Here is a 72089-nt window from a genome sequence, read left to right on the forward strand (position 1 = left end):
TCTTGATCCTAAATCCAAGTAGCATCACATAAGTAGTAGATAAGAAAGCTTGAATCAAACAGCACCTGAGACAAAACATGCTAAAGTGTCAACCAAAAAGGTTGAGTGAAGTTCATAGGTTTAACAAAAGTAGTTATCGTTGTTTTTAGACCACAAGATTTAGTTGTAAAGTTGATCTCCCGCAGGATCAAAAAGTAGATCTCGCAGATCCAAAAGTTATGCCAGTGCGTGATATTTAGACTAAACGTTCAAGTTTGCCCCATGACAAGTTGTGTCTGTCCTTGTCGGTTTAAATTTCATTATCAAGTAATACAAAGACTGAGTCAAATGTATCGGGGACGTTACTCCCGATAGGCCTACCCCCAATAAATAAGCATGCCGCAGCACTTAAAAATATCACTGTAGGGACTTAGTCGGACGTAGCCGGGTATAGCATAGTTTTAGCAGTTGGTACTTGTGTCTAAATTGTAAATAGTAAAAGCAGCATGTGTCTCACCCCAAATAAGTTAAATAAGTTTGCTAGCAATAAAGAGTGGGGCTATGAATTCACCTTAGTAAGTAGAGAGAGTTATTCCTCAGAATAGAGAGTTGAACGAGTGAGCAGGAAAGTCAACCTATTGACATTTAAGAGTAGTTAAGTGTTTTGCCCATGTTTAAGTTTAAGTATGTGTTTAAGTATAGTTTGTTTTACTAAGTTTCTATTCCTAGTAAGTTACTATTTTTATAAAGTTTCTATTTTTAGAAAGTTTCTTATTTTACTAAGTTTCTATGACTAGAGAGTTTCTACTTTTATGATTGTTTCCATTTTAGGATACTTGTCGTATTAGATAAGCTTCCAATCACCCCTTTCCCTTCGAATGGCTAATTTAGATCTAGGGGCTTGAGCCATAGGACCCTTTAAATCGGAAATCCAAACCCTCTGCCTAGAATCTCGTAGAAACCATTCGTCAAGAAAGTTCGAAGATCTATACATCTCTAATACATATCCCAAAATGTTTTTGTGCTACAATATAATTAGTAGGTTATAGGTGCTAGTAATAGTAATAGTGTATACATGTTAAGTACTAGTATAAGTAGTATTAGGGTTTCATTAATTAGGGTTAGTTAATTAAAGTAGTAATTAATAACTAGGGTTTAGTAATTAATGTCCTAGGGTTTCATAAATGTTTAGAGTTTAATTAATTAGGGTTTAAGAATTATAGTTTAGGTGTAATTAGGGTTTAAGGTTTTAATATGTATATGTATATATAATTCATATATATATATATATATAAATATTTTTTTTACATGTATATATGTATATATAAATCTAGGTGTGTTTATGTATATACTTATGAATAACAAGTTTATAATATGAATATGAATTATCAAAGATCAAAGTTTATGTAAATAGTTTAGGGTTTATGTTATACCTTTGAAGATTCAAGATAATTAACAAAGAAAAGATGAACACGATGAAGATGGAAGATCAAAGCCTTGAAAATCTTGAAGAACTCCTTGAAGATTCTTGAAGAACACGAAGAACAAGCTTGAAGATCCGAATACCACAAGAGAGGGAGAGGGAGAGATTGTTTTTGAGAGAGGATTTTGGTGTGATTTGTGAATGAGAAACTAGGTGTTTATATAGTGCAAGTATTAGAGTGTTAGTCAACATAAGGATGTTCTAATTAATGATTTTATTTTGTTTTATAATTTTTAGTCAACAATAGGTGGTACTAGTTTATAATTAGTCAACATAAGGATGTACTAGTTTACACTTTATTTTTAGTCAACATAAGGATGTAAGATTTTTTTTTAGTCTCATTATTATTACTATTATTATTATTATTATTTTTACATTTACTACATGATAAGTATTATTTTCTTTTTACTAATTCATGACTTGTATATATTTAGTTCCCAATTGTTTTATTATTTATATAAATATCACTTTTTATTTATTACTTATAGGTTATTAGTTATAATATTACATAAATGCATAAATTTTAATTAGCAGTGAGTGTCGACTAACAGTTTATTATTTTCATCTTTTATTAACTTGTCAATTTTTGTACAAAGTTAATTAATATGTTTTCTAACTCTTAACACTTAACAATTGTTGATTAAAGTTTAATCATTAAGTTTTAATTATATTGTTTGGGCTTTTAATATTGGAAAAATATAGAATGGAAAAAAATGAGGGTCGTTATAGTACCTCCCCGTTATTGAAAACTTCGTCCCGAAGTTTTTAGGTAGTTTCCTCGTTTGCATCAGCAGTTGAGAAGAGATGGGGATATTTCCGTTTCATATGGTCTTTGCGTTCCCAGGTATATTCGGGGCCTCTACGCGAATTCCAACGGACTTTAACGATAGGTATATTGCTTTTACGCGTTTGTTTGACCTCTCCTTCCATGATTTCTATAGGTTATTCAACGAAGTGCATTTTATCATTAATGCGAATATCATTCAAAATGATGATGTTATACAAGTCATTTCAGTAAATTGGATACATGAAATGTGTTATGAATAGTACTGAGCTCATTTAAAACCTTGAGCATTTTATGCCACAATATTAGGGTAGACAAACAAAGAGGAGTTCGTGAAAATCACAGTCATGAAATTTGATAGAGATCTTCATTGTTTACAACAAGAATATTTTAATGATGAATATAAGTTGAAAAATAAAGTTTTATCACTATTGAATAATATGGATAAAACGATTCGTTTATAGGAAGAGTATAAATGAAGCTATCATAAAAGAGTGAAATGAGAAAATTAAATGTTCGCCTTAACTTTTGACGTAGTCACGATTGATTTTCGGAATTCAAGGAATTAAAGGAAATCTTCGTAATCTATAAGATTTGATTCTCCGGTATTTACGAAATTTTGAGATTTGTTTGATTAAATGCGGTGATTTGCCTCGATTGATGTGTTTGGAATTTTGCTATAAATTAGCTTCTTTCGTTTCATTATCTTCACCACTTCTATACTTTCTTTCTCAATTCAAACTTCCAAAAGATTAAGAAAATGCTTAATCCAGTTCTGATCCTGGTTATTATATTGACCATCTATGCAGTCATTCTTCTTTTTCTTTTACCGCCAGAGGAATCTGTTTACTTCTACTATGCTCTTGGGGTTATAGTGTTTTTAATTATCCCGTGTCTTTATATTGCTATACGCATTGATATACACGGTTTGTAATTTCGGAGTCGTTATCGGGCTTTATATTTTCCCTTATATGTCGGAGCTTTATGCTTTTGTTTCTTCTTCCCGACTTCAAGTCAAGCGAGTAATGGTCCAGAATTCATAGGTATGAAGTTTCGAATGATCATAATATATAAAGTAGAAAGGAAATGTAATAGCACGATTTGATTTGTCATATTACCAGAATATCCGGAAAAGACCGAATCATCAAGAAAAATATGTTCTTGATATATTTAGAGGTTAAATAGAATGTAAGAGTCGTGTAACATGGAAAATGATGATTATAAAATCTATGAATCATCATCTTTCATTAAAAACTTAGCATGACTTACTGTAATATAATCACGTTGGCCTGACGTCTTTATATTATACTAACTCATGCTTCAATTGCCAACACTTCTTCAAAGCATTTATAATTTAAACTCGAATTTTACAGAATATAGAAACTAAAACAGTTTCCTTTATAAAGATATCGCAAAGAGATACTTAATTGCGGACATGAATCGTTATGAAGATATCTTCTGAAATATAGAGGATATTTATGATGATATTTTGGAATTTCTAAGTTCGAAAGTTGATGAAGAAAAATTTTCCGCAAGCTTTTAACATGACTTCGGAGCAAGATATTCTCTAAAGATTTCACCGGATCCAGAATTACCTGGATTCTTTGAATATAGGGTTTGGCCCTTGTGTTTGTCTTTGGTTTCCTCCATGGTTAGCTCAATCCGTTTTTCAGTTCCAAATTTTCTTTTGAGCTTTTCCAACGTACCATTCTTTATTATCAAACTGTTGGCCCTTAAGACCATCTACAATTTTTCTGTTTCCTCTGCATTTAATGCATCCATATTTGAATCATCGGTTATCAATCCGAGATGGTTTCAAGAAATTTCGTTTTTAGATGATTAAACGCTAATTATGATCGTCAAGATTCAAAGGATGTTTTTAAGAATTTTGAATTTGAAGTGTTTAAGTGTAAGATGCATCCATCAATGGATCTAACGGTTGACGAAGATATGTTGTGATTTTCAAAAGTAAGGAATGGTAAGTTCGGTGGTTTGATGTGATAATTCATCATAGAATACGAATGAATATAATCCATGAATGTAGTGATCTTTAGGAAGATAACACTTGCTAAAGCTTTACTTAAGTTTCGATATGTCAAAATCAGAATATGTAACTGAATTTGTATGAAAATGGTTGTTCTTTGGTGAACATATACATATATCATGTGAATGTAAGTAGTATAGTTAACAACTGCTGAATCAGAATGGAAGAATGTACAATGTAACATATTTATATGAGATATGAATATCTCTCGGGTTTTACCTACCCGTTAAAATATTTTTCACAATTAACAGTTTGTACAAAAGAGAAGATATACGTTCATATATGTATTCTTCAGATGTAATCATGGTTTTAATGAGTTAATATAATATTAAACTCATTTGATTTGCTGTTGAAACGAGAATAAATAATCTCCAAAACCTTTAGAGATTTCATAATTGTCGTAAAATATTTCGCTAATGAAGTTATGAATCAATACTTCATCATTCATTGTTATTGATATACTTCGGTATATGATGTTGGTGCTCGTGGAATTCTTGTGAAATTCATAAGGCACTAATGATGTTTTCTAGAAAGTTTCGAGTACATCGAAAATTAAAGTATACAATCAATCACGTATTTGAGTAATACACTTGGTTTATTACGAAATGAAGTTTATTGTGTTGAAGCAATGATTAACGATTGTTAAGTTATTAACAAAAGATGTACATCATAGCATATTGTGATATGAATTAACCATGTAGTACATACTAGTTAAGATTCACACGTAATAGCTTAGCACGAAAAGATTTTTTTATTGTTCCAACCCATATATATAAAGTATGCATATGTAATTCTTCAGGAAGAATGAGTCAATACATCTTAACTCATTATTACTAATATTCCTTGGTATCTATGGGGCGTATGATGTTGATGTTTGAGGTACTGAGTGTGATGTTGAGGCGTGGAATGCAGATGTTGTCGTTGTTGAAGCTGGTGATGTTGGTGGTGATGTTGGTGGTGATGCCGATGGTATTGGTGGTACTGGTTATGCTGCTGGTGCTGCTGCTGGTGTTCGTAGGTTTCGCACCATATTCTCCAGAGCCACTACTCGAGCGCGAAGCTCGTTGACTTCTTCTATTATTCCGGGATGATTGGCGGTTCGGACAAGTGGATGAATAAGATCTAAAATTTTAGATATTATATATTCGTGACTGGATATCCTGGAAATGAGGGTGAAAATAGTGTTCCGAACGGGTTCGCCAGTAAGTGCTTCAGGTTCTTCACCAAGAGGTGAATTCGGTTGGTGGAAGGGATCACCTTCTTCTTGTCTCCATTGATTAAGTTTACTACGAACCCATCCCCAATTCATCCAAAATAGATGATGGCTGATTGGTTGGTTCATTCCGGTTACGCTGCCATTGGAGCTCGAAGAGTTCGAGGAATCCATATTATGTGTTTGGAATTAGGGTTTTTGATATGAGATTAGTGTTGAATACTGGATGATATATTCGTCTCCTTGAATACGTGTATATAGCAAAAAGATTTCCGTAATTTACGGAGGGAATTTAGGAAAAGTGTTAGACAAAATCTATTGGGATAGATACGATAAGATATAATAAGATATGATGTGTCTATACTTTAATAATGGCAGTATGACGTGTCGAGATCATAAAGTGATAAGTATGTAATCTAATAATCTTTTGATTAAAGACTTTCAATTCGTATACTGTGATAACCCAATGACATTTTTCGATTCATAAACCGATGCATAAAGGCATAAGGCATATAGGTACGTGATATAACAGGGAGTTATATACGTTTGTGTGTGAGTAGTAACAATTATAAGAGTTTCAAAATCATGGATAATATTTCATGTAATACATATGTAATACACATAACCATGATAGATGACTTATGAATGTCAAGAATTTCTGAAATCATTGTGTCGCATTTAGATGCGGTGGTGTAATTGGATAGTACTCAGGAAAGTGAGCAGAGTTCTTAGATTAGCTCGTCATTCTAAGATAAGTAAAGTTTATAAAGTATAGTGTAGCATTTAACAGTTAAAGGCAACAATTAAAGGCACTATGGTCAAGAAAAGTTGTAGTCCTACATTAGGAAAGAGACTTTGATTAGAATCTTTAAGTCAAGTTTGGTAAAGCATGATTGTTAAGATTATAAGGCAATCCTAAGTGCTTTAAGTGTAAGGCAGGAAAGGTTATAGTTTCCTAGATTGCTAAGGCACCCTAGATAGCAAGTAAGGCACACATAAAATTGCAATCCTGGTTCTCTATAACAGCCTGGTTATGCTCTGATACCAATCTGTAACGTCCTCCCAATAGGGTCTGGAAGAAACGTTACTAATATCAAATAAACCAACATATTATAATACGAGAACAATACTAAATGAGAAAATTTAACTTTATTGAGTACGCAGCGGAAAATGAAATGTCGTTACAATAATGGAAATAACGATAAAGTAATTGTTCATATGCAGAAGTAATAAATGCGATATCTCTTGATCCTAAATCCAAGTAGCATCACATAAGTAGTAGATAAGAAAGCTTGAATCAAACAGCACCTGAGACAAAACATGCTAAAGTGTCAACCAAAAAGGTTGAGTGAAGTTCATAGGTTTAACAAAAGTAGTTATCGTTGTTTTTAGACCACAAGATTTAGTTGTAAAGTTGATCTCCCGCAGGATCAAAAAGTAGATCTCGCAGATCCAAAAGTTATGCCAGTGCGTGATATTTAGACTAAACGTTCAAGTTTGCCCCATGACAAGTTGTGTCTGTCCTTGTCGGTTTAAATTTCATTATCAAGTAATACAAAGACTGAGTCAAATGTATCGGGGACGTTACTCCCGATAGGCCTACCCCCAATAAATAAGCATGCCGCAGCACTTAAAAATATCACTGTAGGGACTTAGTCGGACGTAGCCGGGTATAGCATAGTTTTAGCAGTTGGTACTTGTGTCTAAATTGTAAATAGTAAAAGCAGCATGTGTCTCACCCCAAATAAGTTAAATAAGTTTGCTAGCAATAAAGAGTGGGGCTATGAATTCACCTTAGTAAGTAGAGAGAGTTATTCCTCAGAATAGAGAGTTGAACGAGTGAGCAGGAAAGTCAACCTATTGACATTTAAGAGTAGTTAAGTGTTTTGCCCATGTTTAAGTTTAAGTATGTGTTTAAGTATAGTTTGTTTTACTAAGTTTCTATTCCTAGTAAGTTACTATTTTTATAAAGTTTCTATTTTTAGAAAGTTTCTTATTTTACTAAGTTTCTATGACTAGAGAGTTTCTACTTTTATGATTGTTTCCATTTTAGGATACTTGTCGTATTAGATAAGCTTCCAATCACCCCTTTCCCTTCGAATGGCTAATTTAGATCTAGGGGCTTGAGCCATAGGACCCTTTAAATCGGAAATCCAAACCCTCTGCCTAGAATCTCGTAGAAACCATTCGTCAAGAAAGTTCGAAGATCTATACATCTCTAATACATATCCCAAAATGTTTTTGTGCTACAATATAATTAGTAGGTTATAGGTGCTAGTAATAGTAATAGTGTATACATGTTAAGTACTAGTATAAGTAGTATTAGGGTTTCATTAATTAGGGTTAGTTAATTAAAGTAGTAATTAATAACTAGGGTTTAGTAATTAATGTCCTAGGGTTTCATAAATGTTTAGAGTTTAATTAATTAGGGTTTAAGAATTATAGTTTAGGTGTAATTAGGGTTTAAGGTTTTAATATGTATATGTATATATAATTCATATATATATATATATATATATAAATATTTTTTTTACATGTATATATGTATATATAAATCTAGGTGTGTTTATGTATATACTTATGAATAACAAGTTTATAATATGAATATGAATTATCAAAGATCAAAGTTTATGTAAATAGTTTAGGGTTTATGTTATACCTTTGAAGATTCAAGATAATTAACAAAGAAAAGATGAACACGATGAAGATGGAAGATCAAAGCCTTGAAAATCTTGAAGAACTCCTTGAAGATTCTTGAAGAACACGAAGAACAAGCTTGAAGATCCGAATACCACAAGAGAGGGAGAGGGAGAGATTGTTTTTGAGAGAGGATTTTGGTGTGATTTGTGAATGAGAAACTAGGTGTTTATATAGTGCAAGTATTAGAGTGTTAGTCAACATAAGGATGTTCTAATTAATGATTTTATTTTGTTTTATAATTTTTAGTCAACAATAGGTGGTACTAGTTTATAATTAGTCAACATAAGGATGTACTAGTTTACACTTTATTTTTAGTCAACATAAGGATGTAAGATTTTTTTTTAGTCTCATTATTATTACTATTATTATTATTATTATTTTTACATTTACTACATGATAAGTATTATTTTCTTTTTACTAATTCATGACTTGTATATATTTAGTTCCCAATTGTTTTATTATTTATATAAATGTCACTTTTTATTTATTACTTATAGGTTATTAGTTATAATATTACATAAATGCATAAATTTTAATTAGCAGTGAGTGTCGACTAACAGTTTATTATTTTCATCTTTTATTAACTTGTCAATTTTTGTACAAAGTTAATTAATATGTTTTCTAACTCTTAACACTTAACAATTGTTGATTAAAGTTTAATCATTAAGTTTTAATTATATTGTTTGGGCTTTTAATATTGGAAAAATATATAATGGAAAAAAATGAGGGTCGTTATAACGAACCTATATTAATTATATATATTTATGTATTTGTCAATATTTGTCTAATAAACTAGGCCAAGTCATAGTGTACCACAATCCCAATGCTCGAGACTAATGTGCAAAAGTCAAAGGTTAAAGTAAAAACGAGGTCGCATGCAAAAATACAATAACTTGTACAACAAAATGATTTTTCGGTCAAACATGACTAAACGACCCCTTCAACGATTTTTAGAAAAATTATCGGAACTCCGATTGATAAACGGCCAAAGATAAAAGTTATACATTACCAAAAAGATTAAGTATACATTTTACAGAAGTAAACTAAACCTAGACAACTCGTAGTTGCCAACGCGGTTTCGGCGTTTCAAAGTTAATTTTTCATCTTTAATAAATTTACAAAAGTGACCGAGTAGCCTACTTTGGAGATTTTTAGAAAATTCCTCGAAACTCGGATTGACAAACGGTCAAAGCCTGCAAATTCTAGTTACCACAAAGATATAACATGATTTTTGGCAAAAGTAAACACACATCAGGCCGACCCTGACAACTGATACAAAACTGACATTTTTAATAAAAAGTTTCAGCTCTTTTCAGAATTTTAAAATGTGACCAAACTGTCAACTTTGACGATTTTTAGAAAAATCGTCGAGACTCAAATTGACAAATGGCCCGAGTCGTTTGCTAGACCTTACAGCAAAGAATTCAGTGGTATTTTTTCTTAAATCTGAAACAACGCAGATCAGCGAGAATTTCAGTTCTCTTTTCGACATTTTTTCAAAATTTGCAAAACTTCTTTTGTCCATAACTTGACAACCGTTCAACGAAACGAGACGTGCTTTATATGAAAATTCATCTACTCGACGAGTAGAATCCAAATAACCACTTTTTATTACCCATAAAATCAGTTCACTAATTATTATCAGCAATTTTAATTACGAAATTAATTATACAATTCATAACTTTCTATCCGTTCATCGAATTCATTCGATATCTAAATGAAAAGTTCTTAATTTTTCGCTAGCTTTCCAATGACATGCATATCTTATACCTTATTTCATCCCTAGTATAACAACCTTTAAGATTCAACATAACCTATCTAAGGGCAATATCAAATATACAAGCATGCATAATCCTATATTCTCGAGCACTAGTCAGGGATACACTATTAGTAAATAAAAGTTAAGTTATGAGTGCTCACGTATCAATATTGAGATTCAATACTGTAGGAAAGGTACGTAGACGCGACGGAGACGATAACTACCAATTTGACCTCAAGGGCATACCCATGAACCATACCCATCACCTCCATAGCCATAACCCATAATTTCCTTAGCCCTATCCTACTCATAAAACTTGTCTTGAAATGACCCGCTCATGACCTCGTCGTAATATTTTATGTATAATAATACTAATAATAATACTACTAAATAATACTAATAATAATAATAAAATTAATATTAATAATCTTAATATTAATAATTTATCTATATGTATATTTATGCGAGTACTGAAATGAAAGTGAATCAATTGAACCAAAGTTCGTCCAATTTATAAGATGTAAACTCTACCTACCCCACATGCAATTTACAGCTCACAATATGATCAAAGTTCCACCGACACTAATATGATACATAAGTTTAAATATTATTTAATATATAATATATTTAATCTTTAGAATTAATTAAATATTATATTATATTTACGTGCGTAGTAAAAATGTAATTTTTACAAAAACGACACGGTCGCGGTCTCACGACTCATGTACCACTTTCCGTTTTTCGGGCGCACTTTCGTACCTTTTACAAAAATTAGACTTACATAACAATAAATTACCTTTATAAAAATATAACTTATAAAGTTGAGCGTTGTGGTCATTTCCTTCTATAAATCCAAGTCTCGTTGTTTGTCAAAATATTTTATTTTAAATTAAACGTTTTGTGACATGCACCTTTATTAATAACTACACTTAAATTAATTAAAAACTAACCCACTCAGAGTGTAACTTAATCTTTTGAGTGTTTTGGTCATTTACTTTTATAATTCATACCCTCGTTAGTTATCGAAGTATATTTAATAACATTAACTTAAACCAAAACGTCTTTGGACTAAATTAAAATATATTTATAATATATAGGTTTGAAATACTTTAATAAAATATTTAGATTTTAATTATATTTCAAAGTATATTTGAAGATCGTTTATAATATTATCTCCTATAACGTTTATACTTTAAAAAAAATATAATTTCCTTATGCGTCAACGTTTAGTTTGTTTTCCTTAAACTTTCTAAATAATATAACTATATACCCAAAGTTTCACTTTCACTCTAAATAATAGGAAGGTTAACTAGTTAACGTTTTTATAGAAAGTCGAACAGAAAACTCCACTAACATTTGGCTAGTTCCCGTTAATTGACACATTTGTCTTTACTTATAACTCACTTTACCATTTTCCGAATACGGTTAATAATAAGGGTTACCTAATTCAAAGTGGACCTCCCAACAGATACTCTTAATCATAATTCAATGTATCCGATAATTCAATCATTTGATATTATCTTTTAATCTCGTCGATAAACTTACACCGAACAAATATGTTTATGTAACATATTATTCATTCAAAACCTTGATAGCATTTCCAAGTTCAAAAAAAAAAAAAAAAATAGATCTCATAGCTTATATTCATATTAACTAATCCGTTCAATGTTTTATTAATATATCTCAATTTAATAAGCTCACATGTATATGCATATATATTTATTTACACATAATTGTTCGTGAATCGTTAGGCATGGTCAAAGGGTATTTGATTAAATGAATATAGTTTCAAAACTTTTGGGACTCAACATTACAGATTTTGCTTATCGTGTCGGATATGTATAAAGATTAAAGTTTAAATTTGTTCGGAAATTTCCGGGTCATCACAATTATCCCCCAAGAAAGACAAGATTTTAGTTGCAATTGTTCCATATTCAAGTAATATTCGTTTATATTAAATAAGTGCGAAGACAAAAGGCGAAAATGAAGATTTGAAGACGGAAAGGTCCAAAAAGCTCAAATATACAAGATACAAATAAAAAGGTTCAAATTATTGATGAAGAACGTCTAAAAATGACAAGAGTACAAGTTGCGGAACGCAAAGTACACGATATAAAATAGTACAAAAGGACGTCCGAAAATCCGGAACCGGGACCCGAGCCAAGAAGAAACGCCCGACGCAATGGACCAAAAATGTCTAGTCTACTATGCACATAAATATAATATAATATATAAATAATTATTAAAATTATTTATATTTTATATATATTTAATAAATATGTCGACGAATAAGAAGACAAAAGATATGTGAGCTGTCCAGCGTGGCCATGCGAGTCGCATGGCAAATAGGCATAAACCCATGCGAGTCGCATGGCAGTAAAAATCTGGCCAAATGCCTATAAAAAGGCAGTTTATGCACGAACTCAAACACATCTTTTTCTTTTCCTTCTCTGTAAACATATAACATAAATAAATAATTATAATTATAATTTTAATAATTATGATTTAGTTTAGTATTGTAACAAATGATTTACGGGTTTTAAGTCAAGACTCTGCCCGTGTAATACTACGATATTAATACCCACTGTAAGTTATGTCTTTCCTTTTTAATTTAATGTCTAGTAGCTAAATCGTTATTATGCTTATTTAAAGCCGAAGTAATCGTGATGTTTGACTAAATATTAAGACGGGGTTATTGGATTTTGTACCATAATTAAGGTTTGGGCAAAAGACCGACACTTGTGGAAATTGGACTATTGACTATTAATAGATGGGGGGTATTGTCTAATTGAGTGACAACTCATTGGAGTCTGTCGAACCTATCTTCAAATTAATTATCCTAATAATTTATAATGATTATGGTTGTCCTATTTAGTGACGTTCATATGGAATCTATTATAATCATTTAATTAATTATTCGGGTTGGGTAATTGATTATTCAAACTGATCAAGTGGGTAAATTAATATTCATATCTAATCAAAACAGGGGTAGATTACATACAGTGATAACTGGTGTAATTGTTGACAGAAGTGATAACTGCGTCACAGTTTAAATCCTTAATTAGTTGGAATATTTGACTTCGGGTATAAGGGTAATTTGACGAGGACACTCGCACTTTATATTTATGACCGATGGACTATTATGGATAAAAACCAGATAGGTATCAAATAAACCATGACAAAGGACAATTAACCCGAGTAACAATTAATTAAAATCAAAACGTTAAACATCTTGATTACGGAAGTTTAAATAAGCATAATTGTTTTATTGTATTTTTCATCGCACTTTTATTTTCTATCATTTTATTTTCTGTCATTTTATTTATCGCAATTTATTTTACGCACTTTAATTTTTGTCATTTATTTTTACGCTTAAAATCGACAAACCGGTCATTAAACGGTAAAACCCCCATTTTATAATAATACTACTACTTATTTATATATATATTTTTACAAATAAACTTAATAATATAGCGTTAACTTCACCAGCTCCCTGTGGAACGAACCGGACTTACTAAAAACTACACTACTCTACGATTAGGTACACTGCCTATAAGTGTTGTAGCAAGGTTTAGGTATATCCCATCCGTAAATTAATAAAACTTGTGTCATATTTTGTAGTATTTCCTAGTAAAAATAATACTATTTCGTACCCTCACGCTACAACATCAAGTTTTTGGCGCCGCTGCCGGGGATCACCGAAGCAAAACGTCAATATAAAAAAAAATATTTTTAAGTTTTAATTAGTTTTTGTTATATATATATTTTTGTTTAAAAATTATAAAAATTTAAAAAGATATAAAAAATTAAAAATCTATTAAAACCGAAAAAAAAAATTATATTAAAATCTATTTTTAAGTTTTTTTTTTATATAGTTATAAAATTATAAAGTGTTTTTATTTTATTTTAGTTTTTTTTTAAATTAAGTTTTTATTTAAATTATATATTTATAAATATCTTATTTATAGAAAACAGAAAATAAAAAAATAAATAATTAAATTATTACGTGAACCTGTCAATTTGACCTGTCATCTGAACTGAACCAGCAGGTCATGCGACTCGCATGACCTTTTCGCTTGACCCCATGCGACTCGCATGAGTGTCACAGACAGGCCACATAATTGACCTAAATTTGCATTAATTACGGAATATATATATTATTATTAATCTAAACCCTAGTTTATTATTAATTATTATATTTAGTTTTTAATTTAATTAGTTATATTTACTTATTATTAGTTTTAAATTAATACTTTTATTATATAAAATATAAAAATAATATTTTTATAAAAACTAATAATTTTTTTTTTACTTTTTATTTATTTTATATTTTGTATCTTTTAGTCATTTTAAGCGTAATTTTTGTATTTTTATCATTCGTGCTTAGTTTTAAGTCTAGTTTTTTGCCGTAATTTTATTTTTATTTCTAGAATTTTTAGGATTGCCGTAAAATCCCTTAAGTGCTTATTCCTTAGACTAAGATTTAGGTGCTTTAGAATTTTGCGACGCCATTTTTCGTGCTACTTTCTTATTTTTGTTTTTCGACGCCTATTTTTCTACCCTTTTTATTTTTCAACATTTTTCGACGCGCAATCTATTTCTTTCTTATTTCTCGCCATTCTAGTTTTTAGGACTTAGAATTTTTTCTACTTCTTCTCTAAATTTCTTAAAATTACGAAAATTTATTTTAAGTGGTTAAATTGATAGACATCAAAATATTCTGGTTCGTAGTAATAGTTGGATTTGTACGTGGACCGGGTTATTGGAGCCAAACAGTACTCAATTATATTGAGACCAAACGAATCCTGCCCCTCTGCTGCATCTTTTGGCTATTCGAAACGTGGGCAAAATCAGAAAAGTCTATTAATTGGATAACTTATTATAATTTTTCTTTCCTTTTTAAAAACTAATAGGATATTCAGTGAATGCACCGAGCAAGACGTTCGCCGCCGGTCATACGTTCACCACCTGTAACTCGATCAAGACATCTAGCAAATATTGTCGCCGTTGATTTTTCTTTAGAATCGTCATCTAGTCGAACAAGAACTCCAACTCAAATTTCCGATAATCCATCTTTTGAACCCGACTTCACAATTAAGAACCCGGAGCATATTCAAGGACAATTCCAAGATCTTGAACCACTAATTATTCCTCCTGAGCCACAAACCATTAAATCAGAATCCTCTAGTGATTCGTATTCAACAAATTCAATTATGGAAGTAACGGAACCTCTAAGTATGGAAGATCGAATGAGAGCCACACGCACGGGCCAAGGTCACGCCATTATTAAGCCAGAAGTTAATGCGTCAGATTATGAAATCAAAGGACAAATCCTACATATGGTAACTAACCAATGCCAATTCAGTGGTGCACCGAATGAAGATCCTAACGAACACCTTCGTACGTTTAATAGAATTTGTACACTATTTAAAATCCGAGAAGTGGAAGATGAGCAGATCTATCTCATGTTGTTTCCCTGGACTTTAAAGGGAGAAGCCAAAGATTGGTTAGAATCGTTACCTGAAGGGGCGATTGACACATGGGATGTTTTAGTTGAAAAATTTCTTAAACGATTCTTTCCGGCATCCAAAGCCGTGAGACTTCAAGGAGAAATTGTTACGTTCGCGCAAAAGCCAAATGAAACATTATATGAGGCGTGGACAAGATTCGAAAGGATGTTGAGAGGATGTCCTCAACACGGTCTAGATACTTTTCAAATAGTGCAAATCTTCTATAAAGGTGTCAACGTTGCTACAAGAAAAGACATCGACATAACAGCTGGTGGTTCCATTATGAAGAAAACCGCAACTAAAGCTTACAAAATTATTGATAACACTGCTTCCCACTCACATGAGTGGCACCAAGAAAAAGATATTTTTCGTTCATCTAAAGTGGCTAGAGCCGATTCTAGCCATGTCTTTGATTCCGTTTCCGCAAAAATAGATGCTTTCGAAAGACGAATGGAAAAGATGAATAAAGATATTCACGCAATACGAATCAGTTGTGAGCAATGCGGTGGACCACACTTATTGAAAGATTGTCACATTGAACCAACGATGGAACAACGAGAGAATATTTCTTATATGAACCAAAGGCCTGGAAATAATTATAAACCGCCAAGGCCAAACTTCAATCGAAATCAAAACATTCTTTACAATCCAAATGGACCCAACAACAACTCGTACAACCAACAAGGTCCGAATAACCAACCGACTCAAAACAACACTTTCAATCAACAAAGACCTGGCTTGTATAAACCACCACAACAAACCGACGAGAAGAAGTCAAATCTGGAAGAAGTGGTATTTAAGCTAGTTGAATCTCAAACACAATTTATTGAAACTCAAACCCAAACGAATGAGAGGTTTGATCAGTCATTAAGAACTCAACAAGCTTCCATTTTGAATCTAGAAAAACACGTAGGTACTCTTGCTAGCATGATGAGTGAGAGGGAACAAGGAAAGCTACCGAGTAATCCTGAAGTAAATCCTCGGAATGAAAATGTTAATATGGTTTCAACAAATTCTGAAAAATCAGCATCAGAAGATGGGAAGGTTTTAGATGTAAGTAACAATGAAGAAGTTACACCACCACCACCACCCGAGTATGTAAAGCCAGTGGTGGCACCATACAGACCACCCATCCCGTTTCCAAGAAAAGGAGTTGAGTATGAGCAAGTAATAGGTAATAAAGTTTGTGATACCTCTGGAAAGAAGAAGAAAAAGAATAAGAAAGTACAAGAAACAAAAACCGTAGAAGTAAACCCGGTGAATACATTTCCACCAAAACCTCCACCTAGGGTAGGTGATCCGGGTGAATTTATTGTTCCTTGTCTACTTAGTGATTGTGTCATGTATGATGCACTAGCAGATTTAGGTGCAAGTGTGAGTGTTATGCCTCTGTCCTTATATAAAAGATTAGGTGTAGGTAAGTTAAGTCCAACGGATATGAGTGTTCGACTCTTTGATCAAACCATTAAGCACCCAGTTGGAATTGCTGACAACCTACCCATTCAAGTAGGTAATTTAACCTTTCTAGTCGAATTCATTGTCATTGACATAGAAGAGGACCCAAACATTCCTCTAATTTTAGGTCGACCATTCTTTGCGTCCACCGGGGCGTTATTTGATGTAGGAAATGGAAGAATGACACTTAGTAGTGGTAACAAATCGATCACCTTTATGATTCGAAAGTCTAAATCTCCACCAACCAAAACCATTGAACCAACAAAAATGATTGGTAACAACCATGTTGTTTTACCAACTCCAACGGTAGTGCTTAATAATAATGAAACGCCTAAGTGTGGGGAAAATGAAGTAACACCTAATGATGACATGATAACAAAGAACCCCGTTGTTGATACGAAATTAAATGATCTCGTTATTAATAGTTCAATGAAGAAACTTATTAAACGGATTCGCGATGCTAGAACCAAGGGGAACTTTAAGTTATGTAACCGGTTAGTATCCAATCTATCACCTAAAGAAAAGGAGAAACTAGTTGAAATTGTGGATATTACACAGGAATCCGACCAATGGCTTAAAGAAAAAGTCACGGATATGCAAGTTGATTATGGACCAAGAGAAATTAACGATGAAGTTAATCACAATTTTGACACCACGGCTACCTAAGTGTGGGGAGATTCAAATGTTCTAAAAAGAAAATGCTATCTAGAGTTAGTTGTTCTGTTCTCGTGTAGTTCCGAGAATGGAACCCGATTGGTCTTTTCCGCTAGCAGACACTAAAGAACTAGTTTTCTCCCTCCATTCTGAATTTTTGTTTTGTAGGTTTTTTTTTATGAAATTAATATGCATTTTAATTTAAGTTTTTAAAAACAAAATTTACTTTAATTCATTAAGTTGAAAAAATGATTTCTAAAATTCGTCGTGAGTTGAAGACTAGGTCATTAAGCCGAAATTACTTTACCCGAGGTCGGGGCGACAAATTTTGTTATCATTATTTTTAATTTTATTGATTTAAAGTATGCCAAAAATATTATACTTTATAAATTTTTGAAAAGTGGGGTTATAAACCAAACTTCAAAAAAAAAAAAAAAAATATATATATATATATATATATATATATATATATATATATATATATATATATATATATATATATATATATATATATATATATATATATATGTTTGTATTTTATCTTATGTACAAAACAGGGTAAAACAATGCACTTTCAAAGACTGTCATTAAAGTTCAGCAAAAGGTACTAATTTTGACGACAAGAAGCAAAATATCAAATGTGAGATAACAACAAGATGTTTAACAAGATGTTTAACAAGATGTTTGCAAACTGGGTATTTTTAATCATTTCTCTACGCTAATCACCCTCATGAATTTATAATTATAGTCTGATTTCATGCAAATGAGGGCATTGCATGATCTTAAGTGTGGGGAAGGGTTATAAATTCTCTCAGGTTTATACTTGGTACATTTGCCAAATTTTGTGAAAATTTGAAAAATTTTCAATTAAATGAAGTCAAAATTATGTTTATACATATTTATGAACGGTGAAAACTAGGTGTTAATACCGAAATTATCGTTACCTCGGAAAGGGCATAAATTGAGAAACAACCTAAAACGCTTGAATTCATTTAAAATGGAATAAAGGAGAATAAAAAGGCAAAGAAAGAAACTAAGTGTGGGGAGAATGTACCAATTTATTCAATTAAAAACTATCTATCACATGTTTCTGTAAAGTTATTGCAGGTGTTTTTGTTTTGGACTAAATTAACTGTTTTACCCGATTTATTAAAGAAAGATGGATCTACACGATGAATCAATTCCATTATTAAAAGGAAGTAAAGTCTTCCGAAAAAGACACGCGCTTCTTGATTTAGGTCATGAAGTTGTCGTCCAGACCAGCTGTAGGTTGACGAAAAATCTAGAAAAGTCATCTCTAAAATCAGCAGGAAATCCACGGACCTCAGCATCAAACAGGGTCGCCATGTGGTCAGATTTATCCTAACCATGAGAAGGATTTATCTCGTACAATGGGGAGGCACCGTGCAAATTAGCTTGATAAGACTAATGAATCAGATCCCCAGAAAGGATAATCTCCTTAAAGATTAAAAATCAGCTTTTAAGCCTGATATTACTCAATCCTTGAGATTGACCTTAAAGATTGAGAATTACAAACTCATGGAATTCAATGATATCTAAACTCGAGCTTGAACGAGAAAATATTTTGATCAAAAATACAAACCGATTTGTTTTCTGAAAACCCATTTTCAATGCGTTCATTACCATTGAACGTAAAATCCTAGGAATTCACCTGGAATTCATTAGGTCACCTGAACCAAATCGGGTGTCAACCGTAAGAACGGTGGTTGCATAGCATGGTCGAAGACAGGACCTTGTGCCAGACCGAAAAATCAAAGGATGATCTTTACTATTGCTCCTACCAAGGATAGTTCTAGCATCCGACACGTTAATTAGACCATGAACAAATGCATGTCATTAGACATTGCCTTAACAGTTTCTTGTTCATCACTTTTCTTTACAACCGGACGGTAGTTTACCGAAAGGTAATATACGGAACAAGTAAACTGGATGTGTGCTTCCGATACCGGGATAGCAGTGGATTACACGAACCTAAAAGTTTTAAGCCAAAATATTGATCCACAAATATATTTTGCAACATCGAATGGTGGGTCAAATCAGAAAACTTGTCTAGGGTAAAATCTAGCTTGAATTTTCAAAAAGATCAAATGTTTTCATAAAGATCCAATTTCCTTAAGGATCTAAATTTTTATAGTCATGTGGGACTGTAAACCACCTTTCAAATGTGCACTTTGCTTTGGAAACCGAAAGTAAATCGGCTATTTGATTGCAAGTGTCGTTGACCTAAACCCGAGGCAACTGTGGATGACACACCCACCTTTAAACCACATCGTTACTATCATTGTTTATACCGCCATATCAAAATCACTAATGTATAAAGTGTGAAGAATAAAGAAGTGATTTGTGTGATGTATTATATTATTTCAAGACTGTATTGCTTGAGGACAAGCAACGCTCAAGTGTGGGGATATTGATAAGGCTAAAAAGGAACATATATTTCATAACATTATCCCCCAAGAAAGACAAGATTTTAGTTGCAATTGTTCCATATTCAAGTAATATTCGTTTATATTAAATAAGTGCGAAGACAAAAGGCGAAAATGAAGATTTGAAGACGGAAAGGTCCAAAAAGCTCAAATATACAAGATACAAATAAAAAGGTTCAAATTATTGATGAAGAACGTCTAAAAATGACAACAGTACAAGTTGCGAAACGCAAAGTACACGATATAAAATAGTACGAAAGGACATCCGAAAATCCGGAACCGGGACCCGAGCCAAGAAGAAACGCCCGACGCAATGGACCAAAAATATCTAGTCTACTATGCACATAAATATAATATAATATATAAATAATTATTAAAATTATTTATATTTTATATATATTTAATAAATATGTCGACGAACAAGAAGACAAAAGATATGTGAGCTGTCCAGCGTGGCCATGCGAGTCGCATGGAAAATAGGCATAAACCCATGCGAGTCGCATGGCAGTAAAAATCTGGCCAAATGCCTATAAAAAGGCAGTTTATGCACGAACTCAAACACATCTTTTTCTTTTCCTTCTCTGTAAACATATAACATAAATAAATAATTATAATTATAATTTTAATAATTATGATTTAGTTTAGTATTGTAACAAATGATTTACGGGTTTTAAGTCAAGACTCTGCCCGTGTAATACTACGATATTAATACCCACTGTAAGTTATGTCTTTCCTTTTTAATTTAATGTCTAGTAGCTAAATCGTTATTATGCTTATTTAAAGCCGAAGTAATCGTGATGTTTGACTAAATATTAAGACGGGGTTATTGGATTTTGTACCATAATTAAGGTTTGGGCAAAAGACCGACACTTGTGGAAATTGGACTATTGACTATTAATAGATGGGGGGTATTGTCTAATTGAGTGACAACTCATTGGAGTCTGTCGAACCTATCTTCAAATTAATTATCCTAATAATTAATAATGATTATGGTTGTCCTATTTAGTGACGTTCATATGGAATCTATTATAATCATTTAATTAATTATTCGGGTTGGGTAATTGATTATTCAAACTGATCAAGTGGGTAAATTAATATTCATATCTAATCAAAACAGGGGTAGATTACATACAGTGATAACTGGTGTAATTGTTGACAGAAGTGATAACTGCGTCACAGTTTAAATCCTTAATTAGTTGGAATATTTGACTTCGGGTATAAGGGTAATTTGACGAGGACACTCGCACTTTATATTTATGACCGATGGACTATTATGGATAAAAACCAGATAGGTATCAAATAAACCATGACAAAGGACAATTAACCCGAGTAACAATTAATTAAAATCAAAACGTTAAACATCATGATTACGGAAGTTTAAATAAGCATAATTGTTTTATTGTATTTTTCATCGCACTTTTATTTTCTGTCATTTTATTTTCTGTCATTTTATTTATCGCAATTTATTTTACGCACTTTAATTTTTGTCATTTATTTTTACGCTTAAAATCGACAAACCGGTCATTAAACGGTAAAACCCCCATTTTATAATAATACTAATACTTATTTATATATATATTTTTACAAATAAACTTAATAATATAGCGTTAACTTCACCAGCTCCCTGTGGAACGAACCGGACTTACTAAAAACTACACTACTCTACGATTAGGTACACTGCCTATAAGTGTTGTAGCAAGGTTTAGGTATATCCCATCCGTAAATTAATAAAACTTGTGTCATATTTTGTAGTATTTCCTAGTAAAAATAATACTATTTCGTACCCTCACGCTACAACATCATTACTACTTGAAACTTGGGCTTTAATTATTGTTAGTGGACTTAAAGAGCCCACCCTACTTCATTCATGAACTCTTAAGCCCATACATGCATGTAAGTATTACTTTCATAAGTAACTAGATAGTTGGTGTATTTGGAATCAAATTACTTGCCATCCCCATGCACATACACCAAGTAACCACCTTTTACAAGCTTTGCACTCTAGTAACCATTGAACTTTCTTCTCCTCCCTTCCATACTCCAAACCGTCGGCCATAGCATATGGGGAGGGATTTTTCATTTTTTTTTTACTACATGTACACTTGTATCTTTCAATTACTTCTCATTCTCAAAACACACTCTTCATTTCATACTTGCAACTTTTCTTTTACTCTCATTATTCTCTCTACTCTAGTAAGCATTATGAACTTTCTTCCTCTTCTTTTTCTCCATGTAAAACTGAAATCTTAAGGCATTCATCATCATCATTCCTTGTTTGATAAATCTTTTGTTACTTGTGTTGATTACTAGTTGTTATTATCTTTATATACTTGCATGTTTTCAAGAATCAAACTTCTTAGTTTAATTCTTCTTTTATCTTGAATCTTCAAGAACATACAAGACATAAACTCTCTAGTTTATATCTCCACTAAATACTTGTTCAAAGTTTATAAAGTTCATGGTTGAAAGACATACTTGAAGTTCATGAAGTAAACTTTAAAGTTTACTTTCTAAAGATCAAACCTTGGTTTGAATCTTTAAAGTATGAACAACCATGAACCTTTTCTTGTTTATTTAAGTTTACTTCTTCAATTTATGCACTTTAATTTCATGTAGTTAGTTTATATGGTCAAGTACTACAAGTTAGTCTTGATCTCATATCTCTTGAACAAATTAAGTTAACTTTGAAAGTTCAAGAACACACAAATAAGTTTTCTTTAAATATAACTTTGGATCTAGACTTTTAAGTCTTGGATCTTCAAGATCAAAGTAAGAACTATGTTCTACTACTTATGATCTTGATTAGTTAGTTAACTTTCAAGTTTATAGTTCAATATTTCTTTTATAGTTCATATAAGTGTCAAACCTAAGATTTTGATGTAACTTTGGTTCATCAAACTACATGCAACTCTTAAGTGAGTTGTGCTTCATGTCTTAGACTTTTACTAGGGTTATGATGGTCAAGACTTGGTTAAGAGGATGTAGATACATCAATGAGTTATACACTTGAAGCTATATGCATCATGGATGAGAACCATGATGAACATCAAGCACCAAGACCACCGGAACTCACTTAAACTTACTGTTTCTGTCCAAAACCTACTGACCTGCTGTTTCTGTAACAGACCATCAGACCTGGGCTGTTCTAACCATGGTTTTTATATATATCTTTTCTATTAGATAACTTTTCATATAGGACTCGTCTTAATCCGAGTTACGGTTTAGGATTTATGGCCCTCCGATCGTTACTATGTCCTTTAACGTTGTGCAGAAATTTCTGACCTACTCGCACTTAGACCGTCGCCACGGTCAAATAAAGACGAGTTTGCTTCTGTAAATTTTACCACACTTAAGGGACTCATAGACGGAGCCATGGCCACTGGTCTCACCTTAATTCAGTAAGGGTAGAGGCTGTGGTGACTGACTGAAGTCAGACTTTGTTTTAAACTACTTTCATAAACGAAACCTACCTTACGCCTTTTGTTTAATGATGAATGATGATGACCCTTAAGACCTTAAATACATACTTTTAAACCTATTAAGACGATTTACTGACTTAGTATTATTTGCCTTAGGTTGAGGACCTTCGGACCGATTACTTGCACACCTTTTCCGAACCAACTTTACGACTACATTATCATTGTGAGTTATAGCATTCCCTTTTTACTTTAACTTATTTTGGGAACTGAGAATACATACGGATTTTATGTTTTACATACTAGGCACGAGTACTTAAACTTATATATTTGTGGGTTATATAACGGCAGAAACATTCCCTTTAGCTCGGTAACGTTTAATCATTGGTTTTTGAACCATGAACGCGAATCTTAGATATGGATCCATAGGGTTTGACATCCCCACTCGGGCTAGTAGTGCTAGCATTTAACGAGTGTTTAATACTTCGTAGACATACGCACTTGCCAAGTGTACTTTCAGGGGGTATAAACGTTAAGTTAGTTACCAAGTGCGCACGGTTAACATATACTTTATCATACTGTTTTGAAACGCTCTTTGTAGCACTGAAATCTCGTGGCCTACCTTACATACTTTTATACTTAAACTATAGCTCACCAACCTTTGTGTTGACGTTTTTAAGCATGTATTTCTCAGGTGCTTGAGGTTGCTTCCACTGTGTACTAGTCATGCTATAGAACCCGCTGCTTAGAGTTGTCATCGCATGACTACTTATCTTGCATTCAAACTTATTTTCTTTTGAAACTATGTTATGTAACGACCTTTGGGGTCACGTACACTTATTTATTGCTACTACTTAGTGAAGCATGCTTTTGGGATTGTAAAACATTCGATGTTAGATTAGACATCACTTTATTTATGAATGCAAACTCTTTTCGAAAATGCATATAGTACTTAACCTTGTAATGATCCTGTTGTTGATGGTCCGTACATGATGATTTAGTACGGGGCGTCACACCGGGTATGCAAGCTGATGTTGCTAAATATGTAGGAGAATGTTTGAAGTGTTCTAAGGTCAAAGCTGAGCATCAGAAACCATCGGGTCTACTTTAACAACTCGAAATCCCGGAATGGAAATGGGAAAACATTACCATGGATTTCATCACTAAATTGCCAAGGACTGTAAGTGGTTTTAATACTATTTGGGTAATAGTTGATCGTCTCACCAAAACAGCACACTTCCTGCCAATAAGAGAAGATGACAAGATGGAGAAGTTAGCACGACTGTATTTGAAGGAAGTCATCTCCAGACATGGAATACCAATCTCTATTATCTCTGATAGGGATGGCAGATTTATTTCAAGATTCTGGCAGACATTACAGCAAGCATTAGGAACTCGTCTAGACATGAGTACTGCCTATCATCCACAAACTGATGGGCAGAGCAAAAGGACGATACAAATACTTGAAGACATGCTACGAGAATGTGTTATTGATTTCAGAAACAGTTAGAATCGACATCTACCGTTAGCAGAATTTTCCTACAACAGCAGCTACCATTCAAGCATTGAGATGGCGTCATTTGAAGCACTTTATGGTAGAAGGTGCAAGTCTCCGATTTTTTGGAGTGAAGTGGGGGATAGACAGATTACGAGTCCAGAGATAATACAAGAAACTACCGAGAAGATCATCGAAATTCAACAACGGTTGAAAACCACCTAAAGTCGACAAAAGAGCTACGACGACATTAAAAGAAAAGATATAGAATTTGAAATTGGAGAGATGGTCATGCTTAAAGTTTCACCTTGGAAAGGTGTTGCTCAATTTGGTAAACAAGGGAAATTAAATCCAAGGTATATAGGACCATTCAAGATTATTGATCGTGTCGGACCAGTAGCTTACCGACTTGAATTACCACAACAACTCGCGACTGTACATAACACTTTCCACGTCTCAAATTTGAAGAAATGTTTTGCTAAAGAAGATCTCACTATTCCATTAGACGAAATGCAAATCAACGAAAAACTTCAATTCGTCGAAGAACCCGTCGAAATAATGGATCGTGAGGTTAAAAGACTTAAGCAAAACAGGATACCAATTGTTAAAGTTCGATGGAATGCTCGTAGAGGACCCGAGTTCACCTGGGAACGAGAAGATCAGATGAAGAAGAAATACCCGCACTTATTTCCAGAAGATACGTCAACACCTCCAACTGCTTAAAATTTCAGGATGAAATTTATTTAACGGGTAGGTACTGTAGTGACCCGAACTTTTTCATGTTTATATATATTAAATGAAATTGTTATTTAAATGATTAAGTGTTTCCAACATGTTAAGCAATCAAACTTGTTAAGAATTGATTAATTGAAATAGGTTTCATATAAACAATTGACCACCCAAGTTGACCGGTGATTCACGAACGTTAAAACTTGTAAAAACTATATGATGATATATATATGATTATATATATAGTTAACATGATATTATGATAATTAAGTATCTCATTAGGTGTTTTAACAATGAGTTATATACATAAAATTGAGTTTATTGAATTAAGAAACTCGAAACGTTATATATAACGATTATCGTTATAACAACGTCTTACTAAATACATATGAATCATATTAAGATATTGTTACACTATGTTTAATCATGATAAATGATAAGTAAACATGTCATTAAGTGTATTAATAACGAACTACATATGTAAAAACAAGACTACTAACTTAATAATTTCGAAACGAGACATATATGTAACGATTATCGTTGTAACAACATTTAACTGTGTATATATCATACTAAGATATATTAATATATCATAATATCATGATAATGTAATAATTTAACATCTCTTTAGATATAATAAAAAATGGGTTAACAACATTTAACAAGATCGTTAACCTAAAGGTTTCAAAACAACATTTACATGTAACGACTAACGATGACTTAACGACTCAGTTAAAATGTATATACATGTAGTGTTTTAATATGTATTTATACACTTTTGAAAGACTTTAAGACACTTATCAAAATACTTCTACTTACCAAAAAATGCTTACAATTACATCCTCGTTCAGTTTCATCAACAATTCTACTCGTATGCACCCGTATTCATACTCGTACAATACACAGCTTTTAGATGTATGTACTATTGGTATATACACTACAATGATCAGATCTTAGCAGCCCATGTGAGTCACCTAACGCATGTGGGAATCATCATTTGGCAACTAGCATGAAATATCTCATAAAATTACAAAAATATTAGTAATCATTCATGACTTATTTACATGTAAACAAAAGTACACATCCTTTATATCTAATCCATATACCAATGACCAAAAACACCTACAAACACTTTCATTCTTCAATTTTCTTCATCTAATTGATCTCTCTCAAGTTCTATCTTCAAGTTCTAAGTGTTCTTCATAAATTCTATAAGTTCTAGTTTCATAAAATCAAGAATACTTCCAAGTTTGCTAGCTTACTTCCAATCTTGTAAACTGATCATCCAACCTCAAGAAATCTTTCTTATTTATAGTAAGATATCTTTCTAATATAAGGTAATACTCATATTCAAACTTTGATTCAATTTCTATAACTATAACAACCTTATTTCGAGTAGAAATCTTACTTGAACTTGTTTTTGTGTCATGATTCTGCTTCAAGAACTTTCAAGCCATCCAAGGATCCTTTGAAGCTAGATCTATTTTTCTTATTTCCAGTAGGTTTATCCAAAAAACCTGAGGTAGTAATGATTTTCATAACATCATTCGATTCATATATATAAAACTACCTTTTTCGAAGGTTTAAACTTGAAATCACTAGAACATAGTTTAGTTAATTCTAAATTTGTTAGCAAACAAAAGTTAATCCTTCTAACTTGACTTTTAAAATCAACTAAACACATGTTCTATATCTATATGATATGCTAACTTAATGATTTAAAACCTGGAAACACGAAAAACACCGTAAAATCGGACATACGCCGTCGTAGTAACACCGCGGGCTGTTTTGTGTTTGATAATTAAAAACTATGATAAACTTTGATTTAAAAGTTGTTCTTCGTAGAAAATGATTTTTATTATGAACATGAAACTATATCCAAAAATCATGGTTAAACTCAAAGTGGAAGTATGTTTTTCAAAATGGTCATCAAGAAGTCGTTCTTTCGACTAAAATGACTACCTCTTACAAAAACGACTTGTAAATTATATTTTCCACTATAAACCTATATATTTTCTATTTAGATTCAAAAAATAGAGTTCAATATGAAACCATAGCAATTTGATTCACTCAAAACGGATTTAAAACGAAGAAGTTATGGGTAAAACAAGATTGGATATTTTTTTTATTGTTGTAGCTACGGGAAATATTGTAACAATTCTATACAAATCATATCCTAGCTAACTTATATTGTATTATACATGTATTCTAATATATTATGTAATCTTGGAATACCATAGACACGTATGCAAATGTTTTGACATATCATATCGACCCATATATATATATATTATTTGGAACAAATATAGACACTCTATATGCAGTAATGTTTGAGTTAGCTATACAGGGTTGAGGTTGATTCCAAAAATATATATACTTTGAGTTGTGATCTAGCCTGAGACGTGTATACACTGGGTCGTGGATTGATTTAAGATAATATATATCAATTTATTTCTGAACATCTAACTATGGACAACTAGTTGTAGGTTACTAACGAGGACAACTGACTTAATAAAATTAAAATATCAAAATGTATTAAAAATATTGTAAATATATTTTGAACATACTTTGATATATATATGTATATATTTGTTATAGGTTCGTGAATCGACTAATGGCCAAGTCTTACTCCGACGAAGTAAAATTCTGTGAAAGTGAGTTATAGTCCCACTTTTAAAATCTAATATTTTGGGATGAGAATACATGCAGTTTTATAAATGTTTTACGAAATAGACACAAGTAAATGAAACTACATTATATGGGTGAATGATCGAAGCCGAATATGCCCCTTTTGCTTGGTATCCTAAGAATTAGTAAACCGATCTACTAATTGACGTGAATCCTAAAGATAGATCTATTTGGCCTAACGAACCCCATCCAAAGTACAGGATGCTTTAGTACTTCGAATTCGTTTTTATCATGTCCGAAGGATTTCTCGGTATGATAGGGGATATTCTTATATGCATCTTGTTAATGTCGGTTACTAGGTGTTCACCATATGAATGATTTTTATCTCTATGTATGGGATGTATACTGAAATATGAAATCTTGTGGTCTATTATTATGATTTGATAATATATAGGTTAAACCTATAACTCACCAACATTTTTATTGACGTTTTAAGCATGTTTATTCTCAGGTGATTATTAAGAGCTTCCGATGTTGCATACTAAAATAAGCACAAGATTTGGAGTCCATGCTTGTATGATATTATGTAAAAAATGCATTCAAGAAACTTATTTTTGATGTAATATATTCTTATTGTAAACCATTATGTAATGGTCGTATGTAAACGGTATATTTTAGATTATCATTATTTGATAATTTACATAATGCTTTTTAAACCTTTATAGATAAAATAAAGGTTATGGTTGTTTTAAAAATGAATGCAGTCTTTGAAAAACGTCTCATATAGAGGTTAAAACCTCGCGACGAAATCAATTAGTATGGAACGTTTATAATCAATATGAACGGGACATTTCAGTATCACTGCTACATCATTGGGTGTTGGGAAACGCAATTCTGCATGCGGTGTAGAAGTAATTGCTCCAAATTTACGAAGAGTTCGCCTACCGAAAAATGCATTAAATCTTGATCTGCCATCAAGAACTGTAAAGTCCACAATTTCTATTCGGACTAAAGGGTGTGTTCCCAATGTTACATCCAGCTTAACTCTACTAACTGCCTTCATTGATTCTCCCGTAATGCCAGTAATTTTCACAGTCATGTAGCGAAGCCTATCCTTCACGCTGAACAGATAATCTTTAAAACAATGCAAATATAATATATCTGCCTCACTACTTGTATCAGTATTGATTCAAGTGATGTTTGTGTTTGCAATTACAGCTGAGATTACCACAGGATCTTCTGACAGACGCCAATTTGGAATGGTGTGAAATATGATTGGAGTATACATCCAATTCTCCGTCCTACGTTCTCCGTCTGTTTCATTTTCCTCTACCTCATTCCATATAACTTTGATGTGCATTTTAGGAGTTGGATCCCTTTCATCATTCCTTTCTTCCCTTCTGTTTCAATCAGGCAGTCCAACGTGACGCACTTTTCCCTGCCAAGCAAAACGCTTGTTTGGATCATTTCGCCGATACTTTTTTCCTGGTAAAAGATGATTCAACTCTCCAGCCTTGATCTTTGAAATGATTTCTCTCATCAACGACTTGCAATTATCGGTGTCATGTCCGTATGCTTCATGGAAGTCACACCACTTGTCACTCTGTGGTCCCTGACGCTCTTCCATTGGCGGTGGAGGGTGAAAGGTTTCCTTAACAGGTTCTGTGAACAAGATTTCTTTTGGAGTATTAGTTAATGCCATGATAAGTGAATGCCTGTCTAATGGCTTTCGATGGTGATATTTGTCATTTGGATGATTATTCCCCCTACAACTTTGTTGCTGTTTCTGATAATTATTGTCATAACCACGTTGTCTCTGATAGTTGTCATTCCTGTTCTGCTCTTCGCCTTGCTGCCTAAAGTTTCTTTGATAATTATCCACTCTTGGATATCCCATTTTTTAACACCCCGCCAAATTACCATCTGACGGCGCGTTAATCAAGGTCCCACAGTTAACAGTTACGCCCTCTATATGAGACGTTTAAAGCAATCGCATTTAATTTTATTAAAAATTGACTTCAAAACATAAGTCGATAAACTCCAAAATAGATACACTGTTGTGATCGTAACCACAAGCCAACTATATTTAAACAGTTACAAAAGTTTTAAATGCGAAAGTAATTAATGTTCTTTAAATAATATGCTGACTCCACGGCCAGACCATGCAGCAAACACAGCGGAAGTCTACCTTTTAAGGACCTGAGAATAAAACACGCAAAAATAGGTCAACAAATAATGTTGGTGAATCTACAGGTTTAAAGTAATGTAACAGTATCTGAAAAACAGTTATCAGAAAAATAGTTTAAGATCCTTGACCACGAGATTCTACAAGTACAACTCCAAGTTGCGAAACGTTTGCATAATCTATGAGCACCTGAATACTAGCAATGACCCGAGTATAGAATCCACTATACCCGCCTTTACCTCATAAAATGTTATACACTTGTTCGAGTGTCTTAATGTTCAAAGTAAATGCACCACAGTTTTTATAGCGGGTGAGGTTGTCAACCTAACGGATCCGTCCATCTAAATTGTGCCTACACCGATGGTATTTAAAGTATTCAAGCTAGAGGCTTTTTGAACAAACTCAATATGCATATATAGTACTCGTGTCAATACAAAAGCATTTGATAATGTAATTATAATGGCGTGTATTCTCATCCCTGAAAAACATGTAAAAAGCGGGACTGTAGACTCACCTTGAATAAAGCTCGGATTGAAAAGTGGACAAATAACTTGTATGGTTTAGTACCGAGTAATGCAACCTAAGTATACGTATTCAGGTTGGTCAACATATATGTCTTAAGCAAATGTGGTTTCATAGTGTAAGTTGTCTTATTGCTCGACTCGACGCTTTTCAAAGTAAAAGTCAACATATAGTCAACTAGATCATGCAAGTCAAACAAAGTCAACCAAAGTCAATCCAAAAGTCAAACTTGGTCAAAGTAGTCAACTAAGGTCAACATCAGTAGGTTCACGTCAAATGTTGGTCAACATGTCAAACCTAAGTCAAACAACACATTTTAGGTCATACATGGTCAATTTCACAATTTCAGTTTATCGTTGTGCACAAAGTTCATGTACATGTAGCAAACTTAGCATATTATCTCATAGTACAAAATTCATGCAAACATGGCAAACTCCAGATCATAATTATACTCAAAATCGATTCCAAAAAGTCTAGCCAGGGTCTCATACGATAATTAAAAGTCAGGAATCAGAAGAGATATATTTATGGTTTTCCAAGTCAGTTTCTGACAGCGCACTGATTTCGTTTTGGCTATAACTGGAGCTAGGGACATGCAATTGATACAAGACCAGTGGCCATGGTTCAAGAACAAGTTAAAATAACACATATCAAAAATCGAGCAATTTTTGTTTAGCCAATTTGTACCGACTAACCGATCTTTACTGATCTATCAGTTTTGGACAGAACTATACATGTCAACTTATCAAACTTATAACTCATGGCAATTAACGTTTTCAGATGTTAACATGCAAATGAAATATGTCAAGGAACATATTAAATAACATAATCCAGAAGATCAAAGCCTCGATCAATTTCTAGTCCACTCTAGGTAATTATTTCTAGCATTAAAACAGTTTCAGTACACTTTAACGTATGAATCTTCGTTTAAACATATCGGGAGCATTACAAAAGCTTTTGATGCAATTCTTAAGTCTAACATGCATGATTTTTCACAAGAATTACACTAGTACACTTTTCATTAGCTAATTCAATAAACACATATCTCAGAGAATTCGGATTTCAATTATAAACTAGTCAAAACTTCGATTTAGCATATCTTAAGCATACGGTAATGAAATCAAGTGAAATCAAAGCCTAAAGTTAATAGTTTTTCGAAAGCTAAACATCTAAACATGTTAAATGATCAGATCAAAAGTCAAATCTCATCAGATCCTTGAAATACAATTCGTTTTTCATGTAAAAAATATCAATTGATCAAATTAACGACTAACAACGAGTAATAACACAATCAATTGAGCACTAGACTTGACTACACTATGTAATTGAATAAAATTAGATTTAATTGAATTGGGATCAGTGTAATTATACCTCAAAACACAATTTGTGTATACTAGCGCGTAGAGAACGACGATCGGAGCAAGATTGATCAACGAGTAAGAGCAAACAAGCAAGTTTGATGGTTGATTTGTGTGTGTGTGTTTGAAGTGAAGAAGAAGAGAGGGAGGAGGAATGAGCTGCACTCTTGTGGATGTATAATAGAATGAGAGTATAATAATTGTCAAGACAATTATCTAGTTAGTCATTTAGTGCTTAAAACTAAAAGTCAACAAACATGAGCTTAAAACTAATAGTCAACATGCATGGGCCTAAAACTAATAGTCAACATGCATGGGCTACTCATGAGATCAATGATGATGATGTATGAGGTCATGGCCATGTGGCCTCGGGCTCGGGTCTTGGCTCGTTTTGCGTAAAAGCTTGTACTCGTGGTCGGTTTCAAGTGCCGTTTAGTCGTACCGAAGGCCCGGAACGCTAAACCGATCGTTAAAACGCAACCAAACGTTTAATTTATAAAAAACCCAATAAATTAAATATTAAAAAAAGTTAATAATTAATAAATTAATTATTAAAATAAACCCGAGCGTTGCGTTGCTCGAAAAGCAGTTATCAAAACCGTCTCGTTTTTATCGTATTTCTTTATCTGAAATGTTTATTCGCATTAATATCAACCCATATTAATTATTATAACCCTCCAAGGATCAAGTATGTATTTATTACACATAAACGCATAAAATTCAAGTAATCGTCGTTAAATTAATTAACAGAAAGTTAACGGAAGTGACGGAAAAAGTAGGGTTGTTACATTACCCACCTGTTATTGAAAATTTCGTCCCGAAATTTTAGTGATCGTCCACTGAAGTAGTTTCCTCGGGAAACAGTTGCGGGTATTTTAGTCTCATCTGATCTTCACGCTCCCACGTGAACTCTGGTCCTCTTCTCGCGTTCCACCGAACTTTAACGATAGGAATTCTGCTTTGCTTCAACTGTTTGACCTCACGGCCCAAGATTTCGACAGGCTCTTCAATGAAATGAAGTTTGTCGTCGATACGCAGTTCCTCTAATGGAATAATCAAATTCTCGTCAGCTAAACACTTCTTCAAGTTGGATACGTGAAAAACGTCGTGTATACCACTTAGTGCTTGTGGCAGTTCCAACCTGTAAGCTACCGGTCCAACTCTTTCGGTTATCTCGAATGGTCCAACATATCTAGGACTTAATTTACCTCGTTTTCCAAACCGTACGACACCCTTCCAAGGTGATACTTTAAGCATAACTTTGTCACCAACTTGGAATTCTATGTCATTCCGTCTAACATCGACGTAACTCTTTTGACGACTCCGAGCCGTTCTCAATCGTTCCTGAATCTGTAGAACTTTCTCAGTTGTCTCCTGAATAATCTCAGGACCTGTCAACTGACTATCCCCCAATTCACTCCGACAAACGGGAGATCTACATTTCCTTCCGTACAACGCTTCAAAAGGTGCAGCTTTTATGCTCGCATGGTAGCTGTTATTGTATGAGAACTCAGCTAGTGGTAAGTACTTATCCCATCCATTTCCAAAATCGATGACACATGCTCTCAACATATCCTCAAAAGTTTGAATAGTTCGTTCGCTTTGGCCATCTGTCTAGGGGTGATATGCTGTACTCATATCTAAACGGGTCCCCATTGCTTTCTGTAATGACTGCCAAAACCTTGAAGTGAATCTGCTGTCGCGATCAGATATAATAGATATAGGAACTCCATGCCTAGAGACGACTTCCTTAATGTAAACCTGAGCCAACTTCTCCATTTTATCAGTTTCTCTTATTGGTAAGAAGTGTGCAGACTTAGTGAGACGATCCACGATAACCCAAATAGTATCGTATCCTCCCACCGTTCTAGGCAGTTTCGTGATGAAGTCCATGGTAATACCTTCCCACTTCCACTGGGGAATCTCTGGTTGAGTTAATAACCCTGATGGCTTCTGATGTTCAGCCTTGACTTTAGCGCAAGTCAAGCACTTTCCGACATAGGTAGCAATATCAGCTTTCAAATTTGGCCACCAATAAAACGTCTTCAAATCTTGGTACATTTTATCTGATCCCGGATGAATTGAGTACCTTGACTTGTGTGCTTCTTCCAACACTAGTTCTCTCAATCCACCAAACTTTGGTACCCAGATTCGATTAGCAAAGTACCGTGTTCCGTCCTCCTTGATGTCAAATTTCTTATCCATTCCTCTTAGAAATTCAACATCGACATTTTCTTGCTTCATGGCTTCTCGTTGTGCTTCCCGGATCTGTGATGTGAGATTTGTACGGACAACTATATTAAGAGCTTTAACCCTGAGGGGTTTCTCTCGCTCCTTTCTGCTTAAAGCATCCGCCACAACATTCGCTTTGCCCGGATGGTATTGAAGTTCACAGTTATAATTGTTAAGTAGTTCCATCCAACGTCGTTGTCTCATGTTAAGCTGTTTCTGATCGAATATGTGCTGTAAACTCTTATGGTCAGTGAAGATAGTAAATTTGGTTCCATACAGGTAGTGTCTCCACATTTTAAGTGCAAAGACAACGGCTCCTAATTCAAGGTCATGCGTAGTGTAGTTCTGCTCATGAATCTTTAACTGTCGTGATCCATAAGCAATAACCTTATTTCGTTGCATGAGCACGCAACCCATTCCTTGACGTGAAGCATCACAATAAACAACAAAATCTTCACTTCCCTCAGGTAGAGACAATATCGGTGCAGTTGTTAACTTCTCCTTCAACAACTGAAATGCAGTTTCTTGCGGCTCTGACCACTCATACTTCTTGCCCTTATGAGTCAACGCTGTTAATGGTCGGTCAATCTTAGAGAATCCCTCGATGAATCTCCTGTAGTAACCAGCTAAACCCAAAAATTGCCGGATCTGAGTTGGCGTCTTTGGAGTTTCCCAATTCTTAACCGACTCAATCTTTGCTGGATCGACCTGTATTCCATTGACCCCTACAACATGGCCAAGAAATTGTACCCCTGGTAACCAAAAGTCACACTTAGAGAACTTTGCATACAACTGCTCTTTTCTAAGCATGGTTAATATCGATCGTAGATGCTGTTCATGCTGTTCATGCTCTTCCTTGTTCTTGGAGTACACCAATATATCATCAATAAACACAATGACGAATTTATCTAGGTATGGCTTACACACACGGTTCATGAGGTCCATGAACACTGCTGGTGCGTTCGTCAAACCAAACGGCATCACTGTAAACTCATAATGTCCATAGCGTGTTCTAAACGCCGTCTTCGGGACATCAGCTTCTTTGACTCTCATTTGGTGATACCCGGATCTTAAATCAATCTTCGAATAACAACTCGATCCTTGTAGTTGATCAAATAAGTCATCAATCCTCGGTAGCGGATACCGATTCTTGATTGTCAACTTGTTCAATTCTCTGTAGTCGATACACAACCTCATCGACCCATCTTTCTTTTTAACAAACAAAACCGGAGCTCCCCAAGGTGAAGAACTCGGTCGGATGAATCCCTTGTCTAACAACTATTGCAATTGACTAGATAACTCTTGAAGCTCTGGGGGTGCAAGTCTGTACGGTGCGCGAGCCACCGGTGCCGCTCCTGGCACTAAATCTATTTGAAACTCAACTTCTCGATGCGGTGGGAGACCAGGTAATTCTTCCGGAAAAACTTCAAGAAATTCCTTAACTATAGGAACGTCTTCGGGTCTCCTTTCATCAGGTACAATTTGGTTTACATTAGCCATAAACGCGATACATCCCTTTCTCACATATCTCTGAACTTTCAAGCAGTTAATGAGATGCAATTGTGAGCAATTCTTTTCTCCATAAATCATCATAGGTTCACCGTTAGCAATAGGAATACGAATAGCCTTTAGGTCACAGACCACCTCGGCTTTGTTATCAGCTAACCAGTCCATTCCAACCACAAGGTCAAAACTTCCCAGTTTAATAGGTATTACATCAATGCTAAAAGGCTTACCCTCTAATGTCAAAGTACAACCGTGATAAATCTTATCGGCTCTCATCAAGCTACCATTCCCTAGTTCTATGGAATACACGTTATCTAGGGGAGAAACGGGATTTTTAACATTGTGACAGACATCCTTAGATATAAAACTTCTATCAGCACCAGAGTCAAACAAAACATAAACAGGTTGATCATTGAGTGAAAACGTACCCATGACTAGTTTCGGATCATCACGAGCTTCCGTAGAATTGATGTTGAATGCCCTGCCTCGAGCATTCCCATTATTGTTGTTCTTAGGACAGTCTTTCTTGAAATGACCTGGTTGTCCGCAACCAAAACAGTTCTTACCATTACCAGCATTGTTCGCATTGTTTGCAGTGTTGTTGTTGTTGAGGTTAACCTTACAATCTTTGGCCAAATGGCCAAACTTCTTGCACCGGTCACAAATTAGAATAGCACAGTTTCCGGTGTGATGCTTGCCACACTTTTGACATTGTGGATTTTTGCCCTTATAACCGGAGTTAGTTCCGGCGACCCCAGTGTCGTTGCGGTAAGTATCTTGCTTCTTGAATGGCTGTTGGTTAAAATTCTTATCTTGACCACCATTCCACTTCCTCTTACCATCATTGGACTTATTCTCATTCACTGTTGTACCCTTCCCTCTCTGGGCAATCTGGTCCAATAACAAACTAGCCATGTCAATAGCTTCTTGCACGTTTGCGGGTTTAGAAGTAGTGACCCCGCCTTGAATATTCTCACTTAGACCTTCGATGTACAGTTCAACCTTTCGCTTCTCAGGAGTAACCATTTCAGGACACATTAGCGCCAGCTCAAAGAACCTCTTGTTATAGGCGGTGAGATTATTGCCTACTAACTTCAATTCTCGGAACTCGCTTTCCATTTTCTTAATCTCATTCCGTGAACAATACTCCTCTATCATTCTTTGCTTCAAAGTTTCCCAAGGTAGGGCATAAGCTTGATCATGACCCAGGGATTGAGCATAGTTGTTCCACCAGGTGAGCGCACTATCCGACAGCGTGCCCGTAGCAAAACCTACCCGGTCATTATCATTACACCCGCTGATGCGGAAAACCGACTCAAGCTTTTCAAACCAACGAGTGAGACCAACTGGTCCCTCAGTTCCGTTAAAAGGATGCGGGTTGCAACTAGTGAATGTCTTGTAAGAACATCCATTACGGCCTTGAGTGCCGTTCCCATTGGTGTTGCTCGAACCACCGCGATCATTGTTGTTGCGGTCATTGTTGAATTCTCTCAGTAGTTCAGCTCTCTCAGCCGCAATACCTTCAGCGACCAATCTCCTGATCTGAGCAGCGGTTGATTCCTTCGGAGGCATCTTCAACACAGAAAACATACTAGGTCAGTGTCAAAACAACGCTATATGAAAATATACTAGCAACGGGTGTTGAAGACTAGTAAATAATAATAGTACGAAAAGATTCGTAAGTAGTGTAAATAGTATTAGTAGTGGTAGTAGTGATAGTAGTGATAGTAGTTACACTAGTGGTAATAGTAGTGGCACAAGTGTTATGTAGTGATAGCAATGGTAGTAGCACTAAGTAGTAACAATGAAATCATGGCATAATCCTACAAAACACAAGTATTATAATCATACAATGTTACTAAATACAGAATATTACCGTAAGCAATAAAAGATAATAATCGTTAATAGCATAATCCACCATTATTATTATTACAATCCAAAAAGTAATAAACCAAATCCCAAAAGTAATAAAACCAAACAATAATCATAATGTGCTAGTAGCCCGGTTTAAAGCACCCGGTAAGTCTTATATAATCAAATAAAGAAAGGATGGTGGATGAAAAAGAAAAGAAAGCTCATGGTCGAATGACCCTTCACTTCCTCTTCTGACGGGTACGGGAGGCAGGTCCATCATTCCTCGGCCTATCACGTTCTGCCTCCAACGCAGCAATCCTGGCAGTCAAGGCTGTTATCAATCGCTCCATGTCGAAGAACCTTGCTTCGGTCTCGTACATATAAGTGTGTATGGACGTAACCCTTGAGTCCAACCTGTCGAGATCATCAGGATGGGGGTATGTCCTCGCAACATCACTCAAAGCATTAACACGATCAATTACATTCCTGTTTCGATTAGTATGAATCAGATCCAACTCATAAAGATTAACGGGATAGTTAGGCATCTGGTGTGGAGCAGGTGCTGGTGCATGAGCAGGTGCATTGGCATCAGCCACACTTGAATTGCTGCTATTTCCGGAATTCTGTGACATCTATCTCACAAGACAAGAACACATATAAAGCAGGTTAGCCAAACAAATAACGTTAGTCATAAAGTACTCATGTAATGACCAAGTCCCGGTCGTAGTCTAGACTCACTAAAGTGTCCTAATGACCAAATCAGACACACTAATGCAAGTCCTAGTTTCCCTACGAACCGTTAGCTCTGATACCATCTTTAACACCCCGCCAAATTACCATCTGACGGCGCGTTAATCAAGGTCCCACAGTTAACAGTTACGCCCTCTATATGAGACGTTTAAAGCAATCGCATTTAATTTTATTAAAAATTGACTTCAAAACATAAGTCGATAAACTCCAAAATAGAAACACTGTTGTGATCGTAACCACAAGCCAACAATATTTAAACAGTTACAAAAGTTTTAAATGCGAAAGTAATTAATGTTCTTTAAATAATATGCTGACTCCACGGCCAGACCATGCAGCAAACACAGCGGAAGTCTACCTTTTAAGGACCTGAGAATAAAACACGCAAAAATAGGTCAACAAATAATGTTGGTGAATCTACAGGTTTAAAGTAATGTAACAGTATCAGTAGGTTCATGTCAAATGTTGGTCAACATGTCAAACCTAAGTCAAACAACACATTTTAGGTCATACATGGTCAATTTCACAATTTCAGTTTATCGTTGTGCACAAAGTTCATGTACATGTAGCAAACTTAGCATATTATCTCATAGTACAAAATTCATGCAAACATGGCAAACTCCAGATCATAAGTATACTCAAAATCGATTCCAAAAAGTCTAGCCAGGGTCTCATACGATAATTAAAAGTCAGGAATCAGAAGGGATATATTTATGGTTTGCCAAGTCAGTTTCTGACAGCGCACTGATTTCGTTTTGGCTATAACTGGAGCTAGGGACATGAAATTGATACAAGACCAGTGGCCATGGTTCAAGAACAAGTTAAACTAACACATATCAAAAATCGAGCAATTTTTGTTTAGCCAATTTGTACCGACTAACCGATCTTTACTGATCTATCAGTTTTGGACAGAACTATACATGTCAACTTATCAAACTTATAACTCATGGCAATTAACATTTTCAGATGTTAACATGCAAATGAAATATGTCAAGGAACATATTAAATAACATAATCCAGAAGATCAAAGCCTCAATCAATTTCTAGTCCACTCTAGGTAATTATTTCTAGCATTAAAACAGTTTCGGTACACTTTAACGTATGAATCTTCGTTTAAACATATCGGGAGCATTACAAAAGCTTTTGATGCAATTATTAAGTCTAACATGCATGATTTTTCACAAGAATTACACTAGTACACTTTTCATTAGCTAATTCAATAAACACATATCTCAGAGAATTCGGATTTCAATTATAAACTAGTCAAAACTTCGATTTAGCATATCTTAAGCATACGGTAATGAAATCAAGTGAAATCAAAGCCTAAAGTTAATAGTTTTTCGAAAGCTAAACATCTAAACATGTTAAATGATCAGATCAAAAGTCAAATCTCATCAGATCCTTGAAATACAATTCGTTTTTCATGTAAAAAATATCAATTGATCAAATTAACGACTAACAACGAGTAATAACACAATCAATTGAGCACTAGACTTGACTACACTATGTAATTGAATAAAATTAGATTTAATTGAATTGGGATCAGTGTAATTATACCTCAAAACACAATTTGTGTATACTAGCGCGTAGAGAACGACGATCGGAGCAAGATTGATCAACGAGTAAGAGCAAACAAGCAAGTTTGATGGTTGATTTGTGTGTGTGTGTTTGAAGTGAAGAAGAAGAGAGGGAGGAGGAATGAGCTGCACTCTTGTGGATGTATAATAGAATGAGAGTATAATAATTGTCAAGACAATTATCTAGTTAGTCATTTAGTGCTTAAAACTAAAAGTCAACAAACATGAGCTTAAAACTAATAGTCAACATGCATGGGCCTAAAACTAATAGTCAACATGCATGGGCTACTCATGAGATCAATGATGATGATGTATGAGGTCATGGCCATGTGGCCTCGGGCTCGGGTCTTGGCTCGTTTTGCGTAAAAGCTTGTACTCGTGGTCGGTTTCAAGTGCCGTTTAGTCGTACCGAAGGCCCGGAACGCTAAACCGATCGTTAAAACGCAACCAAACGTTTAATTTATAAAAAACCCAATAAATTAAATATTAAAAAAAGTTAATAATTAATAAATTAATTATTAAAATAAACCCGAGCGTTGCGTTGCTCGAAAAGCAGTTATCAAAACCGTCTCGTTTTTATCGTATTTCTTTATCTGAAATGTTTATTCGCATTAATATCAACCCATATTAATTATTATAACCCTCCAAGGATCAAGTATGTATTTATTACACATAAACGCATAAAATTCAAGTAATCGTCGTTAAATTAATTAACAGAAAGTTAACGGAAGTGACGGAAAAAGCAGGGTTGTTACATATTTCTCCTGCTCTTAAGTTCTTCTGAGCAATACCCAATGCCTGATGCAATATTTTTGGAATATCATAACGCAAAGCATGAATTAATCGTGAAAAACGTCGCTAATCAAGACAAAATATAAATTCTGAAACAAGCTGAGACTCTGTTATGTCTGGTATCTTCTGACATTCAATGGTATAACGCTTCATGAAATCACTCAGTATTCATTCTGGTGCATTGTTATCTCATGTGCATCAAGGTGTGACAACGTGCAGCTTCTCAAACTTTGATATTGCATCACAAACTTGCCCTCAAATCAAGAAAACTGGTAATACTCCTTGGTGGAAAACTAGCAAACCACTCCCTTGCCATTTTCTGCAGTACAATTGGGAACATTAGACAGGAACACGGATACAGTACCATTTTCTACGTGGTCGTGGGTTCGAGTCCCACGGATGGCGCCATTTGTTGGTACGATTTTCCGTATAGCGGCTATAAGGTACCAGTACAAGAGAATAGCTGCTCAGCATGTGGCGTATAATGTTGATTGTTATTTGCCCTCGAGAAATTATCTCTACAGACCCGGAACATGGATGGATGATCCGTGGGGTGGCCTCAATCAATCTGAGGATCATTCTGAAATTGATCCGTATAGCGTATTGCTGCTAAGCGGCTAATGTATGTTTAGAGTGAGAAAGAACTGTGTGAGAGAGAAAGTGTATTTCTCTCTGAATGAAGTTCATATCAGAATGATGATGAAATGTGGTGACCCAGGGGGTCTATTTATAGGCGTCGAATGTCCGAAATTCACGGGATACATGTGTCAATCACTGAACAGTTCTGTTACGTGATGTATCCGGAATGTCGGTGGCATGTGCTGATGTGGCTACGTGCCGTTCACGCGCTGACTTAAAGGGTTTATGCATAGAAGATGCCTGTAGGGCTTACGCTTAACGCTGGGTGGCCTGCTGTGCGCTGGGCGGCGAACACTGAAAACTGCCAAATTTGATTATCTTTTGTGCTCTTTGATCGGTTTTTCTGTATAAAATGATGTTTTTATGCGTGTATCTCCTAGGATACACCATTAGAGTGCAAACGATTTGGATAATCAACTTTTACAAAATCTTGTGGTTCAAAAAAAACATTTACAAATACACCTATGATTTCACCAACGTTTTTCGTTAACAGTTTTCTATATGTTTCTCAGGTACATACTTGGCTACTTGATACATGCTTCCACACACTTTGATTACTTTCTTGGGGTCAAGCATACATGCATACGCTAGTGATAGCACATTTGGATTCAAACTAAATGTTTACATGCATACGCTATTCATAGCATTCGTGATTTTCAACTTATATTATGTCGCAAGTTATTTCATTTTTACATTACAACTTTTGTAAACTTAAACTCTTTGTTGAACCGTTTGGTAACTTAAAACTTTGCAAGTCATACACGTTTCAAATGAATGCGACATAATTTTGGTCAAACGCGTCTCATTTAGGGACTATGACCACGTAACGGGACCTAAGTTGACGGTGCCGTCAATGGCGATTTTGTCGGGTCGTCACAGTTGGTATCAGAGCATTGGTTGTAGGGATCTAGGATGTGCATTAGTGTGTCTAACAGAGTCGCTAGGACACATTAGTGAATCTAGACTAAAACTGGATAGTTAGCCATTGCATTCGGACATACACTTGCTATAGATGGTACTTACTTGACTACTTGTGCATTAATACTTGAAACTTTCTACGGTTAACTTCTTAATTGTACCTAACTCTCATGCAAATCCGTATTCTGCCATTTTCTGGTAACACACGTAAACTTAGGTTTCATATGTGTAAGGATGACGCGACTTCATTCGTGAAACTAGTTTGGAAATTCTGTCTTCCCATGTTATTCGCCGCCGTCCCGGCTTACTACCTACAGTGTGGTGAAACTTTCACAACTATTGCGGTCACTACTCACTATTTACTACTGATATTACACTAGTGGTCCTCCCTATATATCGCTATTCGTTGCTACTACCACTACTATTGATGAGTATCGTCATCACTACCTATCACTACTGTTGTCTACTACTCGTTACCATGAATCATTACTCTCTTTATACCTAAGGATACCACTTATCGACTTTGAACGCTTTAACGTGAATAATCAGTTGTACATTTTCCGCGGGATACACATTTTTAGGGATTGCACTAACTCTTTCGATTAAACACGAGTCTTGTTAAAGACGTCGTTGCACCTTATTCATTTGCAATCTTCACGATTACACAAACTTAACCATATGGAGAGGTGTTGGAATGGAGGTATGAATTAGCGAAATATAACGACACTTGATCGACGTGGTTATATTACGGTAAGTCATACCAAAGTCCCAATGGCTCAAAATGATGGTGGGTAAAGAATTCAAAATCTATTTAATACCTCTAGACCTAGAAAACTTCGATGTAATTATTGGTATGGATTTGTTCACCAAGACAAAATACAACGTTCCTTGTGATCTCAAAACCATTCGTAACCCTATCGAGAACAGTGAACCCTTGATCATTTATAGCAAAAAGAGTTGCACCAGGCTCAACCTTATTTCGTGCCTCCACGTTGAAAATATCCTCGTAAGGGTTGTTTTGCAACCCTAGCCAGGTTAAGAAAGTCGAGACTGATGAGAAGCATGTCGTAGAAGTACCGATTGTTAGTGACTTTTCTAGTGTTTTTCCCGAGGAACTACCTGGACTTCCACCTCATAGGCCGTTGAATTCCAAATCGATCTTATACCAGGAGCCGCATCCGTAGCACGTGCACCGTATAGACTCGCTCCATCTGAAATGCAAGAATTGCAAAGTCAACTCCAAGAACTACTTGATCGTGGTTTTATCTAACCTAGCCATCCACCATAAGGAGCTCCAATCCTATTCGTTAAGAAGAAAGATGAATCCCTACGAATGTGCATCGATTATCGTGAGCTAAATGAATTACCGGTTGAGAACCGATATCCTCTTCCCCGTATCGATGACCTCTTGATCAATTACAAGGCACTCGTGTGTATTTCAAAATCGACCTCCATTCCGGTTATCATCAATTGAGGGTGAAGGAAGAAGATGTCTCCAAAATTGCTTTCCGAACTCGCTACGGTAGTTATGAATTTCTTATAGTGCCCTTCAGTTTAACTAATGTCCCGGCCGTATTCATAGATCTTATGAATCGCGTATTCAAGGCTTATCTAGACAACTTCGTTATCGTATTCATAGATAATATCTTAATGATATTTAAAAAGCGCAGAAAAACATGAACAACACCTCTGACTCGTGCTTACACTCTTGAGAAAAGAGCAACTCAATGCCAAATTCTCCAAGCGTGAACTTTGGTTAAACGAAGTCCAATTTCTAGGCCATGTTGTTAGTGGTCAAGGTATTAAAGTCGATCCTGAAAAAAAAATATAAAAATGAAACCATAAGTAATTGGGAGACTCCCATAACTCTGACTCATATTCATCAAATTTTGGGTCTCGCCGGTTATTAACGAAGATTCATTTCTGACTTTTCCCGTATTGCTCGTCATTTAACCTCGTTAACTCACAAAGGAAAGAAATTCGTTTAGTTCGCCGAACAAGGGTCGGCATTTCGAATCTTAAAGAAGAAGTTAACCACCGCACCGATCTTATCTCTTCCTGAAGGCAATGATGATTTTGTGGTATTTCGTGATGCCTCCAAACAAGGTTTTGGGTGTTGTTAATGCAACGAAAGAAAGTTATTGCTTACGCTTCCCGACAATTGGAATATATGAACAAAACTATACGACACACGATCTCGAACTTGGAGCCGTTATCTTTGCACTTAAATTGTGAACACACTATCCTTATGGTACCAAAAGTACCGTTCTCACCGGCCACAAAAGCCTCCAACACATTTTTGATCAAAAATAACTGAACATGAGACAATGACGATGGATTGATACTTTAAATGATTAGAATTGTGAACTTCGTTACCATCCGGGCAAAGCAAATGTTATAGCCGATGCCTTGAGCCGAAAGGAAAGAATTAATCCTCTCCGTGTTTGAACCTTGAACGTGATTATCCACACCAACCTTGCTAGCCAAATTCGTGTAGCACAAAAATAGAACTCAAATATGAAAATATTTCTAAGTGAACACCTGAAAGGCATCCTCTCTCGACTCGAAATCAAGGAAACTAAAATTCGTTAATTTTTGCCTGAAGAAATTTGGATACCTAATTATGGGGCCAGGTCAACATTCTCATCACCATGTACCACGTTACATAACTCAGTTATTTAACTGTTGCCGTCTGATATTACCAGAACCCAAGATAACACACAATCCAAGGATACCTCTTTCTTCATTGACTTATCGTCCTTATGCTTCTGACAAATGGCCAGCTACTACTCAACTCCAAAACATATAACTACGTGTACAATCTCGTTTCCATCAAATCTCAACATTTTACCACAAGATGCGAGATGTGACTATATCAAAAATGAAAACTCCTCCTATCATATCGCTCATACTTACGTATAAGGAAATCTTTTATCTAAATTCTCAATGGAGAGGGAGACTCTTCACGTTATACTAGTATTCGCCACGAGGGTGAATAGTCCTAATAAACGTTTTCAGAAATCGATAAGAAACTTGTTCCAACAACTGTTTTTTAGAAACCGATAAGATGGGAAAGACTTGTACAACTATACATTATAGGAATTCTATCTCGACACGGTGTGCCGTTGTCATTTATTTCGGATCCAGATGCTCGTTTCACTTCTAGACTTACAAAAAAAAAACCTTGGAAACACGTTTAGACATGAGTACCACGCATCATCTACAAACCGACGGACCAAGCAAACGTACGATTCAAACCTTGGAAAACATATCACGAACTTGTATTATTGCCTTTAATTGATTCCTCTTAAAATGATAGTTATCATTCAAGTATAAACACCGCACCTTTTTGAAACTTTATATGGCTGCAAATGTCGTCCTCCTATTCGTTGGGCCGAAGTAGGTGACAAGCAAACCACCCGACTCGAACTCATTCATGAAATAACCGTTAAGACCGTTCAAATCCAAGAAAGGCTCAAGATGGCCCGTAATCTTCACTATGCTGATGTTAGATGTAAACCTCACGAATTCCAAGTGGGTGGCCGCGTAATGTTAAAAGTCGCACCTTGAAAAGGTGTAATCCGTTTCGGGAAACGTAGAAAGCTAAATCCGCGATATTTTGATCCTTTTGAAATCTTGGGGCGTATTGGACCCGTTGCTTACCGTTTCAAACTCCCAACTCAATCGAATTCCTTTCATCCTACATTCCATGTTTTAAACTTAAAGAAATGCCTTGCCAAACAAGAACTTGTTATTTCTTTCGAAAAGCTTACTATCGATGACAAACTCCACTTCATGGGCAAACCGGTTGAAATTATGGATCGTGAAACCAAACCTTAAAACAAAGTAGAATCCCGATTGTCGAAGTTCGTTGAAACGCCAAAAGAGAACCCGAGTTTACAGAGGAAAGACAAGATCAAATGAAAAGGGAGTGCCCTCACTTAGTCGTAGAATCGGCAACGCAAAGTCTCGAGGAGGAAACAACGACTACTACTTCCAACTAAATTTTGGGACGAAATTTCTTTTAAGGTATAGGTAATGTAATAACCCACATTTTTTTTAAGGTATAGGTAATGTATTAACGCCGTATTTTTTTTATAAATATCTTTCGTTATCTAAATTCGTATCTTCCGTTAATTAGCATTTTTGATATTCACATTATTTAATTATAACATCTCTCGTTTACTCTACCGTATTTAAAATATTTCGTTCGGTTAATTCACGCACCCGCTTTTAAACTCGAGGGACTAAGATTGCCAAAGGACCAAAGTGGAAACTAGGTCAAATGGTCAAACTCTCCTCCCCACCATTCATTCCATTTTCTTTTTCTTTTCCATTTTTCTCTCTTTTGATACTTCCAAACTTGCATCCTTTTCATCTTCATCACAAATTCATCATCTAAATCCAAATCATGAAGCTAGCATAAAAACAAAGTGTACTTTTGGAATCCTTGCATCTTCCTCTACAACTAGATACTAATTTCACTACTTGGAGTATGGTTTCTAAAAACTCTAGATTTCTCTAATTCGATTTATAAACTTGAAATGGTGTTAGTTAGTGTCTATGGCTCACTAGGTTGTTGTGTATGTAAATGGTTTGATCGATTTTGTGGTTTTGAGTAACTAGCATGAACACTTGAAATGGGTGTGTTTAATCTTGATTTTTGGGTGATTTAATGTTGTTAGATGTTAATGGTATTGTGTTTAATGTTTTATTGCATCATTAGCTTCGTTTCGGTATGTAGGTTGACTTGTAAAACTTCAGTAACATGATTATTGAGTTTGTGATTTTTGGTTAGGGTTTCATTGACGTAAATATGACCTTTTGATGCATTAAATACTATGAAACATTGTTAGTAAGTATTTAGTTGGAATGTATGTTTAATTACCTTCGAAACGGCATATCGTATGTGTAAATTGAATTCCTGAATCATGAAATGCGTTTTATGAACTTGAAACTTTAATGACGAACATTTAATGATCATTCGACGAGGATTTAGCTAATGAAAATGATGAATTTAATTGATGAAATGTGTTTAGTTGTATTCCTTGTTAAATTACCTTTCCAACGATATAAATGTGACGACCCAGAAATTTCCGACTGAATTTAAACTTAATCTTTATATGTTTCGACACGATAAGCAAAGTCTGTATTGTTGAAATCTCAAATACTTTGAACTGTGTTCATGTATTCATTTACCCTTCAACTACTCTCGACGATTCACGAACAATTAATTGTAAATAGATATGTGTGTATTTATATATAAATAATAATTCGAAATATAATTTAAAGTGTTATATCTTGTTGTTATTAAAAATTAATAAAATAAAAATAGGTTATTATAATAATTATTATTTAAAATATATCTCTATATATAAATAAAGTATATTAAAAATAAATATTAAATGATTGTAATACTCGTTTGATGTTCCGATTGACATTAAGCAAGTTAAATTCAAATTGATATGATTTTAAAATAAACGGTGATTCGAAAACAAGTTATATAAACTATAGGCTTATTTAAAGTGTATTTAAGAGCACGAGATAATATCCGCGATAAAACTATCGGCAAAAGAATTCAAAATCTTCGGCTACTAACTGTATCATACATGTTCCTTCTTTAATTCATGAGTGATTGTTATTGTTAATATTAAATATTATATTTATATCGTTCAGTTATATATTTATTTTAATATACATATACATATTATATTATAAGGGTGATGTAACATGTAACAAACTTTGTCTTCTATTTCCTTTCTAACAAACACATCAACTCACCACATATATTATAATTGAAATATTGTGTTTAATGGAATCAATTAGAATCATTGTGTTACTTTTCCATCTATCTAAGTTATAAATAAATACACGTATCCATTACACAAAGACACAAACCCAAACCCAGTTTGTTTCTTGCTTTTCATTGTGTACCCACAAAAGCTTCTACCTTTCAACCACTACACTTACCATTCTATCACCACTCACCATCAAATTATATCATTTCTTGTTGATGATCAAACAATCCAAAACCATCATCAAATTCATACAAGTATCATCGAAGAACTATCAAACCCATTTTACCATCGAACCATTCATAATAAAGTTCAACAACCATTTAAATCATCCTTACTACTCGATGAAGACCCACCCTATTGCTACTATTGTTTTTTTTGGTAAAGACCCAAGATCACCCTCAAACATAAACCACCATCATCTCCATTTTGATGCTATACCTCATTTCTGTTTAATGGCCAACACCAAATCATGGCTTCTACCCTCACTCCCACCAACTGGATGTCACCACCTTGAACCACCTCCTAACGATCACCTTATCACCACCTTGTTCATCTCAACCACCACAACAACACCTGCAAAAACTGCTGTAATTATATTACTGTATGTGCTACTCGCTGCTATACTAGTTCCTACTTTATTGTACGATTCAAACTGCCCAAATACAACCCACTCAAATGAAAACCCACCTGCAACTTCCTTTTGCTTCTAATTCTATTTTGTTTTCTGTTTACAAACCCAAGCATCATCAAAGATCATTACTGCTATACCTACTCGACTGCTACAGCTACTGTACCATTCTATTTCTATTTCGAGCTTCATTGTTGCTACTGCTGCTTGTTTGTTACTGTATTTGATCAAAACACCATGGTCAAATAATTGTTGCTGCTACTACCTTTTCCTGTTTCAAGCTCGACACAAAAACACATCCATTTCACTATATCAAAACTCAAATTCAAAATAATACAAGAAAAACAAACATACCTCATAGCAGCTGCAATTCGAATTTCTAAAACCTCCTTATTCATCACTACAGTTAAACAAGATCAACGACAATCATGGTTCCATCGAACTATTTACTGCTATTGTTTTCCTCTTGGTTCTTCTTCAACCGGAACACCATCATCATCACTAGCACTACCTTAAACCGACCCAAACCACATCCACCATCTCAAGATTAAACCTGATGTATACCTGCTGTTCAAATCATAAACCACACAGACCACAACTCAAACACCCAACCAAATACCTATCATGATTTACTGCTATGTACACATTAACTGATGCAGCTTCTTGTTCTGTTTGAAAAGAAGAAAAAAACAAGATTCCCATGAATCATTGATATTCACAATCATCATCAAACCTGCTTACAATTTAGGAAAAGAAAACAGAATATTCTGATTTTTCATATACGAATCAAACAGATAAATTACATCGCTTACCTGTAATTACGCTACTAGATTATCGATTTCTTCCTGATTGGACAAACATCAACTATTTCTTCAATTTTTCTGTTAACGATGATGATCAAGGTTGATGAGAATAATTGAACGATGATGAACAATGAATCAATGACCTATTATACCGTGATGATTGTTAGATTGATCGATCGAGTAAAGAACCGAAGGTCCCATGAACTGTGTTAATTTCTCTATATCTCGATCTGATTTGGGGAATATCACAACACTCGCAATTCTTTTATTAGGTATAAAGATAAATGCAATTATTATTATTATTATTATTATTATTATTATTATTATTATTATTATTATTATTATTGTTATTATTATTATTATTTTTATCATTATTAATATTGTTATTATTGTTAACACTTAAACTGTTATTATTATTATTATTATAAACTTATGATCTTAAAATATGATGAAAATAACTAAAGTTAAATATATAAAAACGTTAGTAAAAGTAATATTCAAATATTATGGATATTATGATTCTGAGTACTATAAGTATAATATAAATATAGATAAAACCATAAGTACTGATAATAAATGATATTATGAATACATATGAAATTTAGTTTATAGATTATATATGTATGTGCAACACATCTTTTATTATTGAAATTTTATTATAATTATTATTAAAATTTTGAGTATTATCATTTCGATAATTATATTAACATTATTCCTATTATCAATATTATTATTATCACTTTTATTATTATTAGTATTATAATTATTATTTTATCATTATTATTAAAATTATCAATTTTAATTAAAATTAGTACTACCATTAAAATTAACATTTTTTAAAAATTATCCTTTTGTTATCATTATCTTTATTAAAATTACTAATATTAAAATTAACATTATTATTGTTACTATTATTACTATCATTATTATTGTTATCCTTAAATTAATATTATTACAATTATTAATTTTGACAAAAAGAAGATATCTATATAAAAATATATATATCATATAAGTATATTAATATTACACAATATTATGTTTTAAATAATATAATATTATTTAGATTGATATAACGTTAATTAAATTAAATATCAAATAAATATTATAATATATTATAAGTATTAATAAAATTATATATAAATATTAATCTTAATACATAAATAAATTTATATATATATTTGTTCGATTATAATTAGGTGTGTTAATTAATATATACAAATGATATATGTTCGTGAATCTGAGGCCAACACTGCATTGTTCAATGTCGTCATATGTATTTTTACTACAAAATACATTAAGTGAGTTTCATTTGCTCCCTTTGTAAATGCTTTTGCAATATATATTTTTGGGACTGAGAATAGATACGCTTTTATAAATGTTTTACGAAATAGACACGAGTAATCAAAACTACATTATATGGTTGAATGATCGAAATCGAATATGCCCCTTTTAGCTTGGTAGCCTAAGAATTAGGAAACTGGCCCCTAATTGACGCGAATCCTAAAGGTAGATCTACGGGAACTAACAACCCCCATTCTGGAATTTGGAATGCTTTAGTACTTCGATTTTATCATGTTCGATGGGTGTCCCGGAATGATTGGGGATATTCTATATGCATCTTGTTAAGGTCGGTTACTGAAATGTCCCGTTCTTATTGATTAAAAACGTTCCATATTAATTGATTTCGTTGCGAGGTTTTGACCTCTATATGAGACGTTTTTCAAAGACTGCATTCATTTTAAAACAAACCATAACCTTTATTTCATCAATAAAGGTTTAAAAAGCTTTACGTAGATTATCAAATAATGATAATCTAAAATATCCTGTTTACACACGACCATTACATAATGGTTTACAATACAAATATGTTACAACAAAATAAGTTTCTTGAATGCAGTTTTTACACAATATCATACAAGAATGGACTCCAAATCTCGTCCTTATTTAAGTATGTGACAGCGGAAGCTCTTAATAATCACCTGAGAATAAACATGCTTAAAACATCAACAAAAATGTTGGTGAGTTATAGGTTTAACCTATATATATCAAATCATAATAATAGACCACAAGATTTCATATTTCAATACACATCCCATACATAGAGATAAAAATCATTCATATGGTGAACACCTGGTAACCTACATTAACAAGATGCATATATAAGAATATCCCCATCATTCCGGGACACCCTTCGGATATGATATAAATTTTGAAGTACTAAAGCATCCGGTACTTTGGATGGGGTTTGTTAGGCCCAATAGATCTATCTTTAGGATTCGCATCAATTAGGGTGTCTGTTCCCTAATTCTTAGAATACCAGACTTAATAAAAAGGGGCATATTCGATTTCGATAATTCAACCATAGAATGTAGTTTCATGTACTTGTGTCTATTTTGTAAATCATTTATAAAACCTGCATGTATTCTCATCCCAAAAGTATTAGATTTTAAAAATGGGACTATAACTCACTTTCACAGATTTTTACTTCGTCGGGAAGTAAGACTTGGCTACTGGTTGATTCACAAACCTATAACAATATATACATATATATCAAAGTATGTTCAAAATATATTTACAACACTTTTAATATATTTTGATGTTTTAAGTTTATTAAGTCAGCTGTCCTCGTTAGTAACCTACAACTAGTTGTCCACAGTTAGATGTACAGAAATAAATCGATAAATATTATCTCGAATCAATCCACAACCCAGTGTATACGTATCTCAGTATTGATCACAACTCAAACTATATATATTTTGGAATCAACCTCAACCCTGTATAGCTAATTCCAACATTCACATATAGAGTGTCTATGGTTGTTCCGAAATATATATAGATGTGTCGACATGATAGGTCAAAACATTGTATACGTGTCTATGGTATCTCAAGATTACATAATATACAATACAAGTTGATTAAGTTATGGTTGGAATAGATTTGTTACCAATTTTCACGTAGCTAAAATGAGAAAAATTATCCAATCTTGTTTTACCCATAACTTCTTCATTTTAAATCCGTTTTGAGTGAATCAAATTGCTATGGTTTCATATTGAACTCTATTTTATGAATATAAATAGAAAAAGTATAGGTTTATAGTCAGAAAAATAAGTTACAAGTTATTTTTGTAAAGGTAGTCATTTCAGTCGAAAGAACGACATCTACATGACCATTTTAGAAAACATACTTCCACTTTGAGTTTAACCATAATTTTTGGATATAGTTTCATGTTCATAATAAAAATAATTTTCTCAGAATAACAACTTTTAAATCAATGTTTATCATAGTTTTTAATTAACTAACCCAAAACAGCCCGCGGTGTTACTACGACGGCGTAAATCCGGTTTTACGGTGTTTTTCGTGTCTCCAGGTTTTAAATCATTAAGTTAGCATATAATATAGATATAGAACATGTGTTAAGTTGATTTTAAAAGTCAAGTTAGAAGAATTAATTTTTGTTTGCGAACAAGTTTAGAATTAACTAAACTATGTTCTAGTGATTACAAGTTTAAACCTTCGAATAAGATAGCTTTATATGTATGAATCGAATGATGTTATGAACATCATTACTACCTTAAGTTTCTTGGATAAACCTACTGGAAAATAGAAAAATGGATCTAGCTTCAACGGATCCTTGGATGGCTCGAAGTTCTTGAAGCAGAATCATGACACGAAAACAAGTTCAAGTAAGATCATCACTTGAAATAAGATTGTTATAGTTATAGAAATTGAACCAAAGTTTGAATATGATTATTACCTTGTATTAGAATGATAATCTACTGTAAGAAACAAAGATTTCTTGAGGTTGGATGATCACCTTACAAGATTGGAAGTGAGCTAGCAAACTTGAAAGTATTCTTGATTTTATGTAACTAGAACTTGTAGAATATATGAAGAACACTTAGAACTTGAAGATAGAACTCGAGAGAGATCAATTAGATGAAGAAAATTGAAGAATGAAAGTGTTTGTAGGTGTTTTTGGTCGTTGGTGTATGGATTAGATATAAAGGATATGTAATTTTATTTTCATGTAAATAAGTCATGAATGATTACTCATATTTTTGTAATTTTATGAGATATTTCATGCTAGTTGCCAAATGATGGTTCCCACATGTGTTAGGTGACTCACATAGGCTGCTAAGAGCTAATCATTGGAGTGTATATAAAAATAGTACATACATCTAAAAGCTGTGTATTGTGCGAGTACGAATACGGGTGCATACGAGTAGAATTGTTGATGAAACTGAACGAGGATGTAATTGTAAGAATTTTTGTTAAGTAGAAGTATTTTGATAAGTGTATTGAAGTCTTTTAAAAGTGTATAAATACATATTAAAACACTACATGTATATACATTTTAACTGAGTCGTTAAGTCATCGTTAGTCGTTACATGTAAGTGTTGTTTTGAAACCTTTAGGTTAACGATCTTGTTAAATGTTGTTAACCCAATGTTTATAATATCAAATGAGATTTTAAATTATTATATTATCATGATATTATCATGTATAAATATCTCTTAATATGATATATATATATACATTAAATGTCTTTACAACGATAATCGTTACATATATGTCTCGTTTAAAAATCATTAAGTTAGTAGTCTTGTTTTTACATATGTAGTTCATTGTTAATATACTTAATGATATGTTTACTTATCATAGTATCATGTTAACTATATATATATCCATATATATGTCATCATATAGTTTTTACAAGTTTTAACGTTCGTGAATCACCGGTCAACTTGGGTGGTCAATTGTCTATATGAAACATATTTCAATTAATCAAGTCTTAACAAGTTTGATTGTGATGTTGTAGGGGGTGTATGCAAAATAGTATTATTTTTAGTGCGAAATACTATTAAATATGCTACAATTTTACACAAGTTATTTATTTATTTATCGAGTGGGATATACTTAAACCTTGCTACAACACTTATAGGCAGTGTACCTAATCGTATTATAGTATAGTTTTTAGTAAGTTCGGTTCGTTCCACAGGGAAAGCTTGAGAAGTTTAACGCACACAAAATAGAAAAATAGAAAAATATATATATGTACTAGTAGTATTATTATATAAAAGGGGGGTTTTTTTACCGTTTAATGACCGGTTTGTCGATTTTAAAACTTTAGTCGCAGTTAAAACCAAATGTAAAATATAAAAAATAAATAAATACAAGACTTAAATTAAAGCGTAAAGTAAATAACGATAATGAAATTGCGAATAATAAAAGTGCGATAAAATAAACTTGCGATAATTAAAAAGTACGATAATTAAAAGTGCAATTAAATACAATAACAATAAAAATGCGATAATTAGAAGTGCAATTAAATATAAAATAAAGGAAATTAAATATGAAATAAAAGAATTATGCTTATTTAAACTTCCGTAATCATGATGTTTGACGTGTTGATTTTAGTTTTATGCCCATGGATTAATTGTCCTTTGTCCTGGATTATTTAATATGTCCGTCTGGTTTTTGTCCATAACAGTCCATCAGTCATAAATATAAAGTGCGAGTGTCCTCGTCAAATTATCCTTATACCCGAAGTTAAATATTCCAACTAATTGGGGATTTAAACTGTAACAAGATTTTAATACTTTGTTTAATAATTACACCAGGATGTCGACTGAGTGTAACCCAAGATTTTAATATTTTGTTATCAATTATACCAAGTGTCCTTGTACATAATTTCACCCCTGTTTTAATTATTCTAGTGGCTATTAATCCATTCCCGTGTCCGGTTAAATGAACGATTATTCGTACATATAAATACCCCGCCCATCGTGTCCGATTGAGTGTATATGGTAATTTATAGGGACGCCCAATTGTAAATCTTTATATTAACATTAACAAACTATCATTTAGTTAAACAAATATAAAGCCCATTAATAGCCCATAGTCTAATTTCCACAAGTGTCGTTCTTTTGTCCAAACCCCAATTATGGTACAAAGCCCAATTACCCAATTTTAGTAATTAGCCCAACATCATGATTACTTCGGATTAAATAAGCATAATAATAACTTAGCTACGAGACATTAATGTAAAAAGGTTGAACATAACTTACAATGATTAAAAATAGCGTAGCGTTACACGGACAGAATTTCGACTTACACACTCAAACGATCTCTATCATAAATCTTATTATTATCATAATTTAAAATTAAAATTAAGATTATTGTTAAATCTTATTAAGTTAACATTATGATAGAGATATAGAATATAGACATTGATAATTGATATTGAGGGGAAAGATATAGAAATAGAAAGATAGATTTAGGATCGAAAAATGTATCCCCTTAATTGAACGTAATACATAGCCTTTTATAGGCGAAATTAGAATTGAAATTTTCATTTACAACCCCTGAACTATGCTCAATTAACAACTTTTTATTATTTAATATTATTCTTATTATGAATTATTTAAATATTATATTTTATTCTTGTGCATAGTTGACTCGTAATTTTTACACCGTTGCGTCGAGCGTTGAGAGTTGACTCATGTCCCGGTTCCGGATTTTCGAACGTCCTTTCGTACAATTTTATATCGTGTACTTTGCGTTTTATAACTTGTACTCTTGTCATTTTTAGACGTTCTTCATCAATAATTTGAATCTTTTTGATTGTATCTTGTACTTTTGAGCTGTTTGGACCTTTGTGTCTTCAATTCGTCGTTTTCGCCTTTTGTCTTCGCACTTATTTAATATAAACGAATATTACTTGAAAATGGAACAATATCAACTAAAATCTTTTATTTCTTGGGGGATAATGCTATGAAATATATGTTCCTTTTTAGCCTTATCAATATTCCCACACTTAAGCGTTGCTTGTCCTCAGGCAATATAGTCTTGAAAAACACTTGAATCACTTCTTTATTCTTCACACTTTGTACATCAGTGATTTCAATACGGCGGTATGAACAATGATAGTAACGATGTGGTTAAAGGTGGGTGTGTCATTCACAGTTGCCTTGGGTTTAGGTCAACTACACTTGCAATCAAATAGCCGATTTACTTTCAGTTTCCAAAGTAAAGTGCACATTTGAAAGGCGGTTTACAGTCTCACATGACTATAAAAATTTAGATCCTTTAAGGAAATTGGATCTTTATGAAAACATTTGATCTTTTGAAAATTCAAGCTAGATTTTACCCTAGACAAGTTTTCTGATTTGATCCATCATTGGTGTTGCAAAATATATTTGTGGATCAATATTTTGGCTAAAACTTTTAGGCTCGTGTAATCCACTGCTATCCCGGTATCGAATAGCACACATCCAGTTTACTTGTTCCGTATATTACCTTTCGGTAAACTACCGTCCGGTTGTAAAGGAAAGCGATGAACAAGAAACTGTTAAGGCAATGTCTAATGATATGCATTTGTTCATGGTCTAATTACGTGTCGGATGCTAGTACTATCCTTGGTAGGAGCAATAGTAAAGATCATCCTATGATTTTTCAGTCTGGCACAAGGTCCTGTCTCCGACCATACTATGCAACCACCGTTCTTACGGTTGACACCCGATTTGGTTCAGGTGACCTAATGAATTCCAGGTGAATTCCTAGGATTTTACGTTCAATGGTAATGAACGCATTGAAAATGGTTTTTCAGAAAACAAATCGGTTTGTAATTTTTGATCAAAATATTTTCTCGTTCAAGCTCGAGTTTAGATATCATTGAAGACCATGAGTTTGAATTCTCAATCTTTAAGGTCAATCTCTAGGATTGAATAATATCAGTCTTAAAAGCTGATTTTTAATCTTTAAGGAGATTATCCTTTCTGGGGATCTGATTCATTAGTCTTATCAAGCTAATTTGCACGGTGCCTCCCCATTGTACGAGATAAATCCTTCTCATGGTTAGGATAAATCTGACCACATGGCGACCCTGTTTGATGCTGAGGTCCTTGGATTTCCGACCGATTTTAGTGATGACTTTTCTAGATTTTTCGTCAACCTACAGCTGGTCTGGACGACAACTTCCTGACCTAAATCAAGAAGCGCGTGTCTTTTTCGGAAGACTTTACTTCCTTTTAAATGATGGAATTGATTCATCGTGTAGATCCATCTCTTCTTTTCTTTCCTCGGGTAAAACAGTTGATTATCGTCCAAAACAAAAGTATTTTCAATTGTTTGTACAAAAATATGTGATATATGTTTTGAATAACTTGGTAAAGTTTTCCCACACTTGGCTTTTATTTATGTTTTTCTTTGCCTTTTTCTCCTCTATTCCATTCTTAAATGAATTCTAACATTTTAGTTGTTTCTCAATTTATGTCCTTTCCGAGGTAACGATAATTTCGGCTCAATGACCTAGTTTTCATCGTTCATAAATATGTATAAACATGATTTTGAATTCATTTTGTTGAAAATTTTGAAAAATTTACTAGAAGTGGGTAGTCAGTATATAAGACTAGGGCTGTTCCTTGTTATCGGAGAGCACTAGATTCTAATACAACTACTGCGTTACTAGTATTTTTAATGGTAACCAAGTGTTTAAATCAAAAAAATTTTTTAAATTCCGAAAGAATTTAACCCCTTCCCACACTTAAGATCTTGCAATGCCCTCATTTGCAAGAAATCAGTAACAATTTAAATTATTGAGGGTGATTAGCGTAGTAAAGTGATTAAATTTTACCAAAACTTCCAAACATATTGGCGTTTGTTTTGAATGATAAATGGTGCACGTCATTTGTTCATTCCGTTTGTTGTTACATCACATATAATTTTGCATCTTGTCATTAAAATTAGTTACTTTTGCTGAACTTAATGCCAGTCTTTGAAAACGCGTTGTTTTACCCTGTCTTGTAAGATAAACTACAAACAAATATATACATACTATTTTTTTTTATTTATAAAACCTTTAACTTATAAAACAAATATTAATTAATTTTAAAAATTTGTTTCTTTTAAGAATGAGGGCGTTTCGGAACGATGCCCTAGTTCGTCCCTCGACAAAATTTTAAAATTTGTCTTTTTGTAGCGATTGTTTTAAAAGCTAAGATTTTTGGGTTTTTTTTTAATTTTTTTGGCATACTTTAAATCAATAAGATTAAAAATAATGATAATAATAACTCTCGTCCCTCCCTCGGGTAAAGCAATTTCGGTTCAATGACCTAGTCTTCAACTTACGACGAATTTTAAAAATCATATTTTTAACTTAATGAGATAAAGTAAATTTTTGTTTTTAAATTCACACAATTTAAATATAAAATTCAAAATTTAAAAATTCACACCAAACTTAAAAATTTGAAATGCATAAAATTAAAAATTCATATTTTTTAAAAATTAAAAATTCACACCAAACTTAATTTTAAAAATTCATATTATAAATTCACACCAAACTTATATTAATTTTTTAAATATTTACAATTTTAAAAATATTGTTTTTACAAAGTTTACAATATTAATTTAAGATTTATATATTAATTTTAAAAATATGGTAAAAATAAAATTAAAAATCTTTTTAGCTTTTTATCCCACTTTAATCAATCAAATATTATCAAAAATATGCGCTCCTCTTTTCGGTAAAGTAATTTCGGTTCCAAGACCTAATTTAACTCATGACGAATTTTTGAAATATTTTGGGTTGATTGTTTAAAGATATTTATACCTTAAGAATAAACGTTAAATTTCGCAGTGATGTAATAAATTTTTGAATGATATCAATAATTTCGGTCGCCAAACCTAATTTTATTCAATACCAATTTAATACTTTATAGCGAACAAATTAGCGTTTATTATCAAAAGGTTAAAAATAAAAATAAATAAAAAATAAAAACTGTACAGACTTACCTGTGAGATAGTATTCTTAGTTATATGATCTATCCCATTCATAAGATAGTCGGTTTAATTGGTTTTCCATAGCTACATAGGCGTAACCTCGAGCATTCAGTGTCTTTTCTTCTAAACATATGAACGGTCCGTCTCTACATAAGGTAACAAATTCGGTATTTGAATAGGTTTGATTATTTGAACATTTACCTCCATGTGACCATTTTCCGCATTTGTGACATCGTTCTAGGTGTCGTGCTCTTCTTTTCGCTGCGAATTTTGATTTTCCTTTACCAAATTGTAACTTATTATCTTCGCATCTGGATTCTTTTCTAACTCCGTCCATTCTTTCTCTGATTACTGATACTATTTCACTTCGTAGTATGTCATTATTTCTTTTAGTGATCAAAGCGTGTAGCATTACACCATGGTTTAGTTCACAGGCAGTCTTCATTTTGTAAAAACCTAAAAAAAATAAAAATTCAGAATGGGGGGAGAAGACTAGTTCTTTAGGGTCTGCTAGGGAAAAACCATTCGGGTTCCATTTTCGAGAACTACACGAAAACAGAAAATCTAACTCTAACAGAAATACATATTATCCTTTAAAGACTTGATTCTCCCCACACTTAGTTAGCTGTGGTGTCAAAATTGTGATTAACTTCGTTGTCGACTTCCATCGGACCATGTATGTAATGTTTAACTCTGTGACCATTAACTTTAAATTCAATCCCATTTGAATTTATTAATTCTATCATTCCGTATGGAAAAACTCTTTTGACTATGAATGGTCCAGACCATCTTGATTTCAATTTTCCAGGAAATAGCTTGAATCGTGAATTGAAAAGAAGAACTCTGTCTCCTTCCTTAAATTCTTTTGAACTTCTGATTCTTTTATCATGCCATTTCTTCGTTCTTTCTTTATAGATTAACGAATTTTCGTATGCTTCATGTCTTAATTCTTCTAATTCGTGTAGTTGACTTAATCGTAGATGTCCAGCTTCATGTAAATCAAGATTACATGTTTTCAAAGCCCAAAATGCTTTGTGTTCAATTTCTACTGGAAGATGACATGTTTTTCCATAAACAAGTCTAAAAGGTGTGGTTCCAATTGGAGTTTTGTAGGCTGTTCTAAAAGCCCAGAGTGCATCCTCCAATTTAATGGACCATTCCTTCGGATTTGATCCTACGGTTTTCTCTAGAATACGTTTTAAAGCTCGGTTGGTATTTTCAACTTGTCCACTTGTTTGTGGATGATATGCGGTTGAGATTTTATGAGTTACTCCATAACGTTTGAGAACTTTCTCAAGTTGATTATTACAAAAATGAGTTCCCCGATCACTTATTAAAGCTTTCGGTGTTCCAAACCTTGAAAAAAGACGTTTTAAAAAGTTGACTACAACTCGTGCATCGTTAGTTGGGAGAGCTTGTGCTTCCGCCCATTTAGATACATAATCAATGGCTACGAGTATATATAGATTATTATGAGATTTTGGAAATGGACCCATAAAGTCAATACCCCAAATGTCAAATACTTCACATACTTGGATGACATTTTGTGGCATTTCATCACGTTGACTTATTTTTCCGGCCCTTTGACAAGCATCACAGGATTTGCAAATAAAGTGTGCGTCTTTGTAAATTGTAGGCCAATGGAATCCAGCATCATAAACTTTTCTTGCTGTTAGTTGAGGCCCATAATGCCCTCCTGTTGGTCCTGTGTGACAATGGTTTAATATTTTACTAGCTTCATCTCCAAATACACATCGGCGTATTATTCCATCAGGACAACTTTTAAACAGTTGTGGATCTTCCCAAAAATAGTGTTTTATATCACTGAAAAATTTCTTTCGTCTTTGATACGATAATCCTTTTTCAAGGAATCCACATACTAAATAGTTTGCATAGTCTGCAAACCATGGGATTTCTTTATAATCTATCTTCAATAGATATTCATCAGGAAAGTTGTCTTGTATGGCCGATTCATTTAGAACTTCTAACTCAGGATTTTCAAGACGAGAAAGATGATCAGCGGCGAGATTTTCTGCTCCTTTTTTATCTCGAATTTCAATATCAAACTCTTGTAAGAGTAAGATCCAACGGATTAATCTTGGTTTTGCATCTTGTTTTGAAAATAAGTATCTAAGAGCAGAATGGTCGGTATAGACCACCGTTTTTGCTAGAACGAGATATGATCGAAATTTGTCAAAAGCAAAGATAATAGCAAGAAGTTCTTTTTCAGTAGTTGTATAGTTCGTTTGTGCTCCTTGTAACGTCTTACTAGCATAATATATAGGTTAAAATCGTTTTTCAATCCTTTGTCCTAAAACGGCTCCCATTGCAAAATCACTTGCATCGCACATTAGTTCAAATGGTAGATTCCAATTTGGTGTTATCATGATCGGCGCATTAGTGAGTTTTTCTTTAAGAATATTAAAAGATTTGATACACTCATCTGAAAAGATGAATGGCGCATCCTTTTCTAGGAGTTTATTCATAGGAGTGGCAATTTTAGAAAAATCTTTTATGAAACGTCGGTAAAAACCGGCATGCCCTAGAAAATTCCTAACTCCTCTAACATTTGTGGGATGTGGAAGTTTAGCAATTACATCTACTTTAGCTCTATCCATTTCAATTCCTTTCTTTGAAATTTTATGACCAAGAACGATGCCTTCTTTAACCATGAAATGGCATTTCTCCCAATTAAGTACTAGATTTGATTGTTCGCATCTAATTAGCATTCGTTCCAGATTAACTAGACATGATTCAAATGTATCACCGAAGACTGAAAAGTCATCCTTGAAAACTTCCATGCATTCTTCTATCATGTCGTGAAAAATCGCCATCATACACCTTTGAAAGGTTGCAGGAGCGTTGCAAAGTCCAAATGGCATGTGTTTGTAAGCAAAAGTACCATAAGAGCACGTAAATGTGGTTTTCTCTTGATCTTCGGGTGCTATTGGAATTTGAAAATATCCGAAAAATCCATCTAGAAAACAATAGTAACTATTTCCGGCTAATCTTTCCAACATTTGATCTATGAAAGGTAAGGGAAAGTGATCTTTTCTGGTGGCGTCATTTAATTTTCTATAATCAATACATACACGCCATCCTGTTACAGTCCTAGTAGGAATAAGCTCATTTTTCTCATTTGTAATGACAGTCATGCCACCCTTCTTAGGCACGCATTGAACTGGGCTTACCCATGGACTATCAGAGATTGGATAAATTAGACCTGCGTCTAGCAGTTTAATAATCTCTTTCTTAACTACATCTTGCATATTAGGATTTAGTCTTCGTTGGCGTTGCACATACGTTTTATGACCTTCTTCCATAAGGATTTTATGTGTGCAATATGAAGGACTTATTCCTTTAATATCATGAATCTTCCATGCAATGGCTGGTTTATGGGCTTTCAACACAGAAATGAGTTGTGATTTCTCATTTTCAGTAAGAGAAGACGATATTATTACAGGTAATTCAGATTCACCATGTAAATAAGCGTATTCCAAATGGTTTGGAAGTGGCTTTAACTCTAATTTCGGAGGTTCTTCTATCGATGATTTGTATCGATATCTGTCTTCTTCTTTTAGCATTTGAATTTCTTCTGTTGTTGGTTCATATCCATTAGCTATAAGTGTAGCTAACATTTCAGCTTCATCAATTGGTTCATTACCTTCTCCTAAAGAACATTCTCCTGTTCCTTGTAATTCTGGAAATTCTTCTAATAATTCTGCATGTGCATCTATAGTTTGAATATAATAACATGTATCATCTGCAGATTGTGGTTGTTGCATTGCTCTATCAACTGAAAAGGTAACACTCTCGTCCTCTATACTTAGGGTCAGTTTCTTACCGAACACGTCTATCATTGCTTTAGCCGTGTTTAAGAATGGTCTTCCTAATATGAGAGGAATTTGAGAATCTTCTTCCATGTCCAAAACAACAAAATCTACTGGAAATACTAAATTACCAACTTTAACTAGCATGTTCTCCATTATCCCTCTAGGATATTTTATTGATCTATCGGCTAGTTGTATGCTTATTCTGGTTGGTTTCAATTCTCCAAGGTCTAGTTTAGCGTATAGTGAATACGGCATTAGATTTATACTAGCACCTAAGTCTGCCAATGCTTCTATTGAACTAAGACTACCCAGAAAACATGGAATTGTGAAACTTCCTGGATCAGATAGTTTTTCTGGTATCTTATTCAACAGTACTGCTGAACAATTAGCATTCATAGTAACAGCCGAGAGTTCTTCCATTTTCTTTCTATTTGAAATTAGATCTTTCAAGAATTTAGCATATCTAGGCATTCCTGAAATCACATCAATGAAAGGAAGATTTACATTTATCTGTTTAAACATATCCAAGAATTTGGATTGCTCGGCTTCAAGTTTCTTCATTTTACTTGGATAAGGAAGTGGTGGTTGATATGGTTTAACATAAGGTTTATCCTTAACCGTGTTATCTTCATTAACCTTTTCAACTACCGGTTCTTTTTCCTTATCTTGATCAGGTTGTGGTTCTTGTGGAGTAGGAATAGCTTTATCAGAAGTTACAGGTATTTCAGGTGGTTTAAGTGTTGTACCACTTCTTGTGGTAATGACTTTAGCTGTTTCATTCAGGGGGTTAGCATTTGTATCACTAGGTAGACTTCCTGGTTTTCTTTCACCTATTAACCTTGCTAGGTTACTTACTTTTTGTTCCAGATTTTGAATAGAAGCTTGTTGATTTCTAAATGCTTGATCATTTTGTTCATTAGTTTGTTTCTGAGATGTGAAAAACTGCGTTTGAGTTTCAACTAGCTTCGTCATCATATCTTCTAAATTCGACTTTTTATCATCGGTTTGTTGTGGTGGTTTGTTTTGAAAATTAGGTCTTTGCTGGTTGTAAGTATTATTGGATACTTGTTGATTGCTAGGACCTTGTTGGTTGTTGTATGGAATATTTCGGTTATAATTTTGGTTTTGATTGTAAATCGGTCTTGGCGGTTGATAATTATTCTGATAATTATTTCCAGGCCTTTGGTTTATGTATGAAATATTCTCTCTTTGTTCCATTGTTAATTCAATACTGAGACAATCTTTTGTCAAATGTGGTCCTCCACACTGCTCACAACTAATTCGTATTGAGTGAATATCTTTAGTCATCTTTTCCATTCGTCGTTCCACAGCATCTATCTTTGCAGAAATGGAATCTAAGTCATGGCTAGAATCGGCTCTAGCTGCTTTAGATGATCTAACGATATCTTTTTCTTGGTGCCACTCATGTGAGTGGGAAGCAGTATTATCAATAATTTTGTAAGCATCAGTTTCGGTTTTCTTCATAATAGAACCACCAGCTGCTATATCTATGTCTTTCCTTGTAGTGATGTCGCATCCTTGGTAGAATATTTGTACTATTTGACAGGTGTCTAAACCATGTTGCGGACATCCTCTTAACAACTTTCCATATCTTGTCCATGCCTCATATAGAGTTTCATTTGGCTTCTGTGTGAACGTAACAATTTCTGCTTGAAGTCTTACGGCTTTAGATGCAGGAAAGAATTGTTTAAGAAATTTGTCAACTAAAACATCCCATGTATCAATTGCCCCTTCAGGTAACGATTCCAACCAATCTTTGGCTTCTCCCTTTAAAGTCCAAGGAAATAACATGAGATATATCTGTTCATCCTCAACTTCTCGGATTTTAAATAGTGTGCAGATTCTATTAAAGGTACGTAGATGTTCATTTGGATCTTCCTTCGGCGCACCACTAAATTGGCATTGATTAGTCACCATGTGTAGAATTTGTCCTTTGATTTCATAATCTGGCGCATTAATGTCTGGATGAGTAATTGCGTGACCTTTGCCAGTGCGTTTAGCTCTCATTTGGTCTTCCATACTTAGAGGTTCCAGATTCTCCATAATTGAATTTGTTGAATCGGTATCACTAGATGATTCTGATTTAATGGTTCGTTCCTCAACAATCTCTGTTTGAATGATTGGTGGTTCCGGAGGAAAGTTTAATGGTTCAGGATCTTCGAACCGTTCCTGAATATTCTCCAGATTCTCAATTGTGAGGTCGGGTTCAAAAAATGGATTATCGGAAATTTGAACTGAAGTACTTGATTGACTGGATGACGATTCTAAAGAGAAATCAACGGCGGTTATATTTGTTAAATGTATTGATCTAGTTACAGGTGGTGAACGTACAAAAGGTGTTGAACGTCTTGCTCGGTGCATTCACTGAATATCCTATTAGTTTTTAAAAAGGAAAGAAAAATTATATAAGTTATCCAATCAATAGACTTTTCTGATTTTGCCCACGTTTCGAATAGCCAAAAGATGCAGCAGAGGGGCAGGATTCGTTTGGTCTCAATATAATTGAGTACTGTTTGGCTCCAATAACCCGGTCCACGTACAAATCCAACTATTACTACGAACCAGAAAATTTTGATGTCTATCAATTTAACCACTTAAAATAAATTTTCGTAATTTTAAGAAATTTAGAGAAGAAGTAGAAAAAATTCTAAGTCCTAAAAACTAGAAATCAAAAATTGTCACCAAATTGCTTCTTACTTGCTTTCTACTTTATGTTGGCCGAGATAACCCACAATTGGAACAAGCCAATTGAAATCCCTTTTTGTGATTTTTTTTTTTTTTAATAGAAACAACCAATTATTGGTTTAAAATATTGTTTGATTGAATAACTACAAACAGTGGCGGAACTTGACTCCGACTCGAGAGGGGGCGAAACTAATTGAATGGGGTAAAAAAACTAATCGAAGGGGGGGCAAACACTAAAAAAAACCTTATTTTTTCGTAAAAAAAATTTTTTTTTTTTGTTTTTAGTGTAAATTTTTTTTTTAATTTTTTTTTTTAAAAAACGAGATTTTTTTTTTCTTTTTTTAATTTTTTTTTTTTCGAATATATCTTAAAATAAGGTAACTAGTTGTCTAGATTCCTTTTTTTTATATAGCGTTTCGCTTCGGCGCTCCCCGGCAGCGGCGCCAAAAATACTTGATGTTGTAGGAGGTGTATACAAAATAGTATTATTTTTAGTGCGAAATACTATTAAATATGCTACAATTTTACACAAGTTATTTATTTATTTATCGAGTGGGATATATTTAAACCTTGCTACAACACTTATAGGCAGTGTACCTAATCGTATTATAGTATAGTTTTTAGTAAGTTCGGTTCGTTCCACAGGGAAAGCTTGAGAAGTTTAACGCACACAAAATAGAAAAATAGAAAAATATATATATGTACTAGTAGTATTATTATATAAAAGGGGGGTTTTTTTACCGTTTAATGACCGGTTTGTCGATTTTAAAACTTTAGTCGCAGTTAAAACCAAATGTAAAATATAAAAAAAATAAATACAAGACTTAAATTAAAGCGTAAAGTAAATAACGATAATGAAATTGCGAATAATAAAAGTGCGATAAAATAAACTTGCGATAATTAAAAAGTACGATAATTAAAAGTGCAATTAAATACAATAACAATAAAAATGCGATAATTAGAAGTGCAATTAAATATAAAATAAAGGAAATTAAATATGAAATAAAAGAATTATGCTTATTTAAACTTCCGTAATCATGATGTTTGACGTGTTGATTTTAGTTTTATGCCCATGGGTTAATTGTCCTTTGTCCTGGATTATTTAATATGTCCGTCTGGTTTTTGTCCATAACAGTCCATCAGTCATAAATATAAAGTGCGAGTGTCCTCGTCAAATTATCCTTACACCCGAAGTTAAATATTCCAACTAATTGGGGATTTAAACTGTAACAAGATTTTAATACTTTGTTTAATAATTACACCAGGATGTCGACTGAGTGTAACCCAAGATTTTAATATTTTGTTATCAATTATACCAAGTGTCCTTGTACATAATTTCACCCCTGTTTTAATTATTCTAGTGGCTATTAATCCATTCCCGTGTCCGGTTAAATGAACGATTATTCGTACATATAAATACCCCGCCCATCGTGTCCGATTGAGTGTATATGGTAATTTATAGGGACGCCCAATTGTAAATCTTTATATTAACATTAACAAACTATCATTTAGTTAAACAAATATAAAGCCCATTAATAGCCCATAGTCTAATTTCCACAAGTGTCGTTCTTTTGTCCAAACCCCAATTATGGTACAAAGCCCAATTACCCAATTTTAGTAATTAGCCCAACATCATGATTACTTCGGATTAAATAAGCATAATAATAACTTAGCTACGAGACATTAATGTAAAAAGGTTGAACATAACTTACAATGATTAAAAATAGCGTAGCGTTACACGGACAGAATTTCGACTTACACACTCAAACGATCTCTATCATAAATCTTATTATTATCATAATTTAAAATTAAAATTAAGATTATTGTTAAATCTTATTAAGTTAACATTATGATAGAGATATAGAATATAGACATTGATAATTGATATTGAGGGGAAAGATATAGAAATAGAAAGATAGATTTAGGATCGAAAAATGTATCCCCTTAATTGAACGTAATACATAGCCTTTTATAGGCGAAATTAGAATTGAAATTTTCATTTACAACCCCTGAACTATGCTCAATTAACAACTTTTTATTATTTAATATTATTCTTATTATGAATTATTTAAATATTATATTTTATTCTTGTGCATAGTTGACTCGTAATTTTTACACCGTTGCGTCGAGCGTTGAGAGTTGACTCATGTCCCGGTTCCGGATTTTCGAACGTCCTTTCGTACAATTTTATATCGTGTACTTTGCGTTTTATAACTTGTACTCTTGTCATTTTTAGACGTTCTTCATCAATAATTTGAATCTTTTTGATTGTATCTTGTACTTTTGAGCTGTTTGGACCTTTGTGTCTTCAATTCGTCGTTTTCGCCTTTTGTCTTCGCACTTATTTAATATAAACGAATATTACTTGAAAATGGAACAATATCAACTAAAATCTTGTATTTCTTGGGGGATAATGCTATGAAATATATGTTCCTTTTTAGCCTTATCAGATTGCTTAACATGTTGGAAACATTTAATCATGGAAAAGTTCGGGTCACTACAGTACCTACCCGTTAAATAAATTTCGTCCCGAAATTTTAAGCTGTTGAAGGTGTTGACGAATCTTCTGGAAATAGATGCGGGTATTTCTTCTTCATCTGATCTTCATGCTCCCAGGTGAACTCGGGTCCTCTACGAGCATTCCATCGAACCTTAACAATTGGTATCTTGTTTTGCTTAAGTCTTTTAACCTCACAATCCATTATTTCGACGGGTTCTTCGATGAATTGAAGTTTTTCGTTGATTTGGATTTCATCTAACGGAATAGTGAGATCTTCTTTAGCAAAACATTTCTTCAAATTCGAGACGTGGAAAGTGTTATGTACAGCCACGAGTTGTTGAGGTAACTCAAGTCGGTAAGCTACTGGTCCGACACGATCAATAATCTTGAATGGTCCAATATACCTTGGATTTAATTTCCCTCGTTTACCAAATCGAACAACGCATTTCCAAGGTGCAACTTTAAGCATGACCATCTCTCCAATTTCAAATTCTATATCTTTTCTTTTAATGTCAGCGTAGCTCTTTTGTCGACTTTGGGCGGTTTTCAACCGTTGTTGAATTTGGATGATCTTCTCGGTAGTTTCTTGTATAATCTCCGGACCCGTAATCTGTCTATCCCCCACTTCACTCCAACAAATCGGAGACCTGCACTTTCTACCATAAAGTGCTTCAAACGGCGCCATCTCAATGCTTGAATGGTAGCTGTTGTTGTAGGAAAATTCTGCTAACGGTAGATGTCGATCCCAACTATTTCCGAAATCAATAACACATGCTCGTAGCATATCTTCAAGCGTTTGTATCGTCCTTTCGCTCTGCCTATCAGTTTGGGGATGATAGGCAGTACTCATGTCTAGACGAGTTCCTAATGCTTGCTGTAATGTCTGCCAGAATCTTGAAATAAATCTACCATCCCTGTCAGAGATAATAGAGATTGGTATTCCATGTCTGGAGATGACTTCCTTCAAATACAGTCGTGCTAACTTCTCCATCTTGTCATCTTCTCTTATTGGCAGGAAGTGTGCTGATTTGGTGAGACGATCAACTATTACCCAAATAGTATCAAAACCACTTGCAGTCATTGGCAATTTAGTGATGAAATCCATGGTAATGTTTTCCCATTTCCATTCTGGGATTTCGGGATGTTGAAGTAGACCTGATGGTTGCTGATGCTCAGCTTTGACCTTAGAACACGTCAAACATTCTCCTACGTATTTAGCAACATCGGCTTTTATACCCGGCCACCAAAAATGTTTCTTGAGATCCTTGTACATCTTCCCCGTTCCAGGATGTATTGAGTATCTGGTTTTATGAGCTTCTCTAAGTACCATTTCTCTCATATCTCCAAATTTTGGTACCCAAATCCTTTCAGCCCTATACCGAGTTCCGTCTTCCCAAATATTAAGATGCTTCTCCGATCATTTGGGTATTTCATCCTTTAAATTTCCCTCTTTTAAAACTCCTTGTTGCGCCTCCTTTATTTGAGTAGTAAGGTTATTATGAATCATTATATTCATAGATTTTACTCGAATGGGTTCTCTGTCCTTCCTGCTCAAGGCATCGGCTACCACATTTGCCTTCCCCGGGTGGTAACGAATCTCAAAGTCGTAATCATTCAATAATTCAATCCACCTACACTGCCTCATATTCAGTTGTTTCTGATTAAATATGTGTTGAAGACTTTTGTGGTCGGTATATATAATACTTTTGACCCCATATAAGTAGTGCCTCCAAGTCTTTAATGCAAAAACAACCGCGCCTAATTCCAAATAATGCGTCGTATAATTTTGTTCGTGAATCTTCAATTGTCTAGACGCATAAGCAATCACCTTCGTTCGTTGCATTAATACACAACCGAGACCTTGCTTTGATGCGTCACAATAAATCACAAAATCATCATTCCCTTCAGGCAATGACAATATAGGTGCCGTAGTTAGCTTTTTCTTCAATAACTGAAACGCTTTCTCTTGTTCATCATTCCATTCAAATTTCTTCCCTTTATGCGTTAATGCAGTCAAGGGTTTTGCTATTTTGAAAAAGTCTTGGATGAACCTTCTGTAGTAACCAGCTAGTCCTAAAAACTGGCGTATGTGTTTCGGAGTTTTCGGGGTTTTCCACTTTTCAACAGTTTCTATCTTTGCCGGATCCACCTTAATACCTTCTTTGTTCACTATGTGACCGAGGAATTGAACTTTTTCCAACCAAAATGCACACTTTGAAAACTTAGCGTACAATTCTTCCTTCCTCAATACTTCTAACACCTTTCTCAAATGTTCACCGTGTTCTTGGTCATTCTTTGAGAAAATAAGTATGTCATCAATGAAAACAATGACAAATTTGTCAAGGTATGGTCCACACACTCGGTTCATAAGGTCCATGAACACAGCTGGTGCATTAGTTAAACCAAACGGCATGACCATAAACTCGTAATGACCGTAACGTGTTCTGAAAGCAGTCTTTGGATTATCATCTTCTTTCACCCGCATTTGATGATACCCGGAACGTAAGTCAATCTTTGAATAAACAGACGAGCCTTGTAGTTGATCAAATAAGTCGTCGATTCTCTTTAGTGGGTAGCGGTTCTTGATGGTAAGTTTGTTCAACTCTCGGTAGTCGATACACAACCTGAATGTACCATCTTTCTTCTTGACAAACAAAACAGGAGCTCCCCACGGTGATGTGCTTGGTCGAATGAAACCACGCTCTAAAAGTTCTTGTAATTGGCTTTGCAGTTCTTTCATCTCGCTGGGTGCGAGTCTGTAAGGAGCGTGAGCTATTGGTGCAGCTCCTGGTACAAGATCTATTTGAAATTCAACGGATCGATGTGGGGGTAATCCTGGTAATTCTTTCTGAAATACATCGGGAAATTCTTTTGCAATGGGAACATCATTGATGCTCTTTTCTTCAGTTTGTACTTTCTCGACGTGTGCTAGAACAGCATAGCAACCTTTTCTTATTAGTTTTTGTGCCTTAAAATTACTAATAAGATGTAGCTTCGTGTTGCCCTTTTCTCCGTACACCATTAAGGGTTTTCCTTTTTCTCGTATAATGCGAATTGCATTTTTGTAACAAACGATCTCTGCTTTCACTTCTTTCAACCAGTCCATACCGATTATCACATCAAAACTCCCTAACTCTACTGGTATCAAATCAATCTTAAATGTTTCGCTAACCAGTTTAATTTCTCGATTCCGGCATATATTATCTGCTGAAATTAATTTACCATTTGCTAATTCGAGTAAAAATTTACTATCCAAAGGCGTCAATGGACAACTTAATTTAGCACAAAAATCTCTACTCATATAGCTTCTATCCGCACCCGAATCAAATAAAACGTAAGCAGATTTATTGTCAATAAGAAACGTACCCGTAACAAGCTCCGGGTCTTCCTGTGCCTCTGCCGCATTAATATTGAA

Source organism: Rutidosis leptorrhynchoides, chromosome 9, assembly GCF_046630445.1.
Source record: "Rutidosis leptorrhynchoides isolate AG116_Rl617_1_P2 chromosome 9, CSIRO_AGI_Rlap_v1, whole genome shotgun sequence".
NCBI lineage: Eukaryota > Viridiplantae > Streptophyta > Magnoliopsida > Asterales > Asteraceae > Rutidosis > Rutidosis leptorrhynchoides.